The sequence below is a fragment of the Contarinia nasturtii genome, unplaced genomic scaffold (genome assembly GCF_009176525.2).
Source record: "Contarinia nasturtii isolate CC-2019 unplaced genomic scaffold, AAFC_CNas_1.1 Cnas_scaffold_1240, whole genome shotgun sequence".
NCBI lineage: Eukaryota > Metazoa > Arthropoda > Insecta > Diptera > Cecidomyiidae > Contarinia > Contarinia nasturtii.
The window spans coordinates 6371310-6440215 of NW_022198581.1; the positions used below are offsets into that span (position 1 = coordinate 6371310).

Sequence of the window (68906 nt, forward strand, 5' to 3'; positions counted from 1 at the left end):
GCAAACCAGTAGCTGTAAAGAGAGGTTTTATTATTTATAAAGTTTGTAAATATTGGCCGAAGCCGACGAAATGAAAATGTGGTCTGTTTTCTCAGACCAAACATGTTCAGAATTACGTAGAACACTGTCCAGAAAGTACGTTGGTTGTGAGCGTTATGGATTTAGATAAGAATGAACATGTATATTAGCATGGTATAGAAGCAGTGTACGTTGGTTGAATAACTTCTGTTTTTATGCCGCGCAACGAATACACCGTCCAAAATGCAGGGACCATTTTTATCATTGGATAATTTCTCGATTCAAACTACAATCATATTGAGAATTAGGGAATGTTTTAAAATAACCTGCAACTACTGTGATCAAATATAAGTAGGAATTGGGCATTTTGAAGGAAATCGTTGAAGGAATTTCATTGAGAGCGGTACAATAACTACTAGTATCCATTAGTTGGCTTGTTCAATTATACCTCAAGTTACTTTGGCGATTTTTTGGATTTCTTTTGCATAAAAAGGCATATTGACATTAAATAACTGAATCAGCGTACGTTCTCAGTGTTCTACGATAACAGCCAAAGCAATCTAAGTTAATTTAAATCAAAATTTTGTTGAGATTTCGACTAAAGTTTTCAATTATCTAGCATAGAAGTGCACGAGGGATGGACCTATTTAGCCATAAAAGGAATGATGAAATTCCTTGAACGGTTTCCTTCAAAATGCCCAAGTCCTACTTATATTTGATCACAGTAGTATATTTATCAAAACAATTTATTTATATTTTATTGGATCATTTATGCAAAAGTCACCGTAATCACCTCTTAATTGATTTAAATACACGTGATTAAATGACATAAGTACATGGACTAATTCCATACAAAATTTACGAGTCAAAATACAAAAGTGTTGAATATTTTCAAAACTAGTAGACGGATAATATTTTTGCATTCGTCTGGACACATATGTCATTGAGCTGATTCAAAGAGGATTTTGAATTTTTCTTGGTTATTCAGGTTCGAGGAGATGGAGAATCGTTATAAATGAAGATTTTGTTCAAAATGACCAAAGATTTGACAATATACAGTCAAATTCTGTCAATTCCCATGTTTCAGAGTGAAGAGAATCCCAAGATGAACCAACGCGAAATACTACGATTGACTTAATGGTAGATGTTACGGCATTAGTTATACATATTCAGATACGATTTTATTCTAAACAAATTCCTACTCTATGAATTAATCCTCGGCGGAAGTTTTTTTTTTCTTGCGTCGTTTATGTTGGCAAATGCGGCGTGAGAAACGTTCAGAGGCCAATGTGGCTGAAAAAAAATCTAAAAACGATTTCTCGCAATTTCGAAAATGTTGAGCAGCAGTAAAAACAAAACAAAAAAATGGAAAACGAACATTAAATGCACTTATCTTGATCGTCAATGACATGCCACAAATGAAACGGATAACAAGGCAAGAGAACACAACAAAAGTAATATACGAATAAAAGGTCCAAATGGAAAACCGTACCAACAAAAATATAAAGGAAATCGCATACGCTAAGAACATGATATAAATGTATGCATATATTTTACGTATAATTAAAATGCATTAATATAAATAGTGCGTGAGCGCACGGGCGCGAAAATGAGTGTGCTTACCGGGTACGCCATATTATCATTATCATTTCCATTGCGAATCGAATTGCAATGAAACATTCTTCAGGGCTCAGAACAAAAGGTGAATTCACAATTGACTACCGCAATAAAAACAAAATAACAACAACAAAACGAAGAGGAATGAAAAGATGTGGAATGTGTTTGGATTTTGCTGGTAATCAAATTGAGAATGACGCATAATAATTAAATATCTGTCACGATCGCATGTATTTTGTTCGCTAAGGCAGCACCACAGATTGAAAATTGTTACAAATATTTGCAATGTGTATACTGAGTGCACCATTGGTTTCGGCTGGGTGTCTTGGTCATTGTGCTCGTTTTAAACATATGCAAACAAAAAACTTAAAAACAAAATAAGAAGTCTGAGAAGGATGATGTGTATAGTAAAATCATTAAGAACAATTGCCACATTTCGACATATTATGTAATTAAGTTGAATGCGATGCAACACAAGCATTCCGACCGCACAAACCGAAAAAAAAACCACACGAGCAACACAACATTTTTTCGCTTGAAGCATTGTCACTGTGCGCGACATGGAATTTCTCTGTGTACATGTGTGTGTGTTTTTTTTTTGGGTTCTGATTTTCGGAACAAACGAAACGTGAACACAACCAACATCAACTCTCCAAAACAAACATTCACGATAATGTACTCTGTGGATGTTTGCTCTCTTGTGAATGTACAACATTGTCATTTAAAGAAAAGGAAATACAACATAGCACACTGAATCCCACCGAACATGAATTAAAACCAATGAACATGCAGAAGACCAGCGACAATCACGAGAGAGTAATATATGTATGTGGAAGAGATAATACATTTTATGACGATATCTCATTGAACCCATTGGATTTTTACAGTGCGCCGTAAATGCAAATGAGACTTGAGAATCAGGATTGATCTTGAAGGTCACCGCGCCGTGCGCAACCAGTACATACACAACACAATGTGCATTATAAAAACAACAACGGAACTCACCAAATGATCCAATAGCGCTTATTTCACAAGCAACAACTCAATGCGATGGATTTCGTCGACAGAATATATCCAATCGTGAGCAAATTATAATGAATGTCAAGCTAAAAAAAAATAAAAACAAAAAAAGAAATGCCACGAATTCAAAACTTTGACACATTACTCTACACATTATTCCATTCTTTTTCGCAACTTTTACGTTCTCATTTTTTAATTTATTTTTTAATATCATTGAAAATACTAAACATATCCTTTTATTTATAATATTGTAATGTTTTCACTCTTTCTCAATTCAATTTTGGATCATCGTTACATTTTCATCGATAAAATAATTGATGTACATTCTTACTTAAATTTAAATTCTGGCAATAAAACAATTGCTCGAAAATAAGAATGCTGTATTTTAATACGATTGCACATCAATTTTGCCAAGGTACAAGAGAAAAAATATGGAATATTTTCAGAAGTATATAATTGCATTTTAAATATTGATTTCTTATAGAATTTGAACATTTCAATTTGAAAAACAATGAATCGTGATCATTTGGCCATTTTTTTCATTTAACGTTTTATTACTCATTCAAGACCACCCGCAAGTGTAATAAATCAATAGCAGATTCAAATCCGTTTCGTTCCGAAGTCTTTCTCTATCTCGCTTTTTTCGGCTTGTATTAATTAATGGTGAAACATATTCCTTTATTGGTTCTGTTTCGCAAAAATACAAAAACATAAACTATGTGCATATTCAATGTATGGATTAAAATCTTTATGTACTGTAAAAGAAAAAGATTACTCATAAAAATGCAAAAAATGCACAATTTGATTAGTTTTTATATCCTATAATAATTTTATTTAACAAAATAATTTTTGTTCCAGTATGGGCCCCTCAGGTCCACCATACAAAATGTATGAAAATCCATAAATGAATGTCTCTGAATAAAAACTCAACTTCATATCTCACCGTATCTCACCTCCTGCTCACACTTTTGGAAAATCCTTCGGGAGAGAGCTAGAGGTGAAATGCGAAGTTGAGTTTTTACAAGTTCCTACTTGAACTGTCTGAATCATTGATTTATGATCAAATTGCTCACGGATCTACTCGTGGCATGGACATAGAAAATCAGTCAGTTTTGAATCAGGTTCGCCAACATTTGAATGTTCCAGAAGTCGCTGAAGAACTCATCGCAAAGACGTCGATGTCATTTATGTCCAGCTTCACTCGGTCGAAAAACAAAAACTTGTTGTAGTAAGCGTAAGAAGAATGTTTGCGGAGAACATGCAACCTGTTCAACAATGTAGAAAAAACGCGCACACAAAACTCATTCTTCAGATTCCAATAAATTTTTCGACGTTTGTTTCAATAATTTTTCTTTTTCGAATAAAAACAAAAAAAAATAAAAATAAAAATTCATGTAATTTTTTGCATTTTTGAACAATTTTCATACATTTTATATGGTGGGCCTGAGAGGTCCATACTGATCTGTTCTTAATATGTACTGTCTGTAGGAGGGTTAATTTCATCACAAGATGTGTATTTGTTATTTGTTAATCACAGACTTAATCATTTTACAATTAAATTTTGCCATTTTTTTACACACAATTAAGTTAAAGGCAGCATGTCAACTTATGTTAATCGATTTTTTTTTTTTTTCATTTAAAACTTTTCATAGAGTTCACATATATCTCTGTGTAACATTGTCATTGCAAATGGATGTTTCACCATGTACGAATCAGCTCTTTTCACTTCAATCAGACTATAATTTAAGCCATTTGACTTCCATTTCAGTTGAACGTAGGCTCGATCGGGCAGAAAAACGGTGGTTTTGCATGCACCATTCAATTTCGTTCGTTCTTTGTTAACGATAGAAATGTGATTTTTTTTAATTTTCCCATTGAATCCGTGATTCGAGCCCATTCTATAGATGTAAATTCGATGAAGTTTCTTGGAATGTCGTAAAAATGGAATAATTGCATGTATAACATCGATTTGAATATAAATTTCTTCTAAATCTATCAAACTTTTTGCGAGAATGGTTGCTTTTGCACGTGATACAACCGTGTTGACACCCATGATAAGCAATTTCAAATGAATCAATTTGGAAAGTGCTTTTGTTGAACTGGGTCGATGTGGAAAGTCACAATAAATGCCATTCAAATAATTCAAATGTCGCCATTGTGGATCATATAATTGACTACAAAATATGAAATGTAACATCAATCGTTTAATTTGTTTGCGTTCATAAAGTCGATTGAGATTAGCTCGCAAAATGGCCATTCCTTCGATCTCAATTTCATGCAATTCCAACATCAATTTCAAATGTAGTTCATCAATGTTGATCGAAGCATCCAATAAAAATTGAATTGTACTCATTGTCGGATAAGTGCTCGCATCAAAGCTACGAATCTGTGGATTACGATGAAAAAATGTGTCCAATTGTTCGGGCAATGGTCCGGCTGACCAATGAAAATGCACCAATGTTGGATATGTTTTTTGCAGCCAGCGATTTTGTATGCCCCAATTTACGCATTCGTCAAAACCATTTTTAATCACCAATTGTTTGATTCGTTTGCAATATTTTAAGATGCTCTCATAAAATTCACCGTGAATTGAAGCGTATTGGAATTCAATAATTTCCACTCGTTCAATGAGTTCAGCAATAGCTGTTGTTGCCGTTTCAAGTACTTCACCATCGTAAAATGCCAACGATACGATATCTTTATTGTGATTTGATTGTAAAAATTGTAAACATTCGGTACTTGGTAGCACCACCAAATTTCGAACATTTTGTTTAAATGCGTGCATCAATTTATCACAACAATGATAACGAATGTCATTTGTTCCATAATTTTGGCCAACTTTCATTGTTTTCATTGGATATTTTCGCTGAAAATAGTTGGACGTCAATTTTTGTAAGTGTTTACACGTTAAATTCAGCGCAACTAATTCACGCAACGATAACCAATCGAAGATATCATCCATACATTGTACAACAATCGAAAGAAATTTATTCTCCAAATTCACCGTCGATTCGTCGTGTATATTGTCATCATTCATATTGGCACTTTAAAATTTGGCATCTATTTGTTTACTTCGAGTGTGGTTTTGTGTTGAATTGCAATCAGCTCACCATCAGAATCGCTTTTGGAGTGTGCACAATAAAAAATAGATAAAAAATAATCTTTGGCCACTTTGAGTTTATAATTTTTCAATAAATAATTAGAAAATATATATAAAGGAAATAAATTCGCGTACGTCGCAAAACAAAACACCGGCAACAAATCTAACATTGACACACACAAAATAACGATAAATATGCGTGAAGTTGGCTATTTGTGCATTTTGACAGTCAATGACGTGCCGCGATTTTCGGTTTGCAATTTTTTTTTCTTTTGTCACTGTATCATGTAATTTAAAATTTTAACTCAATTTGAAATGAAGAGAATGGATACTTCTTTTGATGGTTGAAAAAAAGTGATTGGTAAAATGTGCACAGTTTTTACACATAAAAATTGATCAAATTGATTATGGATTCGATTAAATTTTAACCTTGAGTTGAGTGATTTATTGTTTTATCACCGCGCGCGATTTGACTAATTGATTTTCCTAGTTCAAATCGTCTCATTTCGAATGATAAGACGATGCCATTGTTACGGCGAATGAAGTGTCAACAAACATTAACATTTCAAAAATCACCGTCTCACTTTACCTGAATATTCTGCGCACCGTTTTTTTCTTTGCTCCGGTCATTTTATGTGTTCATCATATACAAAAATATGCGATTGTTGTCTATTTTTGGGCATACCACCGAAAACTTGTTCTATTCTCTTAATTGAATTCGTTGCCAATATTTTATATTTATCAATAAACGAATATTATGATTGTCTTTCTGAAGCAAAAAAACGTTATTGGCTATTTTGATATACTGTTCATAAGAATGTTACAAATTCTGTGATTCAATGCTGAAGTCCATTTCAAATGATGTGATTAAAACGAGTTGATTCTGTCTGGAGAGAAAACAATGATGAAACTAAATGTAAAAAAAAAATCTAAATAGACTCATTGACTTTCGCGGTGTATAGCTGCACGATTTCTGTGAAAGTGTCGTTTCAAATGCTTTGCGTCTTTATTTTAGCATTCCTACGTTTTTAAGCTGTAATACATTTCCAATTTTAAGGTTCTAACCGTACAGCTGGCCACCGCATTTGGTAATTCGAGTTTTGCAGCGCACAGGTGAATCTGGCGCTAGATGCAAGAATGGCGCTAGAAAAAAAAAGTTCATCATATCTATCGTCAGTAATGCTAAATGGAATCGTTTATTTCTCTATTCCTATTTAATTAGAACGCAAATCAATCGTTTTATTTGAGAGAAGAAAAAAAAAGAAAGCACAAAATCATAGGCATGTGCACGAGTGCACATTGAACGTGGCAAACGGTAAAATTAATATTATGAAGCGCATTCAATTCCAAATAAGTGACGAATTGAATAAGTGATTAATGAGATTGATTGGCGCTCCATCAGGTACATTTTCTCGTGATCGTGTCCATACTGTTTGACAGCCATTTAAGCATATCTGGTTTGACACAAGTTCTGGTTCTCGGCACATGGACGGCTTATTGTGTCTGCCAGCGACGACAGCGACATACGCAAAAAATAAAACGGAAACCTTTTACGAATCATTCAAAAATGTTGCACGTGAATGCAATTCATTTCTCTGTTCGGGAAAGTAACATTTGATTTGCCGATCGGATGATGATTAATAGACGTTGTTCATGGCGCGTGTATGTCATCGATATATTCCATTCCACTTGATGGTATGAAAAAGCGAGAGATCGAAATGGAGGAGTCTACCTCGCACCAAATTTAGTGATTCAGTCGTGATTGCTCCTTAAATCGATTAAATGTTTCGCTTCTGGAATGCCTTTTTTGTTATTCCGCTCACGATATATTTTTTTCTCGTTTTTTTTCTTCTTGTTGTTGTTCTCTGTGTCGCTTTCCTCTTCGCCACTGTTTCTTGCACACTTATTTTGTATTTGAAATACACGCAAGTGAAGAATAAAATCAATAAATGTGAAATGAAAATGATGAAATGTTGATAGTTGAACTTGACTAGTGTAGTTATTTGAAAAGTTGATATAGTGTGTACAAGTTACAATCAAGATTGTGCCATCGACGCGTAATTGTTAATTAAAACCAAACGGATGACAGATAAATAATTCCGCTACTATCTTCCCTCCCTCCCTCTCTCTCTTTTCTCTTCCTCTATATCTCTCTGTCTTCTTCACTTCTTTCCTCCTTCGCTACATCAGTGCTTTTGTGCGTGGACAACAATCAATCGAACGCTAGTTTATTTCGTTTTTTTTTTCAGCTTTTTCGATGCGAATTAAACACCATCATCGTTATGTATCGCATGTATAGACGATACGTGATCTATGATGAATGCCAAAGTGACATGAACCTTTTCATGAAGTGCGTCCATATTGACTGTGCGAACTGTTCCTTGTCTCTATTTCGTTTATCATTCATTTTACGTATGGTACGTGCCAAACATTCAGAACAATACTGGATACGATTTGTAGTCTATTTCGTTTCTTTTTGCTGCATATTTATTCGATTATAGTTTGTGGGATTTGATCCAATAATTGTTAATATCTGATAAAAATCAATTAAATTTCTAAGTACTAGCAGCTAATAAACTGGCCAGCATAAAGATGAAGACTTTCATGCTTTTGAACATTCACTGGAAAATTAAATTGTTTTGGCACCAAATTGTTCTAACGACTCAAATAATTTGCTTCAACACATGAAATGAACAGGCGGTGTTCATATGCTTCATCGAATCAGTTGAGAAAGGAAATTGGACGAAAAATGATGAAACAAAATCTACACACACAAAAAAAGGGCACATTGTATTGGATGCATTCCAATTGTAACAATCAAATGAAAAAGTTTCACAACCAAATGCGATATGGCATCACGAATTTTATTTGTTTGAATGCGCTCGACCCGATTTGACTTTATTCCAATCCAAAACATAAAATTTGAGGCGCAAAAAAATGTGCAGCCCACAAAAACGACGTGGCCCGGAATGACAATTTTTCACAAGCTTTTGATTCAACAATGCGGGTCAAAGGTTGAATTAATGCACACACTTTCGGTTTTTATATTTTTTTGCAATAATGCAAGATGTGCGCGTTTTTTTCTGGATCCTTGTGTTTTAAAATAGGTTGAAAATGTTGAATGTTAAATGAAATGGAGTATATTTTACTCAAGGACATAACATCTGTGGCACAGACTGCTGTTAGATGCTTTTGAAACTATAAAGAGAGTAAAGAATTCCTATCCCTCGCCAAATGCGTCCAACTTCAAAATAATATATACATTTAGTTGCACTTGACATTCGGGCGCTTCCGATGAGATTTATTGTTATAATTTTTTATACTTTGATTGCATCAATTTTGTTTTAGGCAAAATGCCGACGATTTTTTTTCTCTCTCTCTTATTTCAATGAACTTTTTGCGCTTCAAACTACTTTTTCGACTACAAACTTTTCCCATTTGATAACTATTTCATGAATCGAAAACGCATATTATTCCATTTGTTGGACCAGAGTGCAATGTTTTTTTGCTCCAAAATATTCTTGTTGCTTTTTCTTAATTGTTCTTCTTTCCATATAAATATCGACATCAATTTTCGTTCAACTTAAAAGTTCTTTCTCATTCTGGACCATTAAGAGTGATCCCATTTCATAAATGCTAAGTTTTCAGCACGCAATGTATAACCGAATCAGAAAATAATATTGACCAATTTCTGATTCGAAAGAGGTTCAGTAATTTGGAGTTGCTTTTTCTTTTCAAAGATGGGTGGTTTTTCCTCCCGTTACTTTATAGAAGCTGAATTAAAGGCGTACACAACAATGAAACCAGGTGCGCCATTTGACAAGCAGTAGAAACGCATCATATTTCATAGCAAATTAGTGATTTGATGTAACAAATCATCAAAAGCAGAAAATTGTTTGTGAGAAACAAAAAAAAAACTGATGCATTTCAATAGATTTTGCGGTGAACAATGGACTGTTCATATCGGAACAATGGTATACTAAGTGGGAGATTTGTGAAAAGTGTAAACGGCACCAACGGTATGTGTTGTCCATCCAAAATGATGTCAATTGTTGTAATATGGTCACTGGTCATTGGCAATAGTGACAAATCGCAAAAAAAAAAACATCCACAGAACTGAAGTACGGCGAAATATTGCCATGAATATCAAAAAACGAAACCTGCAACAACAAATTGTAAGCGCTTATTTCAATATTCGGATACTAACACATGCCGCCTACAATTATCCACTAAACTGCATTGCAAGCAATTGAACACGAATTTCAAATAAATCTTCAAATCCATTGAATCTACTCGACAGATCTGTACACACTTCTAGCGCAGAAAGAAAAAACTCTGGCGAATCTAATTATTGTTAACAATCATAAGTTTTTCCCTTTCCATTTTCGATACAGAACACTTCTGGAACATAGTAAAATACTCACCATGGCATTTTATATAATATTCACACACATACAATGTGCATCAGTTTTTTGTTTGCTTCTTTCAAATATCATTTATGTTTTAGTTGCCGTGTGTAATATTGTACGCTTTTAATCTCGTTCGCATCGAATGCATCGACAGTATGCATTGTGTTAATGAATAGGAATCGAAAACTTCGTGTGTTCCCGTTACGATTTATCGTTTCTTGTAGCTGCATTGTTCTTTGAGCATCAAACGGCATTGTTTTGCATTTATGCATATCAAAATAACAATAACAACAATACGCACCAAATGCAATAAAAAAACAACAACGAAAAATTCAAACTATACAGATGCGCACATAGGTAATAGGCTATACTTTATTTGTTTGATTCAACAACAACAAAAAAAAAAAATAGGAAAAGAAAATTATGTTTAATACACCAAACGCCTTTTACAAACGAATTCAAATTCCCTGTGTTCTCTATTCAAATATACGTACGATTCTTACAACGTATGGGCATAAATTTGTGTTTATTTTTTTTTATTTTTTTAACTTTTCAAAAGGCGACACTGTTTCGTTTGAGATTGTGTTTTTTTGAGGCCACACGAATTTCGTTAACAGCATTTTCTAATATTCGTTGAGCATCGAATTGATTCGAAATCACAGCTCGATCGGCAATCAAACCAAGTTGCAATTTATAACCATATGATAAAATTGAAATGCCGATACCAGTGGAACCGCGGTGTGGCAACCAAAAGGTCATGTTACTTATTCGATAACCACTTATGTATGTTATCGTTTGCGGCCCTGGTAAATTACTCACTGCAATCGTACTGTGAACGCTCTCTGTCAGGCTGGTCAACATCGATTCGGGCAACAACGCCGTTAGAAATGACATTATCCAATAGTTTACCTACAATATACACTAATTATAACAACACTGAAATAACAGAGAAAAAAAAACATTCGTATTTAAATTTACATAATAATCGGGAGAATTTCGCAATAGATCCGAGTATTTCTTAACTTCCATCAGTTTGACGTGGAATTGAGATGCTTGATTTTTTGGGTATCGTTTTCCTCGAATCGGTAACGTTTGCAGTCCAACCGAAAATTTATTTTGAAGCTTAAGCTGTGCACCTTTATTTTGAAGAAGAGACAGAAATGAACAGTGAAATTCTAATTGTATAAAATGACATTGCTTTTCATCATTCACAGTGATCACGTGTTAAAATTTTATTGGCCATCTACCTTCAGCTTCAATTCGTGCTGGTAATACAGCTGTCATTGTGTTTGGTATATGGTTTCCTTTTGATTCGAAATAATTTTGGAAGCTAATCGATAAAGCCGAGAGCAAAACGTCGGAAAATCGAACGCCTTGAAAATTCCGTTTGATTGATTTCATAGTGTCGAGAAGATTAAGATCATCGTCAGTTTCAAAGCGCCAGCAAACAATCTAACCCCAAAACAGAGATGTACAATGCACATTAATCAATCGATTTAAATTTAAGAAAAACGAAAAAAAAATAATTCAAAGTACTTTTTCGCCCGTCAATTTATGTTGATGCAATGCATTTTTGTCGATCTTCTTAAAGAATCCTTGATGAATAATTGAAGCGGGTGACATGAAAATTATCGTACATTTCTTGCCAAACTCCAGCATATTCAATTTAATGCGATTCCATAAACGTTGAATTTCTCTGGCATTCATGGCAAGCAACGATTTTATGTAAAATTTCTGCTCAAATTCGGGCGGATTGAATTCATTCTCAAAATATGTTTTCAACTTTTGTCTGGCTCTTACGCAATTTGCCCATAGATGCTTTTTCGATTGTTCACGATCAGCAATGGTTTCCAAAAATAAACGAAGCAATGCAACACCATCGCCTAAAGAATGATGTATTCTGAAAAGCACCTGAAAATAACGAAAGAGTATCTGAAAATAATATATGCCACCAAAATATTTATGATGCTGGTGCTGATTTAAATAATGCATAGAACGGAATGGTATTGCAAGCGAGGATATGATTTAATTGAAAATTACCGGAATGTGTGCAGTTAGATTGCCTTCGTTGTTGTAATCGGTAATTTGGCGTTTTGAAACAAGAATTTCCCATGTTGCCGAATGATTATTCATTAATGGCATATTGCAGAGTACACCGAATGCCGTTTCAATATATTTCCTGTTATTGGTTTGCTTTTCAGCTTCGGGTATATTTGGCATAAATCTAAATGTAAATGTGCATGTAAACAAAAATTTGTATTCTCATACATTTTCATATGATACATATTTGGTATGTGAATATTTTCGTAATAAATCGGTACAAATTGCGTACATATATACATTTTTGTTGTGCATAAATCAATCCGAAAATTCAACACCCCGTCCTACTTTTAACATATTTCGCATGAATATAAAACCACTTACCGAATATAATCCTCGATTGTGCATTCGTTTTCATTGGTCCAAAATGAGTAGCCATGCTCTTTGCATCGTTTATAAAATAGCTTTGGAAATGGTTTGTAATCGCCGAGAAAGCGTAATGAAAGCCTTTTTCGTAATGCCAATAGAATGTTACCGGCATCACAATCAATGTCAAACAATGTCGTTGGTGTTTTGTTTTGTACATGTTTCTCACAATCGATTTCCACCATTCCCATTATATTTATAACGCTCTTTGCAAAATCATCTTCAAGCGCCCAAACAGCATCGGAACCATCCAAAAATCCACGAAATTTATCGCCATATTTTCTCTAAAAATTAACAAACAAAAAGAAAAATAGAACCAAAGCCACACATGAAATTCGCTCGTAAGCTGCTTTGTAACGACAGGAAAACAGGCAGATACACACAAGTATACAAGCAAAATGCACACTCACTTTGATCATATAATGAATATATTGGCGATAGCACAGCATGCATAGCCACAGTGTCAATAGCAATGGTAACAGCACAATAAATATTAAGAAACAACTGGTGGTGAATGCAATGTTTGAATAATCGCAATTTTTCCAATGCAGTAATTTTAATAATGCCATCAAATCCTTGAATAAGTATGCTAACGAATCTTCTTTGGTGATGGATTTTGTCGCCCGACCAAAGAGCAACAGTATCATCACCAATAGTACTGCCATCGAAAATGCATATTGACCATTTGCCAACAATGTATTTTGAGTTATTGTCGCTGGAATGGACACTATTTCCGAAAATTGATTGGAATCACCAGCATAACACTGTTTCGCCAAAACCCATCGACATGGAAATATTTGACTAACGCTCCAATTTCGATACTGTACACTAAATGCATTCAATACAATTTGATAATTTTTCATGGTCAATTGATTCACACACGTATCCATTAGTGCACAGATGAGTGAAAAAATAACACTGCAGCAAATGTAAAATATTCCGATGAAAAATGTAGAGAAAACTACAACAATTTTTTTTATTTTCAACGAATTTTCTTTAATTATTTATTGTTATATTTGATTAAAGTCATAATCTATAAACTGTCGATGGTAAATGATCGTAATGATCGAAAATTAAGTGAACACAAGAAAAACCACTGTCAAATTTAATATCACTTGTATAACTGACAAAAATGAAGACAACCGTTTCGCGAACGAGCTACAAATGAAGTCATATGAAAGAAAACGTTCATAAAATTTTCATATTTCTTTTTTATTTTTCATAAAATGAACAATTTCTCGGGCATGTGAATAATAGCCTTGTAAAAGAAGCCCCATAATTTCGCTGTTGCTATTAAAATTGTATGTGTGTCTAGTGTATTGTGTTTCAGTTCATGCCAATCAATCAATTATATTAGCCATCAAGTAAATTGCGTATTTATGATCGAAATCATTTGATGCATCGCAATATTGAATTGGCTAAAGTATGAGATTATCCTGATTGTGAAAGTGATTCGACCTATTGAATGCTAAATGTGATTTTCGTTAAAAAGAAAATTTAAATCGCCCCCACATATTCGAATCCCCACGTGACTCGATTGAGGAAAAAGAAGATAAAAAAAACGTGAAGAAACCATTGTTTCTTTCACAGCAAGCTATTTCTCTTAAGTTGAATATTATGTAAAATGAATGGTTTCCAATTGAAAATTCACACCAAATGTAGTCATTTTTTGTGTTAATTTGTTCAAATCTATCACACTGGATATTATTATTTTTACCATGGTATTTATAGTAAATTGGTAACAAAACAATCGAAGCCATAAGCGTTGCCTTTGTTCTAGGAAATTAATGATTGGTCGCGATATGAGTGTAAGCAACAACAACAATCGTTTGCGCGATTTGTATTGTGAGTGTGAGTGTGCACACTTTTGCTCTGAACATAAACAAATAATTTCAATTGACTGTCCCATTCTACGAATAAGTATTTGGAATTAATTAGCAAATAAGCGTAAGCATGTATAAATACAATAGATTACGAAGGAAAAAAAACCATCACAGGAAAAACAAATCGACAAAGAAATAAAATGTTTGAATTTAAACCGCCGAAAAGAGAATGTGTTTCATGTCACTATAACGACCGTACATTTGATAAACAAACCGTTTCCATGGATATATGTATGATTCGGTGCAAATGAACAAAGCCGTACGTACATGAGAAACAAACAAATGTGGTCATTTTTTATGAAAACACTTGTTTGTTACAACGAAATAAAATCGATTAATTACCTGCGTTGAACTTGTTCTTTTTCTTTGTTGTGTCGTTTCTGTTTGTTTGAAAATAAAGCTAGAATTAGTAGAAAAATGTCATTGTTTAAAGTATGTACATGGTGGTCAGCACAGTGTCCGGACTTTCAATCGAATTACGATGCACAGCTATTGCATTGTTGTCGTTTTGGTGTCGAAGAAAATGAAAAGGATTACGTAATTGTTGCATCTCATTCGGGCTATGTCAGCATTTTCCAGCCAAATGCAACGATGACCGACGAAACTGAAGATGAAGAGCCCACCTCTGGTTTTAGGCCCACCGATCAATTGCTTGAAATTAAATTAACCGATCCCATCATACAGTTATCGTCTGGAAAATTTATTATGTAATAAATTGTTTAGTTTTTTGCATTTGACTTTTTATTTTAAATAAATTTTATTGTTCTTTTAGAGGTGCTGCAAATGAACGAAAACGACAATTAGCCATTTTACATTCGATGAAACTGTCCATTTATTCATTGCATTTGACAGAGGGGCTTGCTGAACACGGTTTGTAATCGCTGTAAATCGCTTTCCACACGAACATATTGTTTGAAATATTTTTTTTTCTATCTGGCAGGAGCTCAGTTTAAATTGAACCTTTGTTTTGAGCATAAACTCAATAAAGCTGCGTTTTCAATGTGTCATGGTCATTTTGGTGGTTATAAAAGTCGTGAATTCTTTTGTATCACCCACATGGATAGTACGCTAACATTTTATGAACAGGATGGGATTGCTTACGAAACCACTTTGACCGGTGAACGGCACATTCCATCGAAAATGGTTTTTAATTCACGAACTGATACTTTCCTTACGGTGTCTTCATACTGCGATTTGGAATGTTATCGATACCAAGATTTAGGCCAATCGGTGGACACACAAAGAAGTAGCCTACCGTTTCCGGTTTGGTCGGTTTGCATTGGCGAATTTTCGTTGGACCTTCAAATTCAACAAATTTCAGAGTAACTTGATCCGATATTTTATTTCTTCCACTTTTAACAATCAGTCAATTTCAATGGTCAATTTTTGAACACATTTATCCACTATATTTCCGTTACAGCAATGAAAATCTGATATTAGTTTTATGTGAGAATTTACTCTATGCCATATCGGATACGTCAAATATTAAATTTATCAAACGATTGGACTATGTACCTATGTGTTTTTGTTCATTTGTTGCTGGATGGTATTATGGTATGATTTGGGATTTTTTGTGATTTCGTTTTTTTTTTGACATTCAATTTTGATTTCCTTGTTCACAGAACCGGATGCTCGTTTGATAATAACTGTTGTGTCAGAAAGTGGAACAATCTTAATTTATAATACGTCTCAATTAATTTGGGCGGCACAATTGTCGTACGTTCCAATGGCAATTTGTCGAACGAATGTAAACGGTTTGCCTGGTGCAATCTGTACATTGAGCGAAACTGGTAAAATGGCTATATCCTATTTGGGTTCCGATCCGCAAATGTTTCAAGTGCCACCGTTAAATATGCAAAAACTTAATTTTGAAAAAACACAAACCGAACTGATCGAATTGGAAAAAGAAATTAAAGCTGGCATTGATTTTACGGATATGTCGTCGATCAATGCATCGGCCGAACGTGATTTGAATGTTGATTTTTCCATTGATTCAACTCTCGAACAATGTAAATACTCGACAAAAATGCCAAGCACCATTGTATCGCCTGATGATATGAAAATGGTGCGAGCCACCGTAAAACTACATGCACAAACCAATTTGGAGCAAATTCAAGTACAATTCTATTGTTCGGAACCGTTAACGGCCAACAAAGCAATACATTCATTTCAACAAATGAATGCAAATCAAAGCGAAATTATTGAAACGTGTTTTTATATGGAAAACAGTTGTGATATTGCCAGTAAATCGGTTGTAGCGGTCACATCTTTCATAAATAAACACACAATTCCACGTGTCATTGAAAAAACAATAGATTTACCATTGAAAATGTTCTTTAAAACGTGTATACCTCAAAAAGATTCCGCCATCAAATTGACGATTACAGTAAATCAGACTACCGTACCAACCATCGATCAATTATTTGCAAACGATTTTCCAATTGAGCCCACACACAATGCAATCGGATTCAAGTCAATTTACTCGGGAAAAATTGTTACCATTGTCGCTGCAAAGAATTCCAATCGATTTAGGTGAGATGATGACACACAAGAGAAAAAATAAGTTCATTTTTATAAAATGCAATTTTCTCGTAGGCTTCAATCGGACCATTTACCAACAATTGCACCGATTTTAGAATCGATTGTTGATCGAATTGAGAAATATACAACGCCAAAGATTCGAATTACGAACAGTTCGCCATTACCGGTAACCGCATTGATTACTCTTGTTGACATTCATTATAAATCCTATGAAAAAGTACAAATTGTGCGGGTGAGCATTTATTCAACCGACGAAAATTAATTTATTCATTTCACATTTAATTGACACACGTTCTTTTGTATTTTGTAGGAAAAATTGAAAAATTGTACAATACGAATGCGATTGCTGGAACGAAGGTATTTCACGAAATTGGATGACAAAAAAACCGGTTCAATCGACAGTATAGTGACATTCTTAAAAACAACACACCAAGAGCTAATGACCCACATTCAAACTTTAGAGAATGCTAAACAAAATTTATCAAAGTAAATTTGGATATATATATGTGTATTTTGCTCCTCCAAACTAATTGTGTGAATCTTTATTTTATTTATAATTTTTGGCGTTGTAAGGATCCAATGCGATTTGTCGTGTGGGTTGGCATGTGTAAATGGATTGATTAAATTAATTGATGTGCCACCAAAAGGTTGTGATACTTTACGTTCGGCGCTAATGAGTACTGTGACTGATTATCCACAGCAGGTGAAATCGATTTTTTTTTTTTCATTTTTGTAATCAAATGATTTAATGACGTGATTTTGTCGGAATAGAGTTGGGAAGAGATGACAGCGGCTGGCTTAAATATTTTGACTTATGTTGGTCCATTAAAAAAGAATAAAAATGGGGTTGCCGATGATGATCCAACACTTGATGTGGCACCATTTGACTTTGAACGATTTAAAAGACATTTAACTGGATTATTAGAACGCGTCTCACGTCAATCTGGTGATCAAAAGTCCAATAGCATTGACGAAACGCTTACTGAAGAAGACGACATTAATGAATTATCCGTCGATAATCCAAAAACAACCAACGAAGAAAGCGATTGGATTTTTGATGTAAAACAAACAATGGATATTTTACCACGACTTCAAAACAACATCGATTAAAATGGCACACAATCGAGTTTTTCAAAAGATTAATTTATCGCTTATAACATATTTTCTTGTAATTTGAATTATATTTTAGTTTTTTCTTTTATTGTTGGATTTATTTGAACGGAAATTATTGACAAAAAAAATTCATTTGGCAAATTTAACTTTAAACAATTGACAACTTTTATATGTGTTAAACATTGTTTGGAAAATAAAATGTTCACTTCAATCTCTTGCGCAAAGATGAAAGTGACTTTCAGACTTTTAATTCACTAATTCACTGAGCTTTTCTTGAATATTCTTAATGGTATCCTTGTCTTTGTTGACTGTTTCGATGAGACACGACATCGCCTTTTGTTGCATCGACAAGAACGCTTTCATTTCTTCAACCGAATCTGCAGAAAAAATTGGAATTTGAATGCTTGAGTCTTTCTCTTAAACAAGTTGTGACAAAAAAAAAACACAATTTTTCAGTACAAACCTGGTTCCAATGCATAATCGACTGGATTTGCTAAGTTCCATTGATTTCGTTGCATTCTCATTTGTGAGAGTAATTCGCTCAAAAGGCCTTTATATTGTGTTGGTGCCGATACTAATGCTTGCATATTTTCTAATTTACTGCGAAGTTTTTCCTCTTCTGGTGACAGTGCTACGCCAACTTTTCGTGTTATCTCTTGTTTCACAATAATCTGCATTAAAAAGTGACACAAAAGAAAAATTTAATGAATAAAATCAATTTATAAAAAGAAAAATGTTGATCGTACATCCAAAATGTTATGACTTAAATCGGCCAATTTGCGTTTGTGTGCTGATATTTTGGCCATTGCATCGATGTTTTTCTGTTTCATTTCTTCTAAATCTCTGCGAACTTTAGCTATATACAATGAATGCATTTCGGTTTCTTTTTCTTGGCATTTGATGCGTCGCTTTAGTTCGGCAAATCCAATAATTGGCACCGGTATGAATACCTTTAGATCCGGATTATCTTGTTTTGCCTGATTCCACATACGTGGATCGATTCCTTTTGGCGGTTTATCTAGATACTCTTTGAGTTGATCTTCATCGGGTGAAATGAGTGCAATCACCTCATCAATACCGGAATTGGTTAGTTGTGACTTTGTCATTGGTTGATTCAGGAAATTATTCACCTCAGTTGATGCGATGCGCTTTATTTCATTTGACACTTGTGATTTTTCTTGAACATAAATTACAACTTGACATTTATCATTCAGTAATGGTTCAATGCTATCGATATTGACTGTTATTGTTGGTTTATTGCCGAAAATTTGATGCAATTGTGCTTTGAATGCTTCTTGTTGTGTGCGCATATCATTTTCCGATTTTTTTACAATCATCGAAACCAAACCCATTTTATTGTCTTTGCCGGGAATTTTATTGTAGCCAATCGCTTTGAAGCGACACAAAAACTGTAACAATTTATTCAATTATTTAAAAAAAATCATAAATTTTTTTCGAAAATGAATGTGGTACGTACGTTTTGCGGTGTTATTTCAACCGGCGGTAAATTTTTCGCATAGAATGCTCTCCCGTTGCCCCACATGGCTTGCAAATAGTTCCATTTGGCAATGACTATGTCTCGTTCATCTCCGAATATATTAACATTATAAATTGATTCAGCAAACGCTTCGTCCGGATTCAATGGTGGTTGCGGTTGTCCCAATTGTTGTTGTTGACCCAATGTTGGCAGGGTTGATGTTTGACCGAATGTTCCAAATCCACCGCCCAATGGTGGCTTACCGAATGCTGTCGAATGGAAAGATATGTTATTTTTATTTCACTTAATTTTGGAAATATTTTAAACATTGAACATTTGTTCTAGTCAACCAATTATAATATCTAGAGGTTTAGTTCAATATTTTATTTTTAATTGCAAAGTATGCGATTGAATGTAATAAAAATCATTTTCCCAGTCGAAAAGTTACCAATTTTTATAGCTTTTACTCACTTGAACCAAAACCACCAAAACCGGTTGATGTCTGTGTGGTTGGTTGTCCGAACGAGGGTGTATTGAATGAAAATGATGGAGCTGCTGACGATGTGCCAAAACCTCCTAATGTACTTCCGAAAGCAGCACCAAATGCTGTTTGCGCTAAAAAAGTAAATGATTTCTGAGAAACTCAAAGAGAAATTCAAATAATTTATTTGCTGCCACTTACCAGACGTGGCTGGCGCCGTTTGTCCAAATCCTGTGAATGTAGTACCACCTAATCCGGTCGCTGCCGATGTGGTGGTTGTATTAAAACCACCAAATGCTGGAGCGGATGTTGTTGGTGCGCCAAAGCCTAAAAATAATCAATACGTATTTTTTACACTCACTGTTCATGTTTGAGGTAAACAAATAATTGACAACAACATATGATTCATCGATATATTTCACAACGGATAATTTCACAAATTGATGAAATAATGAATTTTGTTCACTAACTTGATCCACCGAATGGAGATTGTCCGAAGCTTGGTGCTGCCCCGAATCCAGTGGCTTGTGTTGCGGCTGGTGTTCCAAAGGCTGGCGGTGCCGATGTTGCCGGTGTATTGAATGATAAATTTCCGAACGCGGCTAATGCAATTTTGATAAATATACAATCGAATTTAAACATAACCAAAAACACTCGATATTACATTTGGAGGGAAATTTCTTTTTATTAAATATACATACGTTTTGCTGGCGTACTAGTGCCAATGGCACTTGTATTTCCAAAATTAAAACTCATTATTGATCTGTCTACTTCATACAATTTATCTATAAACGATTTCTGAATAATTTGTTGTCATTTAATCACACGCAATTGTTTCTGTGAAATCTACGCAATTCAAGCGTTTTACTGACAGTTCTCTAACAAAATAGTACAATAGAAATTGAACAGTGGCTTTTCTATAGCAACAGCGCCATCTGAAGAGACGATATGACACTCACTCATTTTGATTCATATCGATACATTTGTTTTTTGAATATTCATGTTTCTTTTCGTTTTAAATTACATGGAAAAATACAGGGAATTTTTAAATTGATCACTTTGTAATTTTATTGATGAAATTCAAGTAAAAGAACACTAACTGTTGCCATATGGCAATACGAGCACATCATTTTAAAAATATTTACTCGTTTTATCGATATAATCTCACCCCTTCGCCTCCTACCGATGAAATAAAACATAACATTTTTAATTGGTTTAGAAATTCTTATTCTTTACATGTACATTTATTTCAGCCTTAAATTAATTTTAACATTTTCATTTCTATAAGCATAATCGATTTACGTCTGCCGTTTCGTGGATTGAATTTATCGGTTATTTGCTTAAAATGTCAAAGCCATTTTCACTTTTGGATGATTATCGTTGGCTCGTATCTCGTGGTCGATATGGAATACCCCTGTTTTTCATATCTCTAACAATGGTTTTGGGTAAACGGCCTGACACCGAAATTGCATAAATTCCTTTCGTAAACCGATCTAAAATTGGAAACGAAATTGTTTTTGTTAGAAAATGTCATGTGACCAAGACAAAAGATGTTTTTTTAAACAAATGCCGAACAAATTAATTTCATGCGAAAAATGAAATACTTACTTATACGTTGCCATTTGCAAACCCAGCTGTCTTCGGGACTCATCACCGCAATTAAACCATCAAAATTGTTGCTGGTACAGTCATAGACATTGTCTTTGTTGTTTTTCATGCGCAAAAATTCTTCGCAATTATCGCAACCATCCATTTCAAATTGGTCGAATGACTAAAAGAGCCGATACAATATGTAAATTGATTAAAATTTGAGATGAACATAGAGAAATAAGACATTCAACACAATTAATTTCGAACATACCTTGACCAATGAGCACACCAAACACGCACGAAGACCTCGCAAATCTTTTGGAATTGTATCGAACGACATTTTATTTAATTTATTGTTAAGTTAACAAATAAAAGTCGATGAATATCTTATTGAGTTTAATGGAAGTACAATAAATGGTTGACTTCGACCGTAAGCCAATGTGTAGCAATGAAAATAAATGCCTAAGCGACAGTGTATCTTTGTCATGCGATGACATTTGTGTGTGACAGTACTAGTTGTGTGAGTGAGTGCGTTTAGTGGCGATACTAGATTTAGTTTAATAGTACTTCAAATTCAAACTCTTTTACGTTTATTTGTTTTTGATTATTTTTTGAAACACATTTCCAATTTTGGTATATTACAGTTATAAAAACAAAACTATTTTTATTGCTTATTAATTTAGCCAGCGATGACTTTAGCAGACTTTTCAAAGCAATTATTTACCGCCGGTGGATTACTCTGGGGTGGCTTACATTTTGCTTCCCATTGTTTCCAGGCCTTAAAACCTTCCTTGTTTAGAACAATTTGCGCACATTGTGCGGATTTTTTAATATCATCCGTCAACAAATCTGCGGGAAAAATGCGTGTTAAACAGTAATTATTTCGAAAAAGGAAAATTAATCATTTCAATTACCTTCACATCTCATTTTACAAAAGCCGCCAACATAACCGACACGACAATAATGTTGGCTATTTATCTGTTGAGGAAAAAAAATAATGACAATTTCTTCATACACTTTAAAAAACGATTGCAGATTGACGGCGTAGAAAGAATGGCAAATTCTAACCTGGAACAAGCCATAACTTTTATATGGTGAGGCACCAGTTGTCACCAAAGGTTTATATTCGGCCACTTTTTTCGTATCCAATTCTTTATTTTCAGCTACAATCATACACATCCCTGCATCATCGGAAACAAAAAAAAAATCAACCGTGAAAGAAAAATAAGTTGAAAGTAATAAAGAAATCTGCCAAAAAAAACTCTTACACATCGACACCAATGTCCGGCTAAAACCAAGCTTTTCAACGAGTTCTTTAGCAAGATTGCACTTTTTGTAGATTTTGGCATCGACGAGCACCAGCCCAAGAAGGGTTATCAACAAAACTACTTTAGCCGATTTCATATCGTCGCGATACCAAGAAGTCTTCTGTGCAAATGAAACCGAAATCAAATATATGTTAATATATCTCGGGACATTCGAACCGTATGAAGTGTGTATTGTTATATTTCTTTTGCGTAGTTAGGAAATTCCCAGTCTACGTACTGCGCTTTATATCAATTGAAACGCAATGAAATTTATTTGGACAAACAGACGGCATAGTACATTTGGATTTGTGGGTGATTATATATTTGTTCTCAATTTATGACGTTGCATTCTTAGTTTAATAGTAATTTATAATAAATTTTTAAATATAAACTAGCTTATCAATTTTTTTCGTGTCCATATAAGGATTAAAAACACCCACTTATTATTTGATATGGATTTGCGACCAGTGCATTAAACAGAGGCACTTAAAATAAACTGTTATATCATTCAAATGTATATAAGTACAGTATACTTTAAAAAGAATCAACATCATACCATGCCTTTACTGCCGATTGATGATATCTAATCTTTAATCGATTTTATTGTTTCAAGATGTACGACGGCTGCCTTTTCGTACATATTAACCCTCAAACGCACACGTGGGGTCTCTTAGGCCCCAAGAGTTAGTTTTTTGAAAAAATCACAAAAATATAAAAAAGAATTGGAAAATTTCGCTGAGCGTTTTCTTTTTTAATATCATATCTATGTGATAAAATCAAAAATTTCAATGTTTGGTGCATAGATGAAGTTTTGGGAAGTCTTATACAAAATACTAACGTAAAAGCACAACGGGGTCTTTTGGACCCCAAATTATTTTGTATGGGAAATGATGTATTCTGTATGGGCCAATATGAAACTCATGGAGATTTGTTGACACAACAATTTACATTTCATCAAACAACAACACAGTAAATTGTTTCGTCCGTGACGTATACTGTTCATCGCAAATCAAATGGCATTTGCCATTATAATATATATTCATACATTGTTTTTTTTTTGGATAGGATAGATCCGTAAGATCTCCACAAGAGCTTGATCTAAGCGTGCATACGCCGCCGCATGATATATTCGTTCGTTTTTCTGTGTTGCTTCGACGCGCAAATCAAAGCAGGCGTGCCAATCAAAGTATGTATCATGCGGCGGCCTACGCACGCTTAGATCCAGCTCTTGCGGAGATCTTACGGATCTATCCTATCCAAAACACAATGTATGCCTTGTTGCGAACGTCTAACAACATGTTTGCCAAGTATGGAGGAAGAACGGAAGCAGCGCGATCTCATCGCACTCCATATAAAGCAATGTAATTGGTTTCGATCACGCAAATGTGCTGCCACCTGGTGTCTCAGAGTTAAGCTGATATATCACACATGCTTCTTGCAAATGCAGAAGAAGAGGAAGGAAAAATGTTTACATAGGGTTGAACTTATAAATGCCAGAGAGCTACAGTGTTCAAAGTGTGATCGCCCTTCGGGAAGCAGTCTCTATATTGATCTCACATATCGAGAGGTAGTTCGGCGCAGTACACGAAGCACATTAACTGGCCAACGACTGTCGATTAGCGATATTAGTGAAAGACACGACTGTCTAAAAGTCGTACATATCAATAACTACCAAGAATTTTGGCTATAATTGATTTTTTTTCCATAAAAATCAATATTAAATTGTGATGCTGTATTGGAAAGTAAGGAATAAGCTATGTTTTAACTATAAAATGACATATTTTACTCATTGGATACCATTTTGCATAAGTTTTGTATGAAATTTCTCATGGGTCCAAAAAGACCCCACCTGTGCGCTTACGTTACTGTTTTAGCCTGTGCGGTTAAGGGTTAATAAACATCAATCAATTTATTCCTTTGATGCCGATCAATTGTTGAACCGGATCGAAGAGTTACGATTCTTGGAATTTTATTCAAACTTAGACTAGATAATCATCGCGATAAATATTTATTGCTCCAAGCATTCTACACATGTTGATAAGCATCAAGGAATAATTGTAATTTTTTCGCCATTACACTTTTGTACACGATAATAAAACACAAGTTCAAATTGTGACCAGTGAACGGATCGAGAAGATTGAACAATGAAATACGTCACACGCAATTCATAACACAATGCCGCAAAGACACACACACACACACACACACATACACACATGCGCGCGCGAACGAATTTAACTCTTATTGACTTTGTGAGATAATTAAGAAAATGAATGTAGGTGTTACTGGAAAATAATAATTGTATCTTGAATTTGAATATTGACGTCAGACACAATGAAATTATGTTGAATTAGTCGCTTATCAGCGTTTGCCGCAGTATACTTTTTGCACATACAAACACTGTTTAACTCAATAATCAATATGTCTTTGTTTACCTATAGATATTTTTGAAGATTCCACGAACTGTTCGCCACGAAAAAAAAAACCGGATGAAAATAGAGCAAGGTGAGCTGAAATGGCGATGTATCAGCTACCCGCTTTGAAATAAAACACAACCGAAAAACTACTGAATTTGTCGATTTTCTTTGGCTATCGATAGATAAAGAAATAATCATACACGCGACACCAAACACTGCCAATCATCTGATCGTGTGCCAATGATAAACAAATCGCTCACACAAACGCAAATACGAAAATGTATTACAATTACAAATACAATGTACGCTGAAGCGGCTAAGATGATCGCGTGAAACAATGAAAGAAAATAAGCCGAGCGACATTCTTGTGTGATAAGAATATAAATGAAATCGAGTTTGCTACTTGCCAATTGACCTGATATTCTTGTTATTATAATCATTTTATGGCGATTAGTATTTTAAATGCGATTTAAATACAGAATAAATGAATTGTCTAAATTTAATTTGTTGGAACATTTCTGAGAAACTGGTTATCGTCTCCCTTCAATTCATCAATCACACACGCCAAACAGCTAAACAAGTAATTGAATGGTGCGGCTACCTCTTGTTAAAAATCTCTTTTGATAAACATCTCAATTGTTGAGATTCAAATCTTGTTTTGTGACGAACAAATTTTTGATTCGAACACGAAAAGCGTATGATAAATTTAAGGGATTACTATGATTGAATTTGTTTATCAAAATTTGAATTCGGAAGGTTATATTATTAAAAATATCTATGGGCAAATAGTTTCGCAATTTGTAAAGAACTTACAAAAAAACCTGCACGAATTTATGAAATCCGTGTTTACGCAAACTTAGACGAATCCACAAGAAGTATCACGGCAAAAATATTTTATAAGCAATGTTGTACGAAAATTTGTATTCAATGATTCACTTCGAAATCGAGATTGATGATTCGAATCGAAAGTGAACAAATCAAAAAAAGTTCAATAACAAAGGTCAGCTAAAATTGGTGTTCTCGAAAACATTAATATAAAAATGAAATATCTGTTTATAAATATTTTTTCGGCGAATCTACAGGATTGAAAAAACTGCAACAGACTTATAACTCGATTTAAAAATCGCGGAATTTCGCAAAGGAACTGCAACTGGTTTTATACAATGATGTTCACGAATGTCATATTCAAGAGAATTTGATAGAATTTGGGAGCATGTTTGGGACTCAAAATCCTAGTTAGAATCCCCTTGCATAAATCATGTCCATAAAATGATTTCATTTTCGGATACAAGTTGTGGGGCCATATGACAGAATTTATTCAAATTGAAAATAAATAAATGTATTGTTCGAAAAGTGAAACACCTGATCGAATTACATAAAGACATGTTTTTATAAGGTCGATTCACAATTCTTGTAAATTAAGTAACGGAATACTACTCTGTAGAACATACATCAAATTTAAGGTTAACATTAATATTTTTCAAAAATACTGGATTTCGATTCAAATTTTTAATTAAAATTCAAAATGTTGAAGTTCTTCGGTGTTGTAAACAAATTGGCACAAGTGGTCTTTTAATTTCCCCATAAATTTACTTTGAATTTTGAATATCGTATTTGTGTCATCAACTCTAGTACAACATATATCGATAGAATAGCAGAAGCCGATAGTAACAAAAGTCGCAACACATTTTTGACACATTGTTGGCGTTAAGGTTAAGATTTAAAAACAATACTATGCAATATTTGGAAATCGGTTTGACAAAATCAACGAATAAATTCTGTGGAAAAAAATATCAGTAATTTAACAATAATTCAATAAATTCAATTACAAATATATGTTCAGAGAGAATAAATAAATGAAAATGATCTTTAAACACATCACACAAATGTGTAAAAATGCAAAAGGCTGTAATAAGTATAACATTTTAAGGCTCACCCCTTCCGCCATTAATCAAGTGCACAGATTTTATTCACAATTTCCATTGAGAATTCAAAAACCAAGACAATCCATTGGCTTTTATTCATATGAGAAATGCAATCAGATACGTTGTGCCAGCATCAATGTGGATAGCACAATATCAGAAAACATTTCATCAAAATACAGAGAATTAGAGGCGAATTTTAAATGGCGAGCCGATCCAGTAATCACAACACTTGATCCAAAGAAACTTGAATCGGTACTACAAGGAGAGGAAATGCTCGAATTGATTGAGCTTTTTAAGAAAAACGGTTATGAACTTCGCATTGCCGGTGGTGCCGTCAGGTGAAAATCTATCATCTATATTTTCATTAAAGAATAAATAAAACTAATGGTGTTTCTTTTGGTGAAACAGAGATTTGCTAATGAATGTCGTACCAGCAGATGTTGATTTCGCAACAACTGCAACGCCAAAACAAATGGTAAAAATGTTTTGGAAGCAGAATATTCGTACGATCAATGCGCATGGTGAAAAATTCGGAACTGTTACAGCTCTCTTCCCAAATGATGTACGCTTTCAAGTGACGTCACTACGGATTGACGTTCATACAGATGGAAGATATGCGGATGTTGAATTTACAACCGATTGGTTGCTGGATGCTCATCGCCGCGATTTCACCGTCAATTCCATGTTTCTTGGCTTTGATGGCAAAGTATACGACTATTTATTTGGCTACGAAGATTTGAAAAATCGTCGAATCGTCTTTATCGGGGAACCAGACAAACGGATTAAAGAGGACTATTTACGAATTATGAGATATTTTCGGTAAGCAAAACAATGCATATATGTTTCTCTATATCTGCTAGTTTTATCATTTTTATTTTAGATTCTACGGTCGAGTGTCAGATAGTCCAAATAATTTTGATGCGAACATCATCAAAGCAATTTGTGAAAATATTGATGGTTTGCAGGATATCAGTGGACCACGTATTTGGTGTGAATTGAGGAAAACGTTAATTGGAAAGCATTGCTTTGACATTTTTGCAAAGATTATTGAATGCGGCGCAAGTCAATATATTGGTAAGTGATTGATCTTAGACAATTAAAACACCCGTTGACAAAATGAACGAGGAAAATTAAATTGAAAAAATGTCATTTTGTTTTGCAGGTCTGCCCGCTTCGGTTAACTGTGAGAATTTACTCCGTTTGAAGAAAACTTTTGAAACAACATTCAAAGATGTTGCCATCCATCCGACTACAATCGTTTCTACAGCACTTAGTTCAAAAGATGATGCAATTCATTTGAATACCCGCTTCAAGCCCACAGCATTTGACCGAGATCTGGCCATTTTTCTGGCGGAAAATAAAACGAAAACGGGTGACATTGATGACTTATTGTGAGTAACGTTCTTAATTGGTTTTTCAAAAAAATGTTTTTTTCATAATTCAACTTTTCAAATGAAAAAAAAATATGTTTTCGTTAACAGTCACTACCAAAAGTTGTGCATACCGCAGAATAAACGTTCGTCTAAAATCTCAAAAGAGTATACTCTTGAACTTTTGAAATATAACGACAAACGACAAATCTATGACCAACTATTGGAATGGGAGATGCCAGAATTTCCGATCAACAAACCCATTTTGTCGAAGCGTGGATATAAAGGAACCGTGGCAGAATTAATTCTGGATAAACTGTGTGTCGCTTGGGCCGATGGTAAATTTCAATTATCAAAGGACGAACTGTTGGAGCAACACCTTACAACCATCGCAGCAAAAGCTATCGAAGAGCTGGAGGCTGAAAAAAAGTCAAAAAAAAATCGAAAAAAATTTACTGCACGACTGTAGATTGTATTTAAGGAAATAGTTATTAAATTTGATTTTGAATGCATTTTTTTTATTAGTCAATAAAAAAGAAGATAAAACTTTGATTTTTTTTAATTTCCCAATAATTTTATTCCAAGCAATTTTTGATTGCTGTAAATATTACACATGCTTGCTTTAAATAGCTAGAAATGTGTATTTGTATGCAAAACCACAACAGTTGTACTAGAAGAGAATACGTTAAAGTTAAACACATGTAAGAACAACAACAATAACCAAAACACTCACATTTTGACACATTGTTTTGACGGCTGCAAAACATTCTAAAAGATTAAACAACAAATGAAATATTCCGATTTTATGGTGAAATTCGTTTATTATTATTTTTGTGTATTAATCGATTTTGTTGACATTTTAAAGACTGAACATTTCTATGCATCAAAGAACTAGTAGCCACTATTTAAAATTAAAAGAAGAATGCTAAGGCAGAGTTTTCAAATTTGGAAAAATGGCAATCACCGAGTTTTACGGGGGCTTTCATCATTTTCGATTGACCAAGAGCAAGTTAATCGGTTTGGATCAACCGTTCAATCGAATGAGTACAATAACTGTCGAAACCTACTGGCTGCCCCTTATCTGGATAGGAAATGTGGTCAAATACGGTGCACCAGCAGCGATGATTCAAACTTATTGAAAAACGATCTATCCAAATACAAGGATTTGGAATCAAAATGGCGGGCTGATCCAGTGATCACAATAATTGATACGCCACAATTTAAATCGATTCTTAAAAAGAACGTTCTGGATTTGGTGGCATTGTTTCAGAAGTACAACTATGAAATTCGAATTGCCGGCGGTGCGGTGAGGTAAAATAAAATCATTTTTTTTTTTAAATAAATGACTTTATCGAATTTCGTTTCGAAACAGAGATCTACTTATGAATATCACACCAACCGATATTGATTTCGCCACAAACGCAACGCCCAAACAAATGGTCGAAATGTTTGTGACGGAAAATGTTCGAGTTATTAAATCGAATGGTGGAATTTTCGGAACCATTACTGTTCGCATCAATGACGAGGAAAATTTTGAAGTCACTACATTACGGATTGGTGTTCATACGGATGGAAAACAAGTCGACGTTGAATTCACAACTGATTGGCTGTTGGATGCTAGTCGACGTGATCTAACCATTAATTCAATGTTTCTTGGATTCGATGGAAAAGTCTATGACTACTTCTTTGGCTTTGATGATTTGAAAAATCAACGAATTGTTTTTGTCGGGGAGCCGACCAATCGCATTAAAGCTGATTATTTACGTATTTTGAGATATTTCCGGTAAACAAAGCCATGCATATTGTGAAAATGTCTACTATAGTTTTATCATTTTTATTTTAGATTCTACGGTAGAGTATGTGAAAATCCGAACAATTTTGATGCAAAAGCAATCAAAGCTATTCGTGAAAATATTGATGGGTTGCAGATAATCAGCGGAGAACGCATTCGAGTCGAATTGAAAAAAATATTACACGGAAACCATCGTATCGAATTATTGATTAAGCTAATTGAATGTGGAGCCAGTAGATATATGGGCAAGTGATATTATCGAGGACATTAACATGGAATCGATTATAATTATTTTGTGATCAATTACAGGTTTTCCAGCTGCCGTTGATTGTGATGATTTACTCCGTTTAAAGCAAACTCTTGAAACAACATTCGAAGATGTTGACATCAATTGGATTATAATCCTATCGACTTTAATCAGTTCGAAAGACGACGCCATTCATTTAAATTCTCGGCTAAAATTCAAAGCAGGCGAACGAGATCTAGCCATTTTTCTTGGAGAAAATAAAACTGCAACGCGTCACATTGACGATATACTGTAAGTATTTTACTCTTTTCTTTTCTTAATTGTAGACCACAGTGTAGAAAATATATTATCCATTTCATTCAATCATAGTCACTATCAAAAGATGTGTGTGCCACAACAAGGTCATTCGTTCAAAGTGAGAAAAGATTTTGTTCTTGCGCTTCTGGTGTACAATGGCAAGCGTCCAATCTATGATCAATTATTAGATTGGAAGATTCCCAAGTATCCGGTGAATCGAACCATTCTTGAAAAGCATGGATGTAGAGGTCACAGCGCGGAGTTAATTTTGGAAAGGTTACGTCTCATTTGGGCTGATAGTAATTTTCAAATATCTGAGAACGAATTGTTGCAGCAACATTTAGCCGATGTAAAAGAAAAAGTTTTTGCAGAACTGAAAGAGCGGAAACTTCAGAAAAAAGCGTCAAGATTAAGAGAAAATATTACGCCATAAAATAATGTATTTAAATTCAATTGTATAAATCAAAAAAATTTTTTTTTACATAAAACTTATGTGTAAATCTCAATCGTTCACGCTATTTCTAATTTGTTGAAAAAGGGAAGAAGAAATAGTAATATCCGATTTCTTGTGAAATTCATTTTCGCTCAGCATTTTAATGAAATAAATAAAACAACTTGTTGAATTAAGCCTTTCAAATCAGGAAAAGGAAGGTTTTGACCCATCATCGCTTCAAGGCACCGAATTCATGATTCAATTTCTCATGGACGACGATGTGGATAGCATAAGATATTTAAAAAAACCAAGATCAGTTATTGTAGATTTTCAAAAAGGAAAAAAATTATAATAATTTAAAATAAAAAGATGGAATAATAGGAATGCCGGTATTTGATAAAATTACCAAATCCAAGTAAATTTTATAAATATAATTTGAATAGTCTCGATTCTGTTCAAGTACACCAAAAATCTAGTACAACCCATTGCCATAATACACAGAGACACCATTAAAAACAACAACAACAACTCTAGTTGAAACACATTTTGACACATTTTTTGACGGCTTGTAGTTAATTCAGAAAAAAAAACTATGGTGATATGTTTTCTTTAGTTAATGAGCAAATTTGGTAGATTATTGTGAAAATCATTGATCCAACATTGATTACAGTATAACTACGATGTGTAACATTCTAATGGAATTCGATTTTGTGCATAAATTCAAGTGAAATACCAAAGGCTTAAAACTATTGATTTATGGACATTTTTAAGTTCGAAAAAAAAAATACTATCGGCATATAGCAAAATAATACGATACCAATAAATGATGCTCAAACAATGTTCACATATCTGGAAGAATGCAACTATTAAAAAGTATAATATAGTTATAAAAAGAAACGCTTCGTTCATTGTTGGTCAAGTGCATTTGAAGCAGTTCAATTCGAACATTCAATTGCATCGGAATTTTAAGACTAAAAGTCAAACACTGAGTACTGTTGCTTATCATTTGCAAAAAAACCGTCATCAAATACGGTGCATCACTAGTAATAATACGGTAAATAATACGAATCCATTTCGATCGAAAAGTGTTGCATCCAATTACGAAAATATGGAGACGAAGTGGCGAGATGATCCTGTCATTACAACGCTTGATACACCACAGTTTAAAGCGATGCTGCGAAAGAACATTCTTGATTTGGTGGCATTGTTTCAAAAATATAACTATGAAATTCGCATAGCTGGCGGTGCCGTGAGGTAGGAATTTTTTCTTTTTTGTGTGTTGTGACAATTTTTCATTTGTTTTATTTTGACAGAGATCTGCTCATGAATATTACACCGATCGATATTGATTTTGCAACAACTGCAACACCAAAAGAAATGATTGAAATGTTTACCAAGGAAAATATTCGTATGGTCAATTCAAATGGCGAAAAACATGGAACCATCACAAATCGCATCAATGACGAAGAGAATTTTGAGGTGACCACACTGCGGATAGACGTTCACACCGATGGAAGGCATGCTGAAGTTGAATTCACAACCGATTGGTTGCTGGATGCCAGCCGACGTGATTTAACTATTAATTCTATGTATCTTGGATTCGATGGCAAAGTATATGACTACTTTTTTGGCTATGAAGATCTGGAGAATCGGCGAGTCGTTTTCGTTGGCGAACCAGCCAATCGCATCAAAGAAGATTATTTACGTATTTTAAGATATTTTCGGTAAGTTAAACTAAGTGACTATGTCACTGTATAATTTTCGTTTGTTCATTTTTTTTTTTGCTTGTTTTCAGTTTTTATGGCAGAATTTCTGATATACCCGACAATTTTGATGCGAAAACAATTGATGCCATTTGCGAGAATATTGATGGATTACAGAAAATCAGCGGCGAACGCATTTGGACTGAATTGAAGAAAATATTACAAGGAAATTATCGTATGGAATTATTTATTAAACTTATTGAATGTGGAGCCGGAAGATATATTGGTGAGTGCATTCGATATTACTTCAAATAATTTAATTTAAATAAATATGAACGATTTGTTTTTGGCGTTGCAGGTTTTCCCGCTTCCGTTGACTGTAATGATTTGTTCTGTTTGAAACAAACACTTGAAACGACATTCAAAGATGTTGCCATCAATCCAGTTACAATCCTTTCGACACTGCTCAATTCAAGAGAAGACGCACTCTGTTTACATTCTCGACTAAAATTGTCGGCATATGAACGTGACATGGCATTTTTCCTTGCCCAAAATAAGGCCGTAACACGAGGTATTGATGAATTGCTGTAAGTATTATTCAATTAAAATGAAAATTTCGAAGAAAAAAAAATATTAATCAATTGAATTGTTCTTTAACAGATATTACCAGAAAATGTGCTTGCCGCAGAAAAATCGTTCGTTTAAATTGCTAAAAGACTTTGTTTTGGAACTGTTGAAATACAATGACAAGCGACACATCTACGATGAATTATTGGAATGGGAACAGCCAAAGTTTCCGATCAACGGTACAATTTTAACCGAATGTGGATACAGTGGCCGTAAGATGGGTGCAATTTTGGAGAAATTGCGTGATATTTGGGCCGATAGTAATTTTCAAATGTCCCAAGAAGAATTGTTGCAACAACATTTAACGCCTGTACAACAGAAAGTTGCCGAAGAAGAGAGTCTCCGAAAAAAAGTCAAAACAAAAAAATAAACAGACGCCAATTGCATAATGAACGAATTGCGTCGCCGTATAGCTCGAAGCAGTAAAAATGAATTTACGCATTTCGACACATGCACTGTAAATTTAAACCGAAAATGAACAGAGAATCAAATTTTTAGAAATAATCAAAAGAAGTGGAAACAAAAACTGGAGATATATAAGTTTTTAAAACTAAAGTCTTCAATAAAGAATTATTACTTACTTGAATTGCCATTTAAAAAAACAAACAAACACGTGTCGTATCTTTTTTTTCTCTGACAATTTATAAATGTATAATTGCATTAATGCAATCGTTTAGTCATAAATCGATAGAGTTGTTATTTATTGTAGTAATTTTATCATCAGTATATCGCTTGAATGGTTTTTTGTAATCAAGGGTACCATTTAAGTACCATTTCTTTGCATCAATTTAATTTGTGTAACAAAAACGACGAAAATACACATGAAGTAACAAAACAAAATACATGTGACCAATTTTAAAACAAATGAGTAATATTTACAAATTTCGATATTATCATTATCATCATTTTCATCTCTTTTTTGTCGTCTCTTTATCAGATAATTCAAAGCTTATCGCACTTGAAATTTCGGAGAAGCGCGTGGATATAAAACAATGGAATGGAAAGAAAAACATATTTTAATGAAATTCACTTGAACAGACAACGATCGTTAAAATGACACATAAAAAAATGGGAATTTACCAGAAAATAAATAACAAAAAAATCCAGAATGTAGGACATTTCATACACATGAAATAGACATGAACTCGGTAAACTTCATTTGCACGTTGAAAACAACGAACTACGAAGCGTCGAGACATTGAACAGTAATTGTGATTTATTGTGTTTATTTATTTCATCATTGCTCGTCAAAGAAAAGCGTGAACATTTGAGCGCCACAGTTAAATATAATGAACACGTCTGAAATACTTAGTCTTATAGCTGCCGCCACACTGGATATATCTAAAAATTCATCGATCGAAACAAAACTGAATCGAAACTTGATTTTAATTATTAGCACACGCAAAACATTTGCTCTACATTTTTAATCGTGAATTATTTATTTTACGATTATTATATAATTGCTTTACAGCTTTAAAGAAAAAAATCCGCAACGAGAAAAAAACAGACGGAATTTAAAATTTAATTTAGTGGTGATTGAGACCTGAAATACGTGCAACATGCAGTTTTTTATCATTTGTACCGTGTTATTTGCTGGTGAGTTATTTAATTTTCAAATATCATTTATGCGTGAATTATCTTTAATCAATTAAATGAGTCACTTTTTTTGTGTGTGTCTGCCTGCATAGTGTTGATTGGTTCAAGTTCGGCATTTTTTAATTTTTTTCCACAACCAACAAGTGGGTGTACAGTTCTTGCTGTCGTACCAATGAGAGTTGACGCTCCACATCCTTCTAGTATATACTATAAAGCTCACCGTTTTCCGTCCTTGAATGAAAAACTTAGCGAAAACCAAAGTCGATTCAATCGTAATTTACATCAAGGTAAAACGTATAAGCTTATATATAAGCAGGTGTACTTGAACTTAAAATGCCTGACGATTTTTGTTTTTCTTTTAGTATGGGTGGATGCACCGGATCCAACGTACTGCGGCAACACTGGAGGAAGATGTTGTTTGAACGCTTTCATCCCCTCACAGTACGAATGGCGTATATTTGCAACGGGAGATAAAAAGAAAATTGCCAACGAACAACTATATAATAACAGAGACATTCATTCATGGACATATAAAGGTAGAAATTCAAATGAAATTAGAGCCCACATTTTTTATCAACTTTATTTTAATTTTTCAGTATGGACTGATGCCCCATCACGTTTTTGTAATATTTACTAATATACTTGCCGTACCATCCATAAATTGATCAACGAAAAACAAAATCAAATATATTTTTTTTTTATTTGCCTAACAGAAGCATATATACGCTAATTTCAATTTTACTTGTGTCATTCTACGAAATTATTTCGCAAACATGTGTTTCACACAATCCATATATTTGAGCAATAAAAAAAAGAACGATTTGAGTTGATAACAAAATTTAAATTACACTTGTCCAAAGCAATATTTTTCTACTTTTCAGGTGTTTCATCGTCACAATCAGTTTCAGTTAGTTATTTTTGACAACAATTGAACGAAGTTGAAAAGATATATCTGATATCTTTCATGAGTTTGATATGTGAAACAAATAAAAACCAACTGAATTGGTTCGTTGAACGGGTGACATCAATAAAAACAAACCTATTATCAAAACAAATAACTTCAGCAATGAAATGATCAACAACATATTTTGAATCATGAGTTTTATCCAAGTTTAGTTTGATATTTTATATAAATTGTTATTATTTTTGAAATTTATCACAATTAAATTATGCGATTAGGAAATTTAATGCACATTTTCTTAAAATAAATTCAGTCAAAAAAAAAATCAATCAGTCAAAAATTCAAAAATAATTTATAAACGTCTATTTCGTTTAAATGTAGATTCTTTAAAAGTCATTCCGTTCATTTACATTGAATTTCTGAATGAATATGGTATTGTCTTTAATTTCAAACTGATAATTTTCTTCTTTTTTTCAAAAATTCTCTTTTCCATTCCTCTTAATTCCAATTGTATTTTTCGATAAGTATGACCTTAACTCACATTAGTAAAATCTTTGTTGTGTTATCAGCGCCATCACAGCGATGACAAATTGAATTAGGTGTTCAATTGAAATGCGTTTGTTTACAACTAGAACGAAGTATCTGATGTTAATTGATTGTAAAAAAAGCCGACTGAATCTATTTTAAAGAAAATGAGTACAAAATCTGGTGGCGATGCTGATCCAATGAATGAAGAATACACGGGAAGTGTAACAGAGGTTGGAGCCCAAGCTGTTTGGAGTCTGTCATCATGTAAACCAGGTAAATTTATTTCACTGACACAATACCACTGAGCGTCCGTATTGGAACGTGCTAAACTGTTTCGATGTCAATTTGAATCCAAAAGGTTTTGGTGTGGAGCAATTACGTGATAATTGCATGGATACATATTGGCAATCAGATGGTCAATTGCCGCATTTGGTGAATATTCAATTTCAACGTAAAACAGCTGTCAATCAAATATACATTTATACAGATTACAAATTGGACGAAAGTTACACACCGAGCCGCATATCAATACGATCTGGGACGCATTTTAATGATTTACAAGAAATAGAAATTGTCGACTTGGTCGAACCGACAGGTATAAAGAGTGCATCAATAAAAATGAAACGTGTATCATTCTCATTTATTTTAATTTTTCAGGTTGGGTGCAAATTCCAATCAAGGATGTTCGCAATAATCCAATTCGAACATTTATGATTCAAATAGCCGTCATTTCAAATCATCAAAATGGCCGTGATACCCATATGAGACAAATTCGAATACATTCACCGATCGAAGGTCGTAAATATCTATTGGAAGGATTAGGGAAATTTACATCGGTCGAATTTCAACAATTTAGCACGATTCGCTAATTGTCATCATCATCATCATCAATGGCCAAAAAATTAATTTAATTTGAGATTCGCTCGTTGTTGAATTGTAATTTTTTTTTTTTAATTAAAAACATAATGAATATTAAAACATAAGAGTGCTGTCATGTATCTCAGCTCTGAACGAATTTGTTGCATTGCGTTTGTGTTACGTTTTTTTTTATTTGACAACTTCATGTTCACAGTAAATGGCGCACTTTATAACAAATGAAAAATCCGTTAGTCGCATACAATGTCAAATCAGCTCACATCATTTTGTTGTCCATGTGGTGTATTAATCTTTGAGTGAAAATAAAACGCAAAAAAAAATTCAATATAAAATGGGTGCAAAATGCCCGAAAAAGAGTTTGTCAATTTTAAACAAGTGGTTTTTATTGATTTTAATTGGATTTTATCCCATAATTACGGAAACCGCACCATCGGCCACTAGCTATGTTGATCGCGTTGCCGAGGCCAAAGCAAAACTTATCAAAATGATTCAAATAGGTATAAAAAGTTATTTTATTCAATTGCTTTTATAAAAATGGTAATTTCTTTTTTTACAAAACTCAAAAATTTGCTGTACATTCATGATGAGCGGTATTTTGTTCAATCCAATAGAAGAAGTTCTTTTTTTACATAACCACAATTATGGTTTTCTAAAAATTTCATAAATTCACTCATACTAATCGGTGCAACGGAATTATCATTATCAATATCATTGTCGCCGTACAATGTTTCCCGAAATTGCTTAAATCGCCGAAATTGTTGTGCTTTCGTTTGTGGTTTTGATTTTGTTTCGCTCAAACGTAAGGTAATCCGTTGCCATGCCCATTGACGAATGATTTTCCAAAATTCTTGTGTATTTTCTTTGGCACCTTCAACACAAATGATGCCCGGCTTGCCTGGCTTTGAGAATCCCGTTAAATCCAATTCTTTGGCCAATTTTAGAATATCTTGTCGTTTTTGTGTACTTTTTAAATGATGCGAATAAATCCATAAACGTTCCATTTCGACGGGTAAATCGGCATTCACTTTATCTTGTGCTGTTGGTGTTTGTACTTTTGTTGCATTGCCAATGATTGCATCGACATTATCTTGAAGCCAAACCACAATTGGATACACATAAACCGTTGATTTATCCACATCACCGCCATCAATATAGTCACCGATTTGTCGCTTTATTTCATTTTCAATGTGCATTTTATTTGGAGTGTTTAATGTCGTCCGCACAGTTATGTATGGCTGTTCCAATGACGGATACATATGCGGAAATTCAAATTGTAATTCAAGCGTTTGACCAACTTGACTCGATATTGGAATCGTTATTGTATAGTCGAGTTTTTGTGTTAGTCGATCGCTTTTCTTATCCAAATAATCAAACATATCGGCCAATATACTGTGGTCAGCGATTTTCATTTCGCCCGCATTACAAAATATCGATTGAAGCATTTCCACTTCATCACACTGGTCTTGAATACATTGTCGCAGCAGATTTTCAGTGGCCAATAGCGTTTCGTTATCCATGATTCGGCGTTAATTCATGCATTTAACCTAAGAGAAACGAAATGAACCAAAGATTATTAAAAGTACTACTTAAATTATATATTAGTAAAGTGATTTGATTTCTTTTTTAGAAATTCGTGAACTTAGTGGCTTTAATGAGTATTCAACGGTTCCCATGACATATCCATTGGACATTTGCCTGATGGAAGTCGATAAAAAGTTGTATGCAGCTTGTTTGGGACTCGTTGATTTTCGAAATAAAAAACGAACTATTATGAGAGTGCTTAAAAAAGTCGTAAGTTTGCACCCTTTACATTATTTGTTTTGAAGTTGTTTTGAAGGCTCTTTCCTCTTATTTTTCCATCCAATTAGCCACCCAGTCCTCTGAATAGACTCAACGATTACGTCGAAATTTTCAAATATGAAACACGTTCAGCACAAAGTATGGACTGTGTATCAACGTCAACCGAAGGCTATATATCCGTGGTCAACGATATAAAAACAAATAATTTGGATGATATAACAAAAGGATCGCCAATTTTCCAATTGAAAAATGATAAATTGATACCGATACAGTATTTTAATCGGCCGCGTCAAAATCGAATTCAATTTTTACACCATAAAAATGATCTGTTCATGTGGCAAACATTTCGAAACAGTGGAAAATCCAACGAAGAGTCAAATTGTCCGGTATTCAAATGGACCGATCAAACATTCAATGAAATTGGAAATATTCCATGTACGAATGCAATGCAATTGGAACCATTTTTGATTGATGGTGAAGTGTATGTGGCCGTTGCAAATTACATGGATGAACGTCAGAATGTTGAAACTCATTCGGCCATTTTTCATTATGATAAAACAACGCGTAAATTTAATTTAACACAAAATTTTAAAACATATGGAGCCATTGATGTTAAACATGTTCGTATCGGTGATAGTCATTTTTTGTTTGTGGCCAATTCATTTCAAGCACATTTAAGCGCTCATCCGGTTGTCACATCGAATGCTGTCGTCTATCGATATATGCACGAGAAATTTGTACCCATGCAAATTTTACCATTTGATGGAAAAATTATACAATTTTTACCGTATTTGGTATGACGTTTTTACATTTAAATTAAGCATACTACTTGATTGCTTATCGTGAGTTTTTTCTTCTTCTTTTGATTAATGTGATTGAATGCAGGGAAATAACAAGGAATTCGTGTTACTTATTTCAATGGAAGAAGGTCCCACGAAAGCATATCAGTATGATGGCACCATATTTTATGACTCCCAAATTACATTCACCGGCGATGCCTTTGCCAAAGGAATTTCAAGGATACGAACATACAAATTCACCAAAGACAATCGTTTCGTCCTCAGTATGTCATTCCAAACAGAAAAAATCCTCATTTATTTTTAAAAAAATTAAATTTTCTTCCAGTTGTTGCCAATACTGCAATGTATCGAGATACAATTAATTTATTCCAATTTCGCTTCAACACACGAATCGATTACGATTTTACGAAAGCATATGATATGTTCAACAATTGGTCTAAGAGTGTCGAGGACAAATTGAACACGGATCAAATTGTTGAAACGCACAATGAAATAGAAGTTCGTATAAAAATGGATTTAACTGCTGAAAATTGTATGCTTATTGGTTGATTTTAATTTTTAGTCACTAAAACCGCCACCTGGCTTTGGCGTTATTAATCTAGAAACCACAAAAGTAGACACCATCCACACAGATACGGTTTGTAATAGTGGTTGCTTATTGATAATTTTGATAAAAAAAACATAAATGATCCTTTCGATTTTTGTTTTTAAATATGTAGATTTCAAAATCATCGAGTCCGATTAATTTCACTGAATTAAAACGTGCTATAAACCGTGCTGAGGAAATAATTTCAAAAGAATCGATACGACGTCCGAAGCGTTTGAATGATTCAATGTTTGAGAATGATATGAATGCGTCATTAGAAAGTGATGAGGATGAAGATACATTTGAATTGGATGAATTGGGAATGCAAGCTTCACATACCTTAACCGTGAATGAACTAACCGTTTCAGAGAACTTTTTTACCGAAACCATTAATGGTCGTGAGTTTAAAGATTTGGTTCGTGAAGACTCGAATTTGAATCTGGATCATTTTACCGTTGATCGTTTGATCATCAGTGATTCGGAGAATTTTGAGGCGATCGAAAAGAAATTGCTGGATAGTGATAAACGAGTTAAGAGACAACAAGATACGTTTGATCCGATAGTTGAACCGATCATTTTAAAGGATGTAATCGTTGAAGGTCTTGTTAATGGCATTAATTTTTCATATATTGTTGAAAATGCTCTGCGAACCAATGTCCAAAATCAACGACTTGAGGGTGAAATTAATTTTGGTCGTTTGCAAGCAAAATCGATTCAAACGAACGACGGAAAAATTTCCAATATTGATCTAAATACCATTGCACGCATCAATGCCAATCAAACAATCATCTTATCACCGATACGTTTCACACAAGAACTTGATGTGAATCAATTGAAAATTGAGAATCGTTTAAATCACATTTTAATCGTAAATGGTCAAATGGATGCTTTATTCAAAAAATTCAGACGCCCACAAGAGATAACCGGTTTAAAGGAGTTTGAATCGGTTGTATTACGTGAACCAATTACATTACAAGGAAAAATCAATGTGACAAGTTCAACATTTAATCAAATGAGACCAATCGTTACCATCGATGACGATATTGTTATCGAAGACGATGTGTCATTTATGGGAAATGTTACAATTGGAAATCTATTGATTGCTCAAAATATGTACGGTGCAAGTATACGATTCAATGCAGCACAGTTACTAGGCGATGGTCTACGTTTCGATGAATCGGTCGATTTGCCAATGGAATTTATACAACCCTTTCAAATCGATGATTTAAAAGCACCATCTCGGATTAATAACATTTCCATTGAAAGTCTTATACGACGGAATGTAACTGAACAACAGAAGATTTGGGCATCAAAAATATTCACCACCGATTTATCGGTCGAAGATGGCCATTGCGATGCGAATGAAATAAATGGCGTCAATTTACAAATGTTGAATAATACAATGATGAAACGATCGGGTATAAATCAAATTGTTACCGGAAGCATTAAATTTGATAAAATTCAAGCCGGACGGTAAGTACTTCTTTCTTTCTTTCTTTCACAAAAACGATTTAAATTGTAAACTTTTATGTGATATGATCAGAGTTAAGTCAAAGAATCTAAACATCGGAAAAATACCGTACGATCGCCTTTTAACCAAAAATACGGATCAAGAAATCAATGGAAACGTTACAATTCATGGAAACATAGTTTTGGACGATGGTGAAGTGGAAATTAATCATTTAACCACAGAAAATAGCATTTTTGATGTTAAACTTCAGCAATTATTAGACGATTGCTATTTTCAATTGTCAAATGAAAGCATCGTTGTTACCACCGATAAATTTTTCGATAATTTAACCATTGGCGAATTGGTTATCGAAAATGATTTTTGGCAAGCGGATCTATCGACCGAAGAGATTATAACACGTTTCGAAGAACTAAAGAAGGGCATTATAGTCAAAGGACCACTTAAATTCACATCCACCATCAATATCAGCAATCTCACTGTTACGGGTAGCATTAATGATATACCAAGTGCAAAGTTCGGCAAACAATGGCTACTTTCAAAGGGAAAACAAGTAGGTTTTACACCAAGAGAAAATCTAAAGAGAGAAGTCGTAAGTGTTTTTATTCTTTTTTCAGACCTTTTTAGAACCGCAAAATTTCACCGATGTCACATTCAACGATAATCTACAATTGTTCGGCAGTATTAACGGCTATGATTTTGACAAACTTGTCCAAGACTCTGTGAACAAGAGTGAACCAGCTTCGCTCAAACATGTTATATTCGGTAGATATATTTATTTTCTCACCTTCGGAGGAATCTGTCTCTTTCTCTCATTGCCTCTCTTTATAGAAGCATTCTATTCTTTCAAAACTGTATGAAATTCAGTTTAGAGATGCTTTGGAGGTTAAATACAAATATATTTACGAAAATGCTCCTTTTTTTCAGATAATATTATTTTCAAGAAGAATCTAACAATTGGCGGAAAATTGTCAGACATTCAAATTCCGGACGATTTAATTCTCAGTCATTCGGATACATTGCAAAATTTCAATGAACCATTTGTGTTTGCTGGAGATGTTGAGATTATCGGAACACTTGCGATAGCCGATAAATTGAATGGTTTTAATCATGCACAATTTTGTAATTTAATCGAATCAAAGCCAGACATTCAACACCGTTTGATTATAAAAGGTGCGATATTCTTTCTATCTCGACTGTATTTTGGTTGTCTTCAATTTTTTTTTTTTAACGAACATTTAATGTGATTATCGGTTGTTTTTAGGTGATGTCATGTTTGCTGATGATCCAACGATAGAATATCTCAATTTGGAGTCATTCGAACACATGCTCCTTACCACTTGGTTTAAAAATGATCGTCACGTGAATTTTTCATCGACCGTTCATTTTGACAATGTCATTTTCGAGAAACCAATCACAACAACGGTATTTACAATTCTTTGAAAACTACTCGATTGGCTCATAGTTGTTGTGGTTTTTTTTTTTTTCGATTTACTCGTTTTAGGGTTTGATAAATGACATAGATTTGGTGGATTTACAAAAGCGTTACATGAGTTTAAATACGCCACAAAAAGTGTCGACGCCTCTACGTTTCCACGGCCATGTACATTTTCGCAATTCAATAACTGTGGATACACTTTCACTGGAAGGACTTATAAAAATACCTCAAAGGTAAGCAAGCTCACCCAGGCGCTATTGCTCTGTTTTCATCGAAATAAATTCATTTACCAATGTGAAGAGTATGAGCGTGTATAATCACAATGAATTGATGGTTTGCAATTGAACTTACTTGAATTTGGAAAGATGTAAATCGGCCAATTTAAATTTGGTGCTTTATAATTCCGAGTTAAAAAAACACACACTGTTTTTATTATTATTCGATTGACATATATCAGAGACAATTGTCAACATCGACACTGTCAACGTCACAGCATGTGTGATGAGTTTTGTGTGGTAATTAAGCACACCGATAGATGGAGCTGAGTGATTAAATGGTGCTTTTTCGTTTTTGCTGCTTTTGATTTAAATGAAAACGAAAACAATAAACCAAAAAAATTCATATACATTTAACCATTTCTGTTATTTCTTATCATTCGTTTAACAATATAATATGAATTTTCCATTGAACAAATAGCGATATCACATTGAATATCACGGACTTCGATCAGAATGTTTTGAAAAATACGAAGGATACGCAATTCATTCGAGGCCATTGGACGGTGAATGAAATCAGATTTTTGGGTAATAAAATGTCCAATTGATTTGTCATTGAATAGGGTTTTATCGCTTCAAATTAATTATGTATTATTTTCGTTTTTTGTTGTTGACATCGCATGCACACAGGAAATTTGAGTTCGACCACAATAAATGGTTTGAATTTTGCATCCGACATCGTTCGTTGGGATCGACCCGATTTAAATGTAATACATGCACCGAAACGATTCCGGTCTCTAACCGTTGAACAATTGACATGTCGTGATCGGTGTACATTGCAAGGAGTTGATATGGAGGATTGGACGGATCGTGCGGCTATGACCGGTTTAAATCAAACAATTCAAGGCACCGTTTATATACGAAATCCCGTTATATCATCGATTCAAGTATTGGGACAAGTGAACAATATGGAAATTAATTCACAAAGTGTACTGCTTAAAGGTGTACCGCAAAGAATGAATGGCATTGTTACGATCGGAAATCGTTCACACATCGATTCAATTAGTTCGATGACCATTGAAAATTTAATGGTGAATTTTATCAATGATAAAAATGTATCGGAGTTCTTTGAAAATCTGGTGAAAAAAGATGGCCGTGGCAATGATGTGGGTGAGATTTTCTCAAACATTGAATTTATCAATGGTGTCGATTTTGAAAATATTAACACCGACTTTTTGAATGGACTAAATGTCAATGAGGTCACATCACAAGATCATATTATGTATCGTGATAAACTGAGAGCCGCCACCGATAAATTGGATGCCATTGTCAATAAACTTATTCGACGCGAAAAATTTGCACATTTTGATCAAATGATCGTGCGTAGAATACTGTCGCCATCAACTCAACGAGTCCAAAGACTTCTTGGATATGATTATGAATTTGTTGCAAATAACCATTCTCATGTTGAATTTTATACGTGGAACTGGAATACGAAAACACTGCACGAACTTAACAGTAAGTGAGCTATGGACACATTTTTATAATTTAATGACCTTACCTTAAAAACTAGTGTGACCAGTTTGACAAAAACCAAAATTAAAACCAAACTAAAACAGACAAACTAATTTTTTTTATCTATTATTTTTGATCGATTTTATAACAGTACCGTTAGCCTTGCCAGAAAATATGGTTATCATTGATGTGAATGTATTGCGTGCGAACCCAATGTATATACTGCTGATTCAAATGGAAGATCTATACACGGGGAAATGTGTGAAGTTTTTCTATGATTATTCAAATGGTTTGGATCAAATTCAATACATTTATGCAATTGCCGAAGACATCCAAATGACCATCGAACCATTTGAGTTGGATCAACGCCATTGTTTTATTCAATACAAGTAATGCAATTCATTTTTAATTTGCTATTGATTTTTCATCGTTAGAAATAAAAATCATTTCACCATTTCTCATGCACCAAAACAAAATCCACACTCTCCATAACCAATATAAAATTTTCTACTTTACCATTGCAGAAAGTTCAATGCAACACAATACATTGTGTATTGCATGGACGTTGTTACCGATGGCGAAAGTAAACAATTGAAAGTGCATCAAATTGATGTAGCAAATGCAAGTGAAATTTATAAAATTACCAGCGGATATGCGAATGCAGTAATTTTATGGTTTATTAACGGTGAAATCGAAAGTCGTCAGTATGATACGCAGCACGGACAAACGGAATCATGTTTCCGAAAATTCAGTAATGTTACATCGGTGGCGGTTAAGGAATTTAGCACACAAAAATTGATGGCCGTTTGTTGGCATTCACATGACTCGAATATGGTTAACGGATTTGTAAGCATTTATCGGTAAGAATATTGCACAAAATATTTATTATTCAGTAAAAATCGATGCCAAATAAGTACTGGTACTACTAACAGATACTGTTTCTCAGGGAGGAATTTATGTGAGGAGGAGCGATCTGCTTCTCAAAGCACTTCTCTTCACATATTGATTGCTCTGAGAAACAGTCTCTGGTTTTAGAAGAATAACAATTCTAATCTATTTTTATTTTTTTGATGATTTGTTGACTATTTAGCATCGAAAACAATCACCTAGAACACTATGCAGATGTTGAATATCCGGATTCTGTAATTTTACAATGTGGGCTGACCAAATTTTCGGACGTTCAAACAATTCTAGTGGTAGCTGTTCGAACATCAACCGGTGAAATGTTACAAATTTATCAAGATAAAGGTGTGAGCGGATTTCAGGAGTTGAAGGAACACATTATTCACATAAAAGTTCCGGTTCCACATTATTTCCGCAGTAATATAGTGCCCGAAAAACGTTTTTCATTGATTGAATCGCAAAATGGCATTTTGAAATATATTTCCATTTACACCGAATCTAGTGTAGGCTTTTTTGAATGTGTCTATATGTAATCAATAGTTTTTTCGTTTTTGAACAAATTTTTTGCATTGTTTTTTAGCAAATTTTTTTGTGGAACACTTTTTTTCCATTTTTTATACAGATTTTTTTTCTTAGTAAATTTTTTTTAGGATTATATCAAAATTTATGAATGAACACACAAAAAACGCTTAGAAATAATTAATCCATGAATAAAATGTGATAAAAATCAATGGTAAATATTAAAAATGGTTAAATAATTTTTTCATTTCTGCGATTGATTGGAGTGAGATTTAAAAAAAAATTGAGGTGCTTGGCATAAGGTATATATCTGTTATTCACTATCTCTCTGCAGACATCTGTATTATTTCCTTATTATCCCAACTCATGCTATAGCACGAACTAAAATCAAACGAAACTACATAAAAAAAACTCACCAAGAAATAATGTACGCAAACGCTATATTATATACATGGTTTGACCAATGGCCATAGGTCTATCTGAACCGCCTAGAATAAATCAGCATTACTAGATAAATGTCTTCAAATGCGTTATAGAAAAAAGTACGTCAGCAATAGTGTCAAAAACTGTATGTGACGCGTTATATAAAAAAGTTCGCCAACAAAAGCGTGACATCGTCCATATATTTTATAACGCTTTTGCTGACTGACTTTTTTCAGTAACGCATTTGAAGACATTTATCTAGTAATGCTGATTTATTTTAAGGGATTCATCTGTCGACTACACGCAAAAATATCGAAAATTTTGAAACCATTGTTGAGTCATTCACCTCGATAGGGTTGTTGAAACGATTTTTAACAAATGGCCTATTAGTGTGCTTTTTCTTTCTTTTGGTACGGTGAAATGGCCCAAATCGTATTTAGACTATGACCATAAAGTAAAAGTGAACTTTTTTAGCTTCTCTCTTTGAACCGAGAGCATGAACTGAAGAAAAAATTGGAAAATTTATGCCACACTAAATTTGTCGAGATTCGATTCCATCGAACATACTTTTCTGCATGAATTTTTTTTGGGGCCATCTCGCATGCATGATGTCGCTTTGTTCATGTATCTCAGTTTATCGTTTATTTATTATGATTTTATTGCTTTTCTTTCAACGACATCGTACCAGTTAACATGTTCATAAAACAGCTAATTTACCGATCATTCTCTCTTTTGGCTTCACTCTCATTTTGTTTTCTACATTTATAAGTAAAGCGCAACAAAGAGAGCGAAAGAGATACGTCCGAAAATGAAACACTGTCGACGTGAAAATGAAAGAGAAACAAATCTCTTTGGTGAAGAGAAAAAAAAGAGTTTATAATCGAAAGTGAAAAGTATGTCAAGTTATATTCAGTATGAGCATAAGCTCAGCAACATATATGATCAATTAAATGGCGGTTTTTCATGTTTTTGAGGCACACACACACACAAACACACTCGCAAATGAGTGGGAAAAATGCTTTTTCAAAGAGCAATATTTCCGGCAAAGGCATGGAAAAATTAAGCAAATTTTGTCAAAGTAAATTCGTTTAGGTGAAATGATTGTCTTAGTGAATCTTTTATTCTGGAGGCGAATACATATCGATTTTGCTTATTTGCTCATATATGTATGTCCGTCGTGTACGCTCTTGATATCTCGTCACATTGTCGTTTTGATTTTTTTTGTGTGGTCTTTCATTTGTTGACTGACTGTGAACGAGACCGAGAGCACAATGAAAAGAAACACCAAATGCATACGAGTATGAAATGCCGCATTTCACTTTTACTTCACAAAAGTCAATAATTAAATTAATCGTGCGCCGCGTACAATTTGTTTTCACTTCTGTGTATTTCTCATTTGGTGCGCTGAGCGCTCGTTCAATGAGTACATTGACCGAGAAAGTGAGATTTGCAATGTTGTTGTTGTTGTTCTCTCTCTCTTTCCTTTTTGCGCCATTTCCCCCACGGCGTCGTTCGCTGCTGCTGTTGCGGCTACTACATAATAAAACGCACTGATACATTTTATTTACTTTTTAAATGAACAACAACAGCAATAATAACAGCATGAAAATTTAACAAAATGCTCCAAATAATCGATCAATCATTTAATGCTAATTTTCATTCCAAAATTTATTAATTACATTTATGCTGGAAAGGAATGTTTTTTTGTTTGTTCGTTTTGGCTTGAGCTACTTTTGGAATCGTCTATATTTAGAAATTTCTTTTAAAATTTCGAAAGTTTAAATTGTAACGAGATCCTGTGGTTACCAAAATAAAATTGTTTCAAATATTTGCATGGAACATTTTCTTGAACATTTTACCAAATGCTTAAGAATCTTTTTTACTTCAATGGTGTGCGTATTAAGTGTCCGTTTTGTATACGATGTATTTCAGCTGGCGACAAATGTATGGCGCATCCAAACACCATCTGAACCGAATGAATCGTACACATGAATCGAGTGTGCTATGCTTTGTGCTGTATCACTGAAATCTCTTCTCACCAATAGCCATGCATTGTTGGCCCAACAGCCTCACTAACTCTTTAATGTATACATTGAATACGTATATAAATACATATAACTATAAAAAGTTGTAGTGATGCGACAGTGTATTGACCCACTTGCTGCATTTTATGAGCATATAGCGATATTGTGTGTGTGTGTGTGTTGTACGTTGCTGAGAGAGGTTGTTGATCCAATATGTTTAGTGGTATGTAGTTTGTATGCTTGATTCATGTATTTGCGTTCGCTCTTTTTTTTGCTGTTGTCTCATTCTCTTGATATTCGTTTAAAATATTTTCTATTGTCTCTTTGATTTTCATGCCTTTTTTCCTCTTGTCAAAATGATTTTTTTGCGCATATTTGGCTCTTGATTTAGACATATATTGCAATTTTACTGCTACAAAATTTATGATCAACGTACAATAATCTGATTGCAACTGGAAATTTCTACAGTGTGCTGTTATTTTTGACTTTGTACGTGGGATTTAAGCACTGGCAAATAAAAATATATGAATAGTTTGAAATATCTAATTTAGCAATGCAATTACAACAAATCTGAACGTTTTTCGATTTACCAGTTAAGCTTAAGCTCTTGAAACTATTCCAAATGAAATTTTGTTTAAAAAATCGTTTTTAAAATTCATCAAATCGATTAAATTGCCGCAGCTAAATGCAGCTTTCAGATTTGCTTAAATCGACGCTCAAATGCTAAACCGTTAATCCAAAGTGAAAATGTATATGGCCTGATTTCAGAGTGTGTGTGTGTGTGTCTGAATCTTGTGAACTGAATCGAATTCGTAAAAGAAATCGAGAGTTTCAGATTCACTTTTTTTTCTTCTTCTCCACATTCAAACTGTCTTCTGTTATCATGCGCGCAGCGTCATGCATATGTATATTACTGTTGAATTTCTTTCTCTTTTTTTTCTTATTTTCATTAGTTCGAATCGGTAACGAGCGCATGGACCTCAATCAAATCTCTTGGTTTTCTTGCATTTTGTACACTCTTTGTATTTAATTTTCAGGTATTTTCTTTTCTTTTTTTGTAAACTGTTCATTGAAGTTGTTTCATACTCAATGTGATTTGATTATGTTTCATCTTGGCATGGTTCTGGCATGAAAGCGTTAAGCACTAATTTTTCAGTCGCTGAGCAATATGTGCCGTTTTCTCTGCCTCTCTTTTGCTCCTCACACATTTGACAGTTAAAATCACATACGAAGTATTGAAAAATTGCAAAGAAAGAGAGAAGAAAAAAGAAATATATGTATATGATCGAGTTTGTATTCGTTCCATCGAAATTTTGACAGCGAAGAAAAATTAATGTTGAAAGCTTGAAAAATCACAATCGGAATCCTCTGGTTGAAAAAGAAAACTGTTTCATTTTTCATGTTTGCTCTGCCACATCGAAAAGCGTTTAAATCACAACAAAAACGACTATATATCACATCAATCTTACTCTCATCGAAAGAGAAAAAAAAACAACAACAACAAAATACTGTACGCAAGCACAGATCACTCAGCTGAACATGCTTTGCTACAAGAAAGTACATTTACCTAATTTTATGGCACAGTTTTCGCTTTTCTTTCATTTTTATACAATTGAATCTATTTCACAGTCTCGGTGCCGCTGCGTATTTAAACACTGCTTACAGCAAAGCCTCTGAATTATATCAATTTAGAAGAAGCAGAAAGGAGAAAAACCAACCGGTTGAGCTCAATTTGAAATGAATCGCAACGAAATTGTGATCATCTATCACAAATAAACAAAAAAAACACATACACACACACAACAACGGCCGAGAGAGTGTGAGCGATCAATTAAAAACATTTATTTGTTTGCATTGATTGCATGTTGAACCATTCATATTGTCAGCTGCAATCCGGGTACCGAGTCAAAAAGTGATTTGATTGTTTTCGTCGACTCTTTCACATATTCAATTTTCAAAACAGATTTAGTTCGCTGATAATGCCGAACAGGACAATGTGTGGATGTATGTCCGTATGTGTGCGCGTGAAATGGCGGAGACAGATGGCTGAAATTGCAATTCGAAAATGCAAATTCCAATGAGTGACGTGTTTTTTTTTATTCGTCTTTACATATCCAATGGGGCTTGGGCGCGCCTATTTGAATTTGAATTATGCCAAATAACTGTTTGTGTGAAAATGTGCAATATACATTCACAATGGGTCTCGGTCAGTTCAGTTCACCACACAGTGCGCGCACACACACAATTTTCCCTACGCTTTGTTGGCGCAATGATTGTTGCTCTCATTGTTAAATGTGCGTAACGGTATGACCTGTTTTCATTTAGCCATATTTTTTCTACTTCTTCTTCTTCTTTGTTCATTTAACTCACTTTTTACTTTTTTCGATGGCATTTCTTTTCCATTTCATTCACTAACGATTTTACGGCCTGACTTTTTTTTTGCTATTGTTGCTTCTTTTGTCTCACGATGTTCTCGATAATCTTTTTTTCTCTCTCTCTCTCGTTCTCTCTTTGTGGCCATTGAGCGATCTCTTCGCCCGAACAGTTGGTCAGTGTGTGATGTATAGTGTGCAAAATGCATCGTTTCGATCGCCGTTGTTTCTGTTCATAGCCAGACGGTGTCAGTACTGCAGGCATAGATAAATTTATATGATTCATACAGTATCATGTAATATGTAATCATTGAACAACAGTAACAATGGAATAAAAGGGAAAATGCGAAAAGAAGCGATGAAATTTAATTTTTTGTTTCAGTTTGGGATGTGTCGATCACTGATGCGTGTACAGTAAATTTTGTTTGAATGCAAGTGCGTCGGTAGCCATCCGTTTACAGAATGAATGAGGGGGGGAATCAAATGAAATTAAAGAAGAAAACAGGTGCAACACTACATTGAATACGGAAAACATTAAATTTTTATCACTTTTATTTGTTATATGCATAATGCATTTTATTCCTGCCATTTTTGCGTGATCATCATAAACATTGTATGCGTTTTGGTTTATGCGATGATCAAAAAGATAAAGGCGCTTGGTGGTAAATTGATTATCACTTTTCGTCGGCACTGTATTTATCGTTTGTGCCGAAAGTGGACAAAAATCCAGGAAATAACGGTTATTTGTTGATTGCAACAAAGAGATATGCGAATTTGGCACGCAACCAATTCAATTTTACTCCAAGTAAATTATAAATGCCTGTAAAATCGAACACAAAATGAATAACGAAAAAAAAAAAAATATTCCATTTTAACGGTTAATTCAAATATAATTAAAGTCTTCCGGTGTCTTTCTCAGCATGTAACGAATCTATTGAACGGACGACATATCATCGTTGTTGTGTCATGTATGTGCGGTTAACCGCCGAAATTATTCCCGATTTTCCTTGCGCGCTTGCACATACACCTCAACATTCAAACACGCGTCGTCGAACACAATTTTTGCGTTTCGTTTAAAAATTCGCACAATTAATACATCGAAATAATATTTCGTTATATTAATTTGCCTGAGACATCTTCCATTCGGTCGTTGTATTTCTTTTTTTGCTTCTTTCCATTCGTTTTGAAAGCATACACTTATCAGAGCCCATCGAAAATATTATTTATGCAGATTGAATGAAGCGATATAGAACCATAGACAAATGTGGTGTGAGTGCCTCACTTTGCATGATACATGTGAACGTAATTTGAATAATTCCCATTTTTTTGCCCATTGTTTACGTAAACTGACACATCCAGTCAGGCCATTCATTGTTTTTGTTGCTGTTTTCTTTGTTTCATTTAACATTAAAGAAAAAACAATTTTTTTGTTGAAAATTAAAGAAAAAAAAAAGAAAACGTTCTCGTTCTTGATTGAATTAAGCGAAAGCGAAAGAGCATACGAAATGCGAATGCGTGCATAAAATAAATATAAGGTCTATCAATTCACGTAGTTTTTTTTCCTTTCTACTTCAAATATGTGTGTCTTCTGTTCCTTTCAACGAACGGAAATAAAAGAAGGCGTTTAATCTGTTATTATTATTATATTTTTTTTATATATATTTTGGTTTTAGTTTTAAAACCAAACAAAACAACAAAGTGTATATATGTGCATGTATATTTATTTCTCTGTAAAAAAATTCCGTGAAATCAAACAGCTCATGATCGGGTTCCACATTGCGACCGATCAAGTACATATACCAAATATCATCTTGCGATGCGATATAAAATATCTATCGTAAGCAAAAAACAGCAATTATTGCGATTAAAATATTTGTGCAACATTTATTCATATTCACAGACGACAACGACGATGAGTGGAATGAATATAAATGTTGATTTTAGAATAAACGTTTTTTTTTCTTCTCTTCGCTTGTTTTTTTTTTTTAAACTAAACACAAAATGGCATACAATTACAATGTTTTCTGATGAGAAAGCAGAAAAGACAATGAAAGAAAAACACATTGATGATTGCAAATGTGATGTGACTTAACGACGACCGAGGATAACATTGAGCTATAGGACAAAATGAAATCAGATCATTTTATTTATATGATCTGTGATCGTAATCTAATTTTTCAAGTAAAAAATAAAATGAGCGACCAGAGAGCACATTGACAAAAAAAATTGCAATTGTAATCACATTTTACCAGACTGAAATATTACATTCCTACGCAAGATTGACACTTTGCTATTTTATTTGTGTCATTTCTATGAAATTGTTTATTTTTGCGTTAAAAACATACGACTGGATGGATTCGTTTTCAACCGGAAAATAAATATATTTTCAATGTTTCTTTGACGAATCTGTTGATACATTTTGGACAGGATTTTCAAATGATATAATTTCTTTTGATCTTTTACTCAATCAAGCGAATGAAATGGATTTGCTTTGGGTTGCAACTGATGATGACGTGAATTGCAGTGTCATCATGAAATTTGTATGCAAGCCATTTATTATATACATTTTGTTCGAAATGAAGCAAATAAGACGACAACGAAATAAAAACTCTACAAAGACTGCAAATGTAAAAATGCAAATGGTTCATTAATCGATTTCTCATTCGATCAAGCAAAACGCAAAACAGCGAGAGAAAAAAAATGCATACGCCAGTTCATTCACATAAGCATATTTTTTTTATATTCATCGTATCGTATATACATATATACGATATATATGGTGAAGCAGCAGCGGGCAAACAAAACTCTTTGTATATATATATATTCGGGTGTGCATGTGCATCGTCCACTGAATACTGTGGGATTTGCTTTTTTCTTAACATCAAACGTATATAAATATATGCGATTGTGGTCAAGTTCAAGGCTATTTCATTTCATTTTCGGGCTCATCGTGCATATAACACAAAAGCACATAGCGAACAGTCTCTTCAATTTTTGATTTCGGGCGCACACTGCATATATCTTATATATGCATATGCGCTATGTAAAAATATGATATGACTAAGAAATGGTTGTTGTTGTTTTATTTTTCGGTAAAAATAAGAGATTTGATGGTGTTCGCATGAACAATTTGTTGTCAATTTCAAACAAAAGTCATATGGACAGTAAATGTCGGGATTCGCACTGCATGTGTTCGACGATGACGATAACAATAACAACAACAAACCAATTCTGATCAAGAATGAAAAAAAAAAAAAGATTTAATCCAAAAAAAAATACATATGTGAGACCAACCAGAAATCGTCGGCACGAAATCCAAAAATGTGCTCCTATTTATATGAGAAGTCATAAGGACATCGTTTTTTTTCTGTTTGTGTTTCAAATCGAGGGAAGAATAAATTCTTAGTGGACACACATTTTAAATTCGGCGGCGCACAAAACGTACCTTTTTATTCCACATCTTTAACGAATGACGAAACAATACATAGTAGATGACGAATATTATTATATTGGATTGAATTCATTTTTTTTTTTCATATAAATGAGTCATAATTGATATAAAATAACATACGATTCACATTTCTTGTTCATTTACAAAATGTAAAAATGCATTTTGATAAGACACAATTTAATCAATTTTTGCGTGCCATTCAGTTCAGAAGTGGTTCGAACACAAACATGATGAAAAATGAGGTAAATGAACAGCGATTAATGCATGTCATCACTTCAAAAATACATGTGTAACATGAAAAGTTAGTGATAAAAATAAATGAGACAAATGTGAAACGGAACGATGATAAAGTGAATTTTGTTCATGTCTTTTTAATTATAGATTTCGGTAGTAGTTTGATTACACTTGATACATATAATCTAGCTTATAATAATGATATGACCTATGGATATCATGACGGTTTGACCACACCAAAAACCAATCAATGGCATTGTTCAACATCAAATGTCATTTTATTTTCGGCCTCTTTGTCACAAATAATGTGTATAATCAAATGAACATGAGAAGAGAATGATAGCTAAGGCGCATTGAAATCGAAATGACGCAAATTAATAAATAAAATTAGCCGCTGTGTGTGTGTGAGCACCACAAGAGTCCACTGGATAAATAAAGTGGAATATATGTTGAGAATGTCATTAACATTTTCGGAGTTTAAGCAAAACAACAGAAAATTAATATATTTAATCAAATAAATTTGGTCCATGGCGTCTATTAAGAGTGTTTATATTCAATACACTCGAAGCGAAATAAATGATCAGACATTTAAAGTGTTCTATTTGCGTTTGCACAAATATATTTATATCGAAATTGAATTGAAGGAGTCAAAAGCGATCAGAAAGAAATTACAGCGATAGTTGAAGTGAAGAAGAGTCACGGGCAACAATAATAATGCCAAGAACCGTACAAATTCAAACTGCCAAGTAAAATATACACACGTTTGCTTGTGCGTTTCTTCATTCGGCCGCGTTCTCGTGTGGAAACAAAAAAAAAATACCGAAATCAAAAGAAGCAAACGAGAGAGAGTGAGTGTGAGAGAGAGAAACACAGCGACAAGGGCTGCTGATATTGAAGTTATAACCTTGACCGAAGGTAACCTTGAATATTCCTTCGCCTGTCATTGCCTCTAAAAATATAAATACATATACATAGGCAAATACATACTGAAATCATGGAGCCTGCCAATATACTTTGTGTATTTGCTACACATAATATTGTGTGTTCTCTCTCTCTCACTGGCATTGCTCGTCTTTTTTCTCCATTTCTACGCATATTTCTGTATGCCGCTGTTGCTTAGGCCATATATCGTAAATGTGGATGTGGTAATATTTCACACGCCTGTTCGATGGATACCATTCTCTCGAATCTTGTTACCGATTCTATTGCCATCCAAATACAAAGTAAATGCACCATTTCTTTCACTCTTACACATGCACCACCCTCACTATCCTTGTCTACGCAAAAATGGATTACATAAAAGAGCACACACAAACGAGAAACTATTGTGTGTGTCGCATATATACAAACACACGCACATTGTGAGCTAAAAACGTGCGTACTCAAGGAACGAAATTCTCTCGGGTGCCAACAACCGCAGTGATACCATAATATGTGTTGAATATACACATTTTATTTTTGTATTGTGTTTTTTTGTTGTTTGCCGAATCATACAGTGTTTTATGCGTGTCGAGCTTTGTCTATTTTGTTTGTTGCGGTTTCCTATCCACTACGATATTACAATATTGTTGTTGTTGTTGTCGTGCGCACTTATTGTTCGGTCATTGTACGTTCATTGATACCGATTATGTGCGATACGCGAGAGAGAATATTCACTATCTTTCTCTTCCTCTGTTTTGCCATTTGCATGGGTGAATAGAATTTATTATACTATATCGTTTGGCATTGAAAAAGCGAAAAAAAAAACAAGAAACGGTCACAAAATTCAATTTGACAACATTTCAATTAGCGTTTTATTCGCTGTCGAAATGTGACGTTTGATTCGATGCGCTGGAATCTCACATTTCGTCCGACAAATTTAATTGTCATTGTGAGATTGTCTCTCGGTGAAATTCTCTCATTGATTGAATTCACAGTGCAAAAATGGTCTTTGGCTGTTTTATTCGAATTATTCGACGCGAAAATCAACCCTGAAACGAAAAAATATTTCTGAATTGTCGGCTCTTTTTGTCTATCTGTCTCTGTTTTGCCCAAAAAAGCGTGTGAGCGTTTCGTTCGCCTATAAATTGCGTCGTTTGGTTATTTTCTCTCTCTCTCTCTCGCAATCGCTGTGAAGAAAAGAACAAAAAAGGAATACCGGGAATTTTGTATTCTATTTTGATCGTCTGGTTTTTGTCTTCGTCGTCTTCTTCGACCTAATGCCTGTTGAGTTCAAACACTTTTAGATGCCATTGAACTGCTTTAATTCTTTTATTCTTTTTTTTTTCTTCATTTTTACAGTTTCTCTCTCCTTCTCGCGCGCGCACTCTTTCCATTCAACCCATTGTCATCAGTCGGCTTTTGTTGTTATAAAAGAGTAAAAATGAAGCACAAATTAGCACATGGTTGTTTATTTCTTGAAAAGAAAACAAGAAAGATGTTAAACAACATGGCAAGGAGTCTTATTGTCCTTGGATACCAACAGTCACATAATCAAAACCAAAATATAGAATGAAAAATACGGCGTACAGGCCACTTCAGTTTCAAGCTCACGATGAATTTTATGCGTGAGCATATCTTCATCGATGGCTTCATTAATATGGCTTTTCATGTAGTTAAAAATGTTGGGCTAAAAATCAGGTCGCGTGCTTAGATATTATTTTTTCTCGAACAAATCCAATCAACTCTGAACTTGAGTAGGAGGTATAAAATGAATGGTTTGCTTTCGTTTAACAATCATGAATTGACATGAAGCATCCTTGAAATGTCGTCTGATTTTTGCATCATACTCGATTTCAGTTGAATGTAAAATTGGGGTTGATAAATTCGCTTGAAAATGGATTGGCGACGGGCTCTTAATCATTCTTAATCATTTGTGTTTCAGGACACGTTTGGCACGTGTTCTACCCCTGATGGCCATCGTTCACCATTGAAATGGTGAGAATGAGAGGCACTCAGATTTAAGTTATCGCTAAAAGGTTGAAAAAAAACCGAAGAAAAAAAAGAGTGTGACACAGAAATTAGAGACGATTCATCAGTCCAGCCGGCTGTAAATGACATATTGTGAATATTTGATTGTTTTTCATTCATCATACTCCTTTTTTTCTTTCATTTTCATGTTATTTAAGCTGATGATGAAATTGGTACATTGGCAAATAAAATGTGGTGCACGTGTTTTTTTCTTGTCGACAATGTCGCAGACAATGTGAAAATTTGAAAAGTACATAGAGAAAAGTGACTGTGTCAGCGTTGCGTACGTTAGATCACAACAGCTTTTGTGGGTTTCATTTGAAGACCTAATTTTGCGAATATATTCGATCCAAATGAACAATGAGAATGAAACACACACACCACACCGTACACTGTAGATAGATAGAATTTCTGCTGTTTTGTCCCAAATGAGAATGGAACGTTGGAAAATTGAGCTCAATGTTACGTTGGCACCGTATTTTGTAACTTGTGTAAAATAAATTGGATATTACACAATTACATAACAATTTACATACTTTTAATATGAATAATCGCTTGACGACCGTTTGTTGATAAGATTTTGTTATTGTTGCTCTTCACCTCCTCTATTCTATTTTTTCTTCTCTCTTCTACGTATTCTTGTTGTTCCAGAAATTGCTATATTTTATGACTTTTGTTAATTCACCATATATTGCATATATATCCAGTAAAAAACTGCAAACATTCAACTACTAATTGAATAGTGAAACGATATATAATCCGTTATATAATATCTATTCTGTTTCATGACTCAGTTCCCGCTAAATATAAATCCCAGTTTTGCGATTTTAGCGTATATATATATATAAAAATATGAAAAATTATGCAACGAGTCATTAAATTAGCGAAACATATATCTTATATACATATTGTCTGCAAAAAAGAGAACCATTTAAATTTTGTTCGCAGTGGCTATGCCGTAATAAAATATATATAACTGGAAAAACAGATAGACCAACCAAATAAAAGAAATGAAGATGATTGGATAGGAAAAAAACCGAGTCATTATTTCAAATAAATTTTGTACAAAGCAAATGAAATAGCAAGGCAAAATCAGCAAACGAAATAACGATAGCAACAAAGCGAACGTAAAAAAACGTGAAGAACCGAGAGGCACATGGAATTCAAAGTGCGTACTTTGTTTTTTGTTGCGTAGGTGTTGTGACCTTGAACGCGAACGAAACTCGCGCTTGATAGCACTTTATATTTCTTTGCCGAATTTTGCGTGCTTTGACAAATACATACGCATGCACATATACAAACTTATCGCTTCCAGCACTCTCTCCCCAACTCAGTAAGCATCCAATGACTCAAAAGTATATATAAAAATGTGTGTGTATGCTTGCGGTTGCCCATAAAGGGGTTCACAATTGAAGCACAACATTTTTATTTTTGGTGGCACCACATAGCACTAATTGAACAAACCGAAAATGCCAAATATATATACGAAGAAAAGACATAGAAAAAATGTCATAAGTGCCCGGCTGGGAAGTATGAGCCAGGATTAAATGATGTTTTTATGCGTACACAGTTATACTATATATATATATATATCGAACGCTATGTACGTATAGATAAGACGCACCGTGCGTAGAAAAGCGCGTGTTCTCCGATTTCTCGGAGAGTTTATGAGTTTTAGTTTATTACACACGCACACAGGGTCTAAAACTGGAAGGCAATAGCAGAATATAAAAAAAAACCATCGACTCGTGGCGGCATTCGAGTCACCTCTATGCGTTCAACATTGATTGACCTTGGTGGAAATGTTATTCTTGGTTTGGCTTTCTGCATATGCTTGTGTGTGTATGTGTTATAAGTAGGAGGACGAACGTTTGGATGGAAATGTTGAAAATAAGTTTCTGGATGACGATGATTATAATGAACATTCTCGAAGCCCAAAAAAAGAAATTTCGTCTCTTTATTGTAGTAGATATTAATAATAATTTTGTAAATAACATCGAATTAGATTTCGAGCTTTTTTTTTACTAAATCTACATCATAAAAATGGCACTTCACTTTCATATAGTAACTAAGGTTGAAACGACCAATAAAAAAGAATTCGTTCAATTCGCTTTATGAAATCACATTTTCCAGCAAAATGCGAAAACATTTTGCAAAAGTTTTTCCATCGTTTTGAATACAGAATTATCCAAGCGAGTAGGACAAGATTAGGTGATTAGGTCTATATATCATGAACATGGAAACGAATGTGCTGTATTGTGTGTTGATTTTATATCAAGTTCACTTTCGATTGAAGAGCATGTGCGTTCCTGTGCATTGAACTATGAAGCGACTGAATTTGTCTAGCGGTTATAATTTAAAATACAAATCAATACAGGCTCATGAGAAGCATAGCTCATACAATCTCATAAATTTTGCAAAAAACAAAAACGGTTGAAATTTAAACGAAGTCACTTTATTGCTTTTGTTTCATTTTGAATAATTTGATTCAGTTCACTGATTCGATACGCATTGTCATCTCAATTGACATTTTGACCGTATTAAATCATCGCGACATAATGTATGAAGTATATCAATTTGCCAAAAGCGAATTTCGATATTTGAATATGATCGATGCCAATTCACATCGATATTTATAATTAACATTTCGAATTAATTTTGAACAATACGCGCGCACGCACAACATTTTGCACATAAATTACCCCAAACAAATTCGATTTTACAAAATGAAAAACGCGAAAAGTTAGATGTGGAAACATAAATAATCAGCTACTGTTTGAAGTAAATGAAAAAAATGTTGGGGTGGTTTAGACGATGTTGAATGATTCGATTCGATGAGATGGAAAGAAAGTAATCTTAAAATTTGGTAGCGAAACAATGAATGTAAAGTAGGCGCAAGCTCATTCCTTCGTTTATTCAAGGTCAAATCTCATCACTTATTAAGTAACGCGCATTTCGTTGCTCGTAAAAAAAAGAATAAGTGTGCGTAATTTTTTTTGTCGCTGGTGGTGTCACATCTTATTTTTTCGGCAATCATTTGGTCTGATTTTTGCAAGCCACCAAATTCGCCCAATTATTTATTTTGCAATCGAGAATAAACAACCGAAAAAATGTACATATATTTCTCTATGTGTCTCCTTGCTCGATCTGCTGTTATCATTTCACAATTGGTGCAAATAAGAATTTAACCGAACATACACAGAGGCAGCCACGGCAATAAGAACAACAACATATAATAATAATGTAAACAAAACCGAAATACACAAATGACATTAAACAAAAACACAGACTTTAGTCCAAAACAACAAAAAATAAAAATACATATAAATTGTCATTCAACATGTTTTGATGCAATCTTGTTAATTTGTGCGTAGTTTTGTCTTCTGTTGTTGACGCGTTATTACATTCGGGATTGTTTTTTCTTCTCCTCTTGTTATTGATTCGTTGTCACTTAATTTGATATTCTGGTGTCAGCGATATAATTAAAGATTCACTGTGATAATAAAATTGGACAAGGTGAATGATTACGATTCATTTCTAGCCTTTTTATTGTTACAAACAAAATCGTGTAAATCAGTTAATTGAATCCGTTTATTTAAGAAATCTATGGCCAGAAAATTGGATTTTATACTTACGTCTCGTTTGACGATCAGCGTCATAGTTAATTCAAAGAAAAACTCAAAATAGCTTACCACGTCATAGCATTATATTGTGAGCGCAAATAAAAAGCTTCATAGTTTTTCAATTTCCTCAGCATTTTCATACAACATTTTCAAAGAAGAAATGACAGATTTTTCCCACACATTTTTTCTTTCTGTATGGAAGAATGTTTGTTTGCATAATTTTTCACCTTGATTACAAAAGGTTTGAATGCGAAGACTTATCGACAATAGCATGCTATCCAAGAAAATGCCAATAGATGGCCACAGAAAACCGATTTTCACCTGAAATAAAATTGCTGCTGAAAAAGAAGAAGAAGAAGAAGAGTCGTCTCTAAGGTAGACAGTGGCTGGAATTCTGAGAATAAAAAAGTCATGTAAAGAAAAGAACAAGTTGTTTTTTTTTTGCTTTTTCATTTTATTTTTTGTATATTTGCCATGAAACACACACAATCACATAGATAATAAATTTAATGTTTGTTTTTCATCAGTATTTTTAAATTTTGTATTTTTTATCATTTTTTTTTTCTTCTTGTTGTTGTTTGTTTGTTTGTTGTTGTGTAATATTTTCTTTTGAAGGTGTAGCATTTTTGTTTTCTTAATCCATAATAGTAAATAGTATATATGTATAATTATGATCCAATAGGCTAAATTATCTGTCGATGGGGGAATGTGGATGGATGGTTTTTTTTTTGCAAAAGAAAACGCATTGCTGTTGGTTTATAATATTATTTCATTTAAATTTCATCTCGGGGGAATCGAGAAAACCAGAGACAGACAGTGAGGGTGAGCCAGCTTTTGCGAAAAATAAAACACCATCATCACATATACACTCATCAGAGACATCGTCAGATAATCGAAAATTGTTGTTGTGTTTTTTTTATTCTTTAATATAATAATAAAATAATAGATTGTAGTTAATATAGCAATAATTTTAAGGTATTAATATATAAATCCATTCACAGAGACACCATTTTGTAATGTGTTTTTTTTGTTTTAAATATTTGTTTAAATTTTTGTTTGTTTTTTTTTCGTTTATATCATTTAACATAGTAAAAATGTGTTTCTTTTATCAAGTCAAGTTCTCCCAAATGAATGGCGACAATTACAATTTGGAATCTCTGCAAATTTTGATAGGTTTCTGTGTTTCCTCTCCTTTATCTTTTCATTAGCCACTTTCCACCTTCAATCTCACACTTTTCTTTGTTTTCTTTTTTACGCTAACAGTTTGATTTCGTTGGCTCTCTGTGGTGAAGAGCTGTTGAAATGGATGTGATTTTTGTTTTTTTATAATAAATGTTTGTGTAATCAATATAGCCCTAATTAAAGATTCACACAACAAAGTTGTGGGCTATATACTGAAAATCAATTTGTTGTTTGTTTTTCTCTCTCGTAAATTTTTGGGAGGCGATCACCATTCTGTTTTGTGGTTATTGTTCGTGGATGTGTGTGTATCGCAATATTCTCAATAATAAGATCAAATATGATTTTCTCATTGTCTACATTACAACGTGATTCTCTGAACCTCTTATTTCTCTCTCTCTCTCTCTCTTTTTGCTATATTTGTAGTGTCTTTTTTGTTATGATCTTTTAACATAAATGTTGCTGTTGTTATTTTCATAAATTTTGTGTTTTGAATTTTGTTTTTTTTTTATTTAGTTTTATTTTTCTATATTCTATACCTAATATGTACACATCCAAAATTAAACACACACATACAGAATATACAAAAAAGAGGAAAAAATATGTGTTTTGTGTGATTCGAATTTGAAGATTTTCAAATAGTTTCATAAAATGTTTCTTCTTTTACGCCGTACACACACAAGAAGTGGCGCTCGCCGATAAATGTTTGACGTTTGAGTGATTATTGTCACTACAAATGTTTGGCTACACCATCATCATTGTTTTCTTTTTGTTTCATTCTTGTCATTATTTTCAGAGTTCATTTCACTTCGTTGCAGTAATACGCGCACACACATACGCACGGTGGCTTCGTTTTATATCTTTTATATATATATAAAATCGCGCGATTAAAACACGATTTGGTTTCTTCTATTTGTTTTTTCTCTTAATTTCCAATGACATTCCATTCTTAATCACTTTCAGTTTCAATTGTTTAATCTAAATTGCTACTATTTGGTATATATTTTCATTAGTTTCATTTTTTTTCGCATGATTTTTTTTCATTTATCATTCGATTTTTTATTAAATTTTATTCAATTGTCGTGTCTTACCAACACAGATTTAAATAAGTTTTTCAAGAATAATTTAGGGTTGAAATTCATCTACACAATCAGATTTTTTTTTTAAATGTTTTTCCTCACTTAAAAATGTTCAGTTTTCTATCAATTTCTCCTATTATCGTTTTCAAAATACTATGGAACGTAGTCATTTACCATACAATCAATTTCAATAAAACGTCGAGTCGTTTTTCCATCGGTTTTGTTGCTTAGTAACATGTGGTTGTGTCTGACAGAAAAATTCATAAAATATGTAACAGCGAGCTTTTTCGTGTGTTTGTTTCTGGTTGGTTTTTGTTCAAGCAAAATTTCGTTCGGATCAAGCGAAGGAGTAGAAATTAAGGGAATTTTTATGTTGAATGACTAAATTTGGGGGGGAAATGAACATTTTCACCAACAATTTCTCACACATTCGAATACTATTCACTATTTCATCGGTTCTGCGCGCCTACTTGAGAATACATGCATCCATTCCTATTCAAATTATTTCATATCAATAAATGTATCATATTTACACCAATGTAATCTTTCAATTACTTTGTTTATATTTCGGCTTATTTAATACGAGTGTGTGTGTGTTGTTGTTGTTTTTTTTTATTCATAATATATGGTGTTTGTGTTTTTTCTGTTTTGCAAATACGCTAAAAATATATGCATAACGATTTGTCCAGTCCCTAATTCAATTCAATATACATGTAGAAAACGAAAAAGAACAAAAAAAACATTAGCCGTAAAAGAAATCACCGTAATATTAAACGAAAAACTTCAAAGAACAAAAAAAGCACGAAAAGAAATTTATTGAAGAAAAAAAAAGAAGAACATAAAACGAATTTTCAAATTTATTCAGTTTGGTGCGCTTTCGAAGACGCGATAATAATATACACGACACTCGTCATCATCTATATAGAGTTTAATTCAATGTATGAGAGTTGATTGTTTTTCTCTGTGTGTGTTATTTATAATATTTCATAATTTACATTTTCTTTGCCGTTTATACGATATGAATACGAAAAGCTATCTTACAGGATGAATTCCATATGGGTTTTTTTTTCTGTGTGTATTGTTTTGATTCGATTATATGCATATTTAGTATCATCTAGAGAAAACAACTGAAAGAAAAAAAAAACTTTGTTTCCGTGTATTTTTTTGGTTTCTTTTTGTTTCCCATTCTGTTGTATATTATTGAAAGGTGAAAATATGAAGTGAATAATAGCACTTGTTATACACACAGACACTCTCAACATGTGTTTAAATCAGTGAACTTTTGGTATATTGTATTGATGAAAAAAAAGAAGAAATTAATGAGCGGCAAAAACCGAAACGATGAACATTTCAAATTGGTCTTGTAAAATTGATGATGGCGAATTTGCATCAACGAGCAAAGCGCATACTTTTTTTTTGTCGATTTAAATAAATTTAAAAGAATCTAATTTCTATGTAAATTATATAGGCACGCAACGCACGCACTCTCACTTCAATCATTCATGCACATATACATGATAATACATACAAAATTGGAGCTTCGCTGATTTATGCTGTTGTTGCTTTTCTGCTGCTGATATTTTCAATAAATAAAATGCATTTCCGTTTGATTCATATATTTCTTTTCTCTTCACCTAGCTCTCCATCTCTCATCAAATTTCGAAATTTTTGTGGAATTTTCGTCACTTTTTATTGCATCTACTATACAAATAAAATCTCCTATATGCTTAAATGTCTCTTTCTCCGTCTCTATTTAAATATATATATATTTATTATGCACTTTAAATTAAATTAAATTATCCATGTTTCGTTCTCTTCATCATATTTCTTAATAAACAGTAACTAATTGATGTACGCATAGAGATAAACTACTACGAAAACGTATGCTTGTTGTGTGTCGGTTGTTTTTCTATAAATGTTCTGATTTTTAAGCTTGCTATATTACACAAATTTATCGAAACGAAATGATGAATGTGACTGCTTGTTCATATCATGAATGAATCTCCGTTTGTTTTTAGTTAATTAATTCTGAATGTTTTTGAACATAATTTTCGATGAATTTACAACATAATCGGAACTGCGTCATTTATTTTACTTTATTTTTAAGAGTCCTTGTCTTCGTATGAATTATCGAATTCAAATGAAAAGAAAAATGTGTTTATTTTGCAAATGAGTTTGCAACAATTTGAATGAAAGAAAAAACAAAAGTTATGCATGTGAGTGTTTGTGTGTGTGTATGTGTATATATGAATTGAATGATTAGGATATACTTTTAAGAAACGCTACGTATAAATGTTTATAATGTGTGTTGTGTTTGTTTAATTTTCATTTGTTTAAATGATTTTTATTTACAAAAAGAATAATGAATGAGGAATCCCTAGTTTTTGTATCGAATAAAGAAGAAAAACCGTCAACCAACAAACAATTCAGGTCTTTCGAGGCGCGTGCACGCACGCAAAAGAGAGAAAAATGAAATCACCCTGTCAACACTATGCTGTTTTTTATTCTCTATCGTACTCATTCATTTCTGTGTGTCTGTGTATTTTTTTTGTTTTTGTTTCGTTACGCACTAGCAATAAAATCAAAAAAGTATAATATATTCATAATAAGATGATAATAACTATTTTGGGTAGTTTATCTAGACGAGTGTGTGATTATGTTTTCTCATTTTTTTAATTATTTCTTTTTATATTTTAACTTTTTTTAGCTCCTACTTGTTGTTGTTTTTTTTTTAATTTAAATTACGTTACTTCGTAGATAACCCATCTTCTCTATCGGGTTTGTGTATGTAAAATCTAACATTTTTCATAGATTAATAAACAAGGCATAGACCCTTGGCTAATAAACTTTGAAAATAAAAAAAAAATTGAAAATCGTTTGTTTTAAATAAGTATAAGGTATGTTTGTTGTCTGTGTAATAATTTTTTGTTGATTTTATTTTATTTAAAAAAAAGAGAGAGAAAAGTATTAAAATTCAACTTTTTTCCACTTTTCACTTGTGTGAGTGTATTTTATTCTTTTGCTCAGCAGCATAAGTTTGCATTCATTTATGCATTGTTCTTCTTATAAAAAAGAATCGATTGTTTTTTTTCTGTTAAAACTTAAACAGAAAGTAAAATTGATGGGAAGAGATCTTCAAATGATGTGTATTAGATGTGTGTGTTTGTTTTTTTTACTCATTTGCCATTAAATTTATTTCACTAAGTTTGTAACTTTCATATTAATCAAATAATTCAAAAAAAGTAATTACTTAATAGGTTCAATTTCTTTTGTGTGTATGTGTGTGTTCTTTCATTTTTCACATTCTCAATCGTCGCGCATCTATGTGGTTCAGATTGTAAATATTCACTAAGTTTTTCATTAATTTATACATAATAATAAAAATGTCGTTTCTAACTCTTATTTAGGTAGTTTAAAGTTTAAACTTGTTTATCAATCATGCTGTTCTACTTTCTTATGCGTCGAACGCACTCAATTGTTTCGTTTCAATGTGTCCACACACACACATATATATATATTTCGAAATATTTTAAAAGTGTATGTTCATAAATTAATGCTTTGTGGCACTTACATGCACACACTTCGGTTTCTTTGACTAATCATTCGTTTTTACGTTTTCTTTTTCGTTCATATCAGGGTAAAAAGAAGAAAATACGCACCATAGTTTCTTTGCACATTGGATAAAATTAAGCCCATTTTAATGAGTAACGATAAAATCAATATCGCAAAGTGTCTATGTGGTGTATATATGTGTGTGTGTGTGATTTCCATTACATCTTCGGCTTTGATTCTCACATATCGTTTGTCTGTACACAATGTTTTTGTTTGTTTGTTTAGTTTAAATCATTTTTTGATTGAGACAACAAAATCAATTTGTGCTCACCGTGCGTGTGTGTGCCAGGTCCGAAAGCTACTACTTTATATTTTTCAATTATAATATTTCACATCGGCACCCAAAGTTCATGCACAATACCAACTATTTTTGTTTGTGTCTGCACTGTGTTCAATATAGTTGTTTTTTTTTTTTTTTTTAATTAATCATCTATCTTCTCTGTATTGATTTCTGTTCTGTTCTAGTTTTTAATTTTGTTTAGTTTAAGTTAAAAATTAAATTAGTGTATACGCACTTTTGCTTTGTTATTGTTTAAAAGCAGGACGATAGTTGATGCTGCACAGGTGATGGTGACTTTTTCGATAGATTTAACGGCTGTAGCAACGATACCATGGTTGATCGTAGCATTGGATTGTCTTCTTCATCCATTGATGCGGTTGAATTTGGCATAGCCGGTGATGTTGATGAGGTTGAGTGCGGTGACGATGATGTTGGCGATGACACATCATTCTTGAGCCGAACATCGACACCATCTTGAATCATATCATCACGAATTGGAGCTGGTTCTGTATTGACACAAGAAAAATAGAAGAAAAAAAAAATTCGAAAAACCAAATCGATTAGTTTTCAATTGCGGACTTTATTTATTGTGTGAATTCTTTTTTTTCTTCGAACGGAATATAATTTCAATGGAAATAAAAAAACGAACGAATAGTTCCGATTTAACGTTAAACTAACAAACAAATGATACGACAGATTACA

At 33.4% G+C, this 68906-nt stretch overlaps 13 protein-coding genes across 18 annotated transcripts in view; 7 read left to right on the forward strand and 6 right to left on the reverse strand.

The window, feature by feature from the left end:
- Positions 1 to 10572: 10572 nt before the first annotated feature.
- On the reverse strand, positions 10573 to 13759 carry LOC116345193. Its single transcript, XM_031774373.1, has 7 exons — positions 13041 to 13759; positions 12589 to 12914; positions 12205 to 12388; positions 11701 to 12075; positions 11412 to 11616; positions 11143 to 11300; positions 10573 to 11073 (listed from the first exon to the last, which is right to left on the reverse strand). Exons 1-7 carry the CDS (start codon positions 13518 to 13520, stop codon positions 10717 to 10719), a joined length of 2085 nt encoding a protein of 694 aa, XP_031630233.1. The 5' UTR covers positions 13521 to 13759; the 3' UTR covers positions 10573 to 10716.
- A 1079-nt stretch (positions 13760 to 14838) lies between these two features.
- On the forward strand, positions 14839 to 18322 carry LOC116345192 (protein PTHB1). Its single transcript, XM_031774372.1, has 9 exons — positions 14839 to 15220; positions 15286 to 15383; positions 15454 to 15835; positions 15934 to 16067; positions 16136 to 17045; positions 17109 to 17286; positions 17365 to 17540; positions 17628 to 17757; positions 17826 to 18322. The coding sequence occupies exons 1-9, from the start codon at positions 14931 to 14933 to the stop codon at positions 18162 to 18164; spliced, it is 2637 nt and encodes an 878-aa protein (XP_031630232.1). The 5' UTR covers positions 14839 to 14930; the 3' UTR covers positions 18165 to 18322.
- LOC116345194 (probable nucleoporin Nup54) lies at positions 18227 to 20992 on the reverse strand. The gene is made up of 8 exons (XM_031774374.1): positions 20827 to 20992; positions 20596 to 20727; positions 20327 to 20452; positions 20116 to 20259; positions 19645 to 19913; positions 18914 to 19576; positions 18631 to 18838; positions 18227 to 18544 (listed from the first exon to the last, which is right to left on the reverse strand). The coding sequence occupies exons 1-8, from the start codon at positions 20879 to 20881 to the stop codon at positions 18414 to 18416; spliced, it is 1728 nt and encodes a 575-aa protein (XP_031630234.1). The 5' UTR covers positions 20882 to 20992; the 3' UTR covers positions 18227 to 18413.
- Positions 20993 to 21328: 336 nt separating this feature from the next.
- Positions 21329 to 22173, reverse strand: LOC116345344 (transcription elongation factor SPT4). The gene is made up of 3 exons (XM_031774618.1): positions 21987 to 22173; positions 21734 to 21896; positions 21329 to 21618 (listed from the first exon to the last, which is right to left on the reverse strand). Exons 1-3 carry the CDS (start codon positions 22053 to 22055, stop codon positions 21500 to 21502), a joined length of 351 nt encoding a protein of 116 aa, XP_031630478.1. The 5' UTR covers positions 22056 to 22173; the 3' UTR covers positions 21329 to 21499.
- A 109-nt stretch (positions 22174 to 22282) lies between these two features.
- Positions 22283 to 25672, reverse strand: LOC116345343 (lysozyme-like). Of its 3 annotated transcripts, none has more exons than XM_031774616.1 (5): positions 25458 to 25672; positions 22984 to 23143; positions 22784 to 22896; positions 22630 to 22693; positions 22283 to 22564 (listed from the first exon to the last, which is right to left on the reverse strand). In XM_031774616.1, exons 2-5 carry the CDS (start codon positions 23117 to 23119, stop codon positions 22395 to 22397), a joined length of 483 nt encoding a protein of 160 aa, XP_031630476.1. In that variant the 5' UTR covers positions 23120 to 23143; positions 25458 to 25672; the 3' UTR covers positions 22283 to 22394. The 3 variants fall into 3 exon arrangements, with proteins under 3 accessions (XP_031630476.1, XP_031630474.1, XP_031630477.1); XM_031774614.1 differs by lacking the exon at positions 25458 to 25672 and adding an exon at positions 23579 to 23598; XM_031774617.1 differs by lacking the exon at positions 25458 to 25672 and adding an exon at positions 23463 to 23510.
- A 1463-nt stretch (positions 25673 to 27135) lies between these two features.
- On the forward strand, positions 27136 to 29296 carry LOC116345143 (CCA tRNA nucleotidyltransferase 1, mitochondrial-like). Its single transcript, XM_031774257.1, has 5 exons — positions 27136 to 27702; positions 27773 to 28183; positions 28245 to 28438; positions 28527 to 28755; positions 28846 to 29296. Exons 1-5 carry the CDS (start codon positions 27296 to 27298, stop codon positions 29201 to 29203), a joined length of 1599 nt encoding a protein of 532 aa, XP_031630117.1. The 5' UTR covers positions 27136 to 27295; the 3' UTR covers positions 29204 to 29296.
- A 181-nt stretch (positions 29297 to 29477) lies between these two features.
- Positions 29478 to 31576, forward strand: LOC116345121 (CCA tRNA nucleotidyltransferase 1, mitochondrial-like). The gene is made up of 5 exons (XM_031774209.1): positions 29478 to 30045; positions 30107 to 30517; positions 30578 to 30771; positions 30836 to 31064; positions 31143 to 31576. The coding sequence occupies exons 1-5, from the start codon at positions 29657 to 29659 to the stop codon at positions 31501 to 31503; spliced, it is 1584 nt and encodes a 527-aa protein (XP_031630069.1). The 5' UTR covers positions 29478 to 29656; the 3' UTR covers positions 31504 to 31576.
- A 114-nt stretch (positions 31577 to 31690) lies between these two features.
- Positions 31691 to 34413, forward strand: LOC116345120 (CCA tRNA nucleotidyltransferase 1, mitochondrial-like). The gene is made up of 5 exons (XM_031774208.1): positions 31691 to 32757; positions 32817 to 33227; positions 33299 to 33492; positions 33565 to 33793; positions 33867 to 34413. Exons 1-5 carry the CDS (start codon positions 32327 to 32329, stop codon positions 34201 to 34203), a joined length of 1602 nt encoding a protein of 533 aa, XP_031630068.1. The 5' UTR covers positions 31691 to 32326; the 3' UTR covers positions 34204 to 34413.
- A 539-nt stretch (positions 34414 to 34952) lies between these two features.
- Positions 34953 to 36273, forward strand: LOC116345122. Its single transcript, XM_031774210.1, has 4 exons — positions 34953 to 35429; positions 35522 to 35716; positions 35792 to 35965; positions 36026 to 36273. Exons 1-4 carry the CDS (start codon positions 35393 to 35395, stop codon positions 36064 to 36066), a joined length of 447 nt encoding a protein of 148 aa, XP_031630070.1. The 5' UTR covers positions 34953 to 35392; the 3' UTR covers positions 36067 to 36273.
- A 589-nt stretch (positions 36274 to 36862) lies between these two features.
- LOC116345135 (anaphase-promoting complex subunit 10) lies at positions 36863 to 37873 on the forward strand. Its single transcript, XM_031774236.1, has 3 exons — positions 36863 to 37131; positions 37217 to 37453; positions 37516 to 37873. The coding sequence occupies exons 1-3, from the start codon at positions 37023 to 37025 to the stop codon at positions 37725 to 37727; spliced, it is 558 nt and encodes a 185-aa protein (XP_031630096.1). The 5' UTR covers positions 36863 to 37022; the 3' UTR covers positions 37728 to 37873.
- Positions 37874 to 38004: 131 nt separating this feature from the next.
- Positions 38005 to 47076, forward strand: LOC116345133. The gene is made up of 17 exons (XM_031774234.1): positions 38005 to 38231; positions 39362 to 39525; positions 39603 to 40328; positions 40420 to 40597; positions 40660 to 40832; positions 40897 to 40971; positions 41054 to 42393; positions 42464 to 42941; positions 43006 to 43153; positions 43316 to 43561; positions 43653 to 43813; positions 43893 to 44059; positions 44523 to 44629; positions 44732 to 45559; positions 45708 to 45945; positions 46081 to 46416; positions 46647 to 47076. The coding sequence occupies exons 1-17, from the start codon at positions 38066 to 38068 to the stop codon at positions 46990 to 46992; spliced, it is 5877 nt and encodes a 1958-aa protein (XP_031630094.1). The 5' UTR covers positions 38005 to 38065; the 3' UTR covers positions 46993 to 47076.
- On the reverse strand, positions 38100 to 44276 carry LOC116345134 (RWD domain-containing protein 2A). Its single transcript, XM_031774235.1, has 2 exons — positions 44178 to 44276; positions 38100 to 39278 (listed from the first exon to the last, which is right to left on the reverse strand). Exon 2 carries the CDS (start codon positions 39249 to 39251, stop codon positions 38334 to 38336), a length of 918 nt encoding a protein of 305 aa, XP_031630095.1. The 5' UTR covers positions 39252 to 39278; positions 44178 to 44276; the 3' UTR covers positions 38100 to 38333.
- Positions 47077 to 65372: 18296 nt separating the features above from the next.
- LOC116345158 (ecdysone-inducible protein E75-like) overlaps positions 65373 to 68906 on the reverse strand; it is a 152093-nt gene continuing 148559 nt past the window's right edge. For all 4 annotated transcript variants that reach the window (XM_031774291.1, XM_031774292.1, XM_031774293.1 and 1 more), the window contains one exon: positions 65373 to 68710. In XM_031774291.1, coding sequence (XP_031630151.1) covers positions 68457 to 68710 — 254 coding nt within the window. In that variant the 3' untranslated portion in view covers positions 65373 to 68456. The remainder of the gene's footprint in view (positions 68711 to 68906) is intronic.

Bases quoted from the DNA above. Each gene is read 5' to 3' on its own strand.
- LOC116345344 (XM_031774618.1), bottom strand. From the start codon at position 22,055: ATGTCGTTCGATACAATTCCAAAAGATTTGCGAGGTCTTCGTGCGTGT. The intron at 21,897-21,986 runs GTATGTTCGAAA...CGGCTCTTTTAG, and splicing joins TGGTGTGCTCATTGGTCAAG to TCATTCGACCAATTTGAAAT. The intron at 21,619-21,733 runs GTAAGTATTTCA...TTCCAATTTTAG, and splicing joins TTGCAAATGGCAACGTATAA to ATCGGTTTACGAAAGGAATT.
- LOC116345343 (XM_031774614.1), bottom strand. The intron at 22,897-22,983 runs GTAAGAGTTTTT...CCGATGATGCAG, and splicing joins CCGGACATTGGTGTCGATGT to GGATGTGTATGATTGTAGCT. The intron at 22,565-22,629 runs GTAATTGAAATG...TTTTTCCCGCAG, and splicing joins TTGTAAAATGAGATGTGAAG to ATTTGTTGACGGATGATATT.
- LOC116345133 (XM_031774234.1), top strand. From the start codon at position 38,066: ATGGGTGCAAAATGCCCGAAAAAGAGTTTGTCAATTTTAAACAAGTGG. The intron at 40,833-40,896 runs GTTCGTATAAAA...TTTAATTTTTAG, and splicing joins AAACGCACAATGAAATAGAA to TCACTAAAACCGCCACCTGG. The intron at 45,946-46,080 runs GTAATGCAATTC...TTACCATTGCAG, and splicing joins CATTGTTTTATTCAATACAA to AAAGTTCAATGCAACACAAT.
- LOC116345135 (XM_031774236.1), top strand. From the start codon at position 37,023: ATGAGTACAAAATCTGGTGGCGATGCTGATCCAATGAATGAAGAATAC. The intron at 37,132-37,216 runs GTAAATTTATTT...TGAATCCAAAAG, and splicing joins TCTGTCATCATGTAAACCAG to GTTTTGGTGTGGAGCAATTA. The intron at 37,454-37,515 runs GTATAAAGAGTG...TTAATTTTTCAG, and splicing joins CGACTTGGTCGAACCGACAG to GTTGGGTGCAAATTCCAATC.
- LOC116345143 (XM_031774257.1), top strand. From the start codon at position 27,296: ATGAAAATGATCTTTAAACACATCACACAAATGTGTAAAAATGCAAAA. The intron at 28,184-28,244 runs GTAAGCAAAACA...TTTTTATTTTAG, and splicing joins CGAATTATGAGATATTTTCG to ATTCTACGGTCGAGTGTCAG. The intron at 28,439-28,526 runs GTAAGTGATTGA...TTTGTTTTGCAG, and splicing joins CGGCGCAAGTCAATATATTG to GTCTGCCCGCTTCGGTTAAC.
- LOC116345194 (XM_031774374.1), bottom strand. From the start codon at position 20,881: ATGAGTTTTAATTTTGGAAATACAAGTGCCATTGGCACTAGTACGCCA. The intron at 20,453-20,595 runs GTTAGTGAACAA...GATTATTTTTAG, and splicing joins ATCTCCATTCGGTGGATCAA to GCTTTGGCGCACCAACAACA. The intron at 18,839-18,913 runs GTACGATCAACA...TTTTTAATGCAG, and splicing joins TAAGTCATAACATTTTGGAT to ATTATTGTGAAACAAGAGAT.
- LOC116345121 (XM_031774209.1), top strand. From the start codon at position 29,657: ATGCTAAGGCAGAGTTTTCAAATTTGGAAAAATGGCAATCACCGAGTT. The intron at 30,518-30,577 runs GTAAACAAAGCC...TTTTTATTTTAG, and splicing joins CGTATTTTGAGATATTTCCG to ATTCTACGGTAGAGTATGTG. The intron at 31,065-31,142 runs GTAAGTATTTTA...ATTCAATCATAG, and splicing joins CGTCACATTGACGATATACT to TCACTATCAAAAGATGTGTG.
- LOC116345193 (XM_031774373.1), bottom strand. From the start codon at position 13,520: ATGGATACGTGTGTGAATCAATTGACCATGAAAAATTATCAAATTGTA. The intron at 12,915-13,040 runs GTGAGTGTGCAT...GTTAATTTTTAG, and splicing joins ATATTCATTATATGATCAAA to AGAAAATATGGCGATAAATT. The intron at 12,389-12,588 runs GTAAGTGGTTTT...ATTTACATTTAG, and splicing joins ACAATCGAGGATTATATTCG to ATTTATGCCAAATATACCCG.
- LOC116345122 (XM_031774210.1), top strand. From the start codon at position 35,393: ATGCAGTTTTTTATCATTTGTACCGTGTTATTTGCTG. The intron at 35,717-35,791 runs GTAAAACGTATA...TTTTTCTTTTAG, and splicing joins CAATCGTAATTTACATCAAG to TATGGGTGGATGCACCGGAT. The intron at 35,966-36,025 runs GTAGAAATTCAA...TTAATTTTTCAG, and splicing joins TCATTCATGGACATATAAAG to TATGGACTGATGCCCCATCA.
- LOC116345134 (XM_031774235.1), bottom strand. From the start codon at position 39,251: ATGGATAACGAAACGCTATTGGCCACTGAAAATCTGCTGCGACAATGT.
- LOC116345192 (XM_031774372.1), top strand. From the start codon at position 14,931: ATGTCATTGTTTAAAGTATGTACATGGTGGTCAGCACAGTGTCCGGAC. The intron at 15,836-15,933 runs GTAACTTGATCC...TTTCCGTTACAG, and splicing joins CAAATTCAACAAATTTCAGA to CAATGAAAATCTGATATTAG. The intron at 16,068-16,135 runs GTATGATTTGGG...CCTTGTTCACAG, and splicing joins TGTTGCTGGATGGTATTATG to AACCGGATGCTCGTTTGATA.
- LOC116345120 (XM_031774208.1), top strand. From the start codon at position 32,327: ATGATGCTCAAACAATGTTCACATATCTGGAAGAATGCAACTATTAAA. The intron at 32,758-32,816 runs GTAGGAATTTTT...TTATTTTGACAG, and splicing joins ATAGCTGGCGGTGCCGTGAG to AGATCTGCTCATGAATATTA. The intron at 33,794-33,866 runs GTAAGTATTATT...GTTCTTTAACAG, and splicing joins CGAGGTATTGATGAATTGCT to ATATTACCAGAAAATGTGCT.